This window comes from Lissotriton vulgaris, chromosome 4_1 (assembly GCF_964263255.1).
Source record: "Lissotriton vulgaris chromosome 4_1, aLisVul1.2, whole genome shotgun sequence".
Taxonomy (NCBI): Eukaryota; Metazoa; Chordata; class Amphibia; order Caudata; family Salamandridae; genus Lissotriton; species Lissotriton vulgaris.
The window spans coordinates 1,220,775,609-1,220,847,697 of record NC_141691.1 but is presented as its reverse complement, the minus strand read 5'-3'; the positions used below and the strand labels follow the sequence as shown (position 1 = coordinate 1,220,847,697).

The following is a 72,089-nucleotide window of genomic DNA, read 5'->3' as shown; positions in this document are numbered from 1 at the left end:
TAAACATGAGCAGAGAGGCGGCGGCATTGCAATCAATCATAAAAGTGACCTCTCCATCTCAGAAAGCTTCTAGTGCCTCTATAGCTCCTTCAAATGCCTGTCAATCAACATCAAATCATGCACGAATAGATCACTTCTTTGCCATCTCCTGTACCACCCTCCAGGCAACTCCAACGAATTCGGAGCGCAGCTCTCTGACCTGATCACCCAATGCACACTCAGCATCGCCAACAGCATAATTCTGGGCGACCTCAACATAAGATGGGATGAAACAAAAAACCTTCTCATTCAATCTCTCAACAGCCTCCTACTAGATAACGGTCTGATCCAACACTGGTCAGAAGAAACACCACAGAGGAGCAATCCTTGACGCAATCATTTCGGATAGAAAAACACAATCATGATTGACTACATCATTCCCGTGGACTGGACAGACCACCACATTATCCTTTTTCATATCAACCAACCGGCCTTAACTCAACCCCCTAAACAGGTCCCTCACAAATAGGTCAGGAACACAACCCAAGTCCCTCGGGCCAAACTAGAAGAAGGGCTAAGCACCCTCCTCCTTAGCACGATGGAGCACCTCTCAACCACCGAACTCACCTCTCTCTACCACTCCAACATGACGCTCACCTTGGATCTCCTGGTGCCCCTGAAACTATAAAAACTCAGAAGTTCCCCCTCCAGGTCCCGGGTCACCACCGACATCAATGATGAAAGAAGACAGCTCAGAACCTTGGAAAGAATCTGGAGGAACAATCCCTCCTCCCTCCACCGTGATCAACTCGAGGCAGCACGCAGAAACTACAATAAGCACATCAAGAACAAAAAGACAACTTTCTTCTGCTCCGCTTTAGACAATGCGAAAAAATGCCCCAAGGAACTCTTTAATATCATTAGGAGCCAAGCATCCAAAACCGATGACATCCGACATAGTGGCATCCAAAGAACAATGCAATAACTTTGCCAGCTTTTTCAATGAAAAAATCGCCAAGCACAAATCCCTCCCCTCACACGAAGATCAAGAGGCCAGCAATCAAGGACAGCGCCCCAGTGAACACACCTATTCACTGGTCCTCCTTCACCCCCATCCAAGAAGCAGAGATAGTCAATCTGATCGCCTCCGCCGAACCCTCTTCACACTCCCTAGATCAGCTTCCCACAAGCCTGGCTAAAGACCTGAAGCTTATCTTATCCCCAAGTTGGTGCAAGATCATCAATAGCTCTCTGAGCTCGGAAATCATTCCAGACTGCCTTAAAGTAGGTCAAGTCACACCGCTACTAAAAAAAAGGGGGCTAGACACCAAGGATATGAACAACTTTAGACCTGTATCGAACCTACCTCTTTTATCCAAAATTCTGGAAAGATGTGTTCTTCCACATCTAACCCAACACTTGGAGAATATCAAGCTCCTAGACCCACACCAATCGGGATTCAGAAACGGATGTAGCACCGAAACCGCAATCCTAAATGTCATAGACAATCTACACAAGTCACTTGACTCAGACTAATGCAGCCTAATGATTCTTCTAGACTTATCGTCCGCTTTCGATACAGTTGATCACACTCTGCTCCTCAAAGTCCTCCACGAAAGAGTGGGCATATAAATGACGGTACTAAACTGGTTCTCCTCTTTTCTTCACAACCGCTCGCAAAGAATAAAAATGAATACCTTTGAATCTGACCCCCTATTCCGTCAACAGAGGAGTTCCAAAAGGGTCAGTACTCTCTCCCCAACTTTCCAATATCTACATGGAACCCCTCACCAACATTGGCTCACAGTAAACCACCTTAAACTCAATCAAGAGAAAACAGAAGTTCTCCTCAACTCAAACAGGGACAAAAAAAACAAATTGAGAAATGGCTCAAAGCCATTGATGCCCTCAATGATGCCCTCATGCCAACAGACTCAGTAAAATCTCTAGGTATTACCCTACACCCCAAATTGGACATGAAAAAACACATCTCAAGATCCGCCAAAAGTGCGTTTCTCAATCTGAAACTTCTATACAAAATAAAACCCTTCCTTCCCCCGAAAGATCTTCAAAAGGCCACCCATGCACTGGTGCTCTCTAGAAATGATTATGGAATCGCAGCCCTGACCTGGACAGCAAAATCTCACTTAGGTCCCCTGATAACTACCTTCAATACAGCAGCAAGAATGGTCACAGGAACTAAGAAATGTAACCACATCTCTCCAGCACTCAAGGATCTTAAGTGTCTCCCTATTGAACATAGAGCCAGCTTCCGAACAGGCTGTCTCACACACAAAGCCCGGCACACTGGCAAACCAGAATACCTGGCCGCCAAACTCAAAAGGGCCGGCCAGTTTAGGAACCTCAGAAGTTCCAACACGCCTCTACTCATCCCACCGAAATCTCGGAAACACAAAACAACAAATAAATCTTTTGCGGGAAATGCACCTAAGATATGGAACTCCATCGCCCCCACATCAGAACAACCACCTCCTTCCTGAAATTCAAGATCCTACTCAAAGCCCTCTTCCTAGAGCGCTCTTGAACGTAACGAGAAAACCACAAGATACTACGGAAAGTGTTCGACACCACACCATAACCTCAATGCGGACTAAAAATGTTGTCTTAAAACTAAAATCAATGGGATTTCCCGCTGTAGCACTTCTTCTTTGATAGACACCCCACTCGCTAATAGCAAACAAACTCCTCTTCATCAAACCCCTCAGCCTTACCCCTCTTGTTCGACCACAATATCTGTATTGTAATTGTGTCTATAATGCTGTTAAGTTGCGGATGTTGTCTTTACCAAAAATGCTCATAATTGTACTTGTTGTGAAGCGCTCTGATATCCTCGGGTCCAGCTAGCGCTATACAAAACTTCTAAATAAATAAATACTTGAGCCATGGTGTACATCTGACAGACATATAGGCACATTGCCACACTAGTAGCAGCACACAAACATAAAGGAGACTTGATTTACAATGGGCCTCTGCCCTCATGGTGAAAGCTACTCAGTTGTGGAGGAGTCTCTACACTTGGGGCTGGATCTCAGCTCTGAGAAATATCAAGGCAGAGATTTTGCCCTGAGTAAGGACACTCTGCGGCACCTTCACCCTGAGGGGAGAGGACCTATGTCAATCAGACCCCTATTGTCAAATTGTGCAGGGAGTTCTCCCAAATACACTGGCATTTAATCCCCTGAGGCAATGGAGTCCATAGAGACGTTGTCCAAATTAATCACTGACATGTGCACATACCATATTGCATGGTCTATCTTTTGGCTATTCCTGTATATACATGTGTCCTAGTGTACCTCAGTTGAGGTACAGTGGTTGTTGAGGTACAGTGGTTGTATGGTGTGAAGAGATGAAGGGGAACTGCATATGCAGCATCACCTAAGGAGGAAAATGAGAGAATATTTGTACATGTCACTCTTGCAGCTGTAAAGTACATGATGTATGGAATGGTACATGCTGTGTCTTTTGGGGGCAGCTCTATGGCATGAGGAATAGTTCTGTATTATGGTTCTGTATATTACAAAAAAAAACATACATAACAGACATGTGTAGTGCTTAGTGTCACAAAGTGACTCACCAGAGTTTGGGTTGTTTCCTTGTTGAGGCTGCGCGTTCCTAATTCCTCCTTGAACTAACCAGAATGGCAAAGTAAGAAGTCTCTTGCCAATCTGATTCGTCCCTGGGTGAAAGGAGAGTTGGAATGAGAAACAAGAAAGAACACTGGACTCCGTTTCCAAATGATGGAAGTCTTGTAGTTGTCTCTCAACTGAAAGTGATTCTGGGCCTTCCTTTTCTTTGTTGTCTAGAAATAAGTATATATATACATATATATTAAATAAATGAATTCAGGACTACCTTTCAAAACCCTGGAAGTGTAAGCAATAGCCTACCCAATCTAGAAAAAGCCCATGCACACACTTCGTAAGGTAAGTATTTTCTGTTTTCTCACAAGAGCCTTAATAAACATAAAATAATCTTATTAGCATTCACTAATTCACATTTAAAAGATGCTCACACTGAAAAGATGCTATCAACGAAATAGTTGTGTTTGTTGTCTCTCATAACAGTCAGTATTAATTCATAACTTTGGTTCTCATAGAAGACTGTTCAAAGGGGATTCTGAAAAGACAATAAAAGAACAAGATACACAGGGCAAAATGTGCTAGCAGTGCACCATACGTTTTTTTTTCAAATACCAGAAACTCCTTGTCTTTCAGGAATTCTATGTCAAAATGTCACCAAGTAATTATGCAAGTATTACTTATTATAAATCACTAAGTATTCATAAATCATGAGCCTCAAAAGCGCTGTATCAAGTTCTCTCTCAGCGCTAATTCAAAACGACAGTGTTTTTTTAATTGTGTCACTTGGTTCATCGTACGTTAAAAGCAATTAAATGTCTTTTCCTTTTGAGCGCAATAATATTAAAAGTTCCCAATCACATAGTTGAGACTTAAATGCTTAAAAAAGTCTCACCGGAGTTAAATGTCTCCTCGTTTCTAATGTAGTAATAGTTACCGGTTTGTTTATCTTGTAATAAGTTAATGTGTTTCTTTTTTCTTTGCAGGAGTCGAGGAAAGTCCTTAGGTTCTCAAGGTGTGATCAAACTAAGCCCACGTGAGAACCCATCTTTGTAAAATGGAACTCAAGGACCAATTCAAGAACTACAAGCACTGCTAACTCCAATTGTAGCAACAAGCACTGCTACCTCCAAGCAGCAACAATCATAAAAACAATACTGAGAATATACAGAGATATTACAAACACGAATGGGCAGATGTTAACAACTTCTCTGTTTCAGTATAGGATTTAAACCAAACCATCAGAATACGACCTTAAGTACTGATTTTCTGGCTCTTTCATGGCGTAAATTCTACTAGAGGGCAAGGCAACTCCGGAAATTAAGTCAATTCTACAATCGTGGACTCTATGTGGTGGTAACTTGGTTGCCTTAATAGGATCAAAAACATCAGAGTCATCTTGATACTCTCCAGGAATGCAGGAGGGTTCTTGATTCAAGGTAGCACAAAAGTGAGGCATTACCGGGTCTTTGGTGTCTTGGTAGCAATGAACCCTACAATAGGATGAATCCAAGGTCACTGTGCGCTTAACCCAATCAATTTTAGGATTATGAAGTTTCAGTCAAAGAACTCCTAAAATTAACCCAAAGGTTGTTGTGTCTATGAGATCGAAAATAATATTCTTTGTGTGTCCATTCTCAGCAACTATGGTCAAAGGGGTAGTGTGAAACCAAATTAAACTAGAGGATAAAGCTGAACTGTCTACAGCCCGTACAGGCTCAGGTTATTTTTTTAGATACTTGGGCTATCTGTGATTTTCGAGCTAATTCCAGATCGAAAAAATTGCCAGTTGCTCCTGAATCTATAAGAACAGGAATACTATGCCTTTGTTGGGTGGTTAATATAAAGGTCAGTCTCACTGTAATATGTCTGGGAGTGTGATTAATTACATTGGTCGCATATTGAGAGATCTGTTTATCACTAACTCTTGAAGAAATGATCTCGTCTTTCCCCGAGAAGTTTAGTTTTCCGCCTTCTGAGATAATTTACTGGCAACTTCTAATTCTCTCTTTTTAACAGGTTGTACGGCCACTCTTTTGAAAAATGACCAGATTTAACTCAATAGAGACATACGTTTCCTTCGTTCTTTCTCTTCAGCTGAAAGCGGTCCCTTTAAACCCCCAAACTGCATTGGTTCTACATGAGAATGCTTTTCCTCAGTTTCCTTATTGTCTATCTTGAAATGTAAATTCCTGATGTCCCCTCTGGGTCTCTCACTTTTTCGCTCCCCCAGTTTGTGATCTAACTTAACTACCAAGTCTAGGAAGTCTGTATAATCTTCAGGTAAATTGACAATATGTGCTAGAGAATATTTCAGGTTGCCTGCAGGTACCTCGGTGCTGCTTATTCTTTGCTCTGATTTGTTCCACGCTAGTTTTTAAGCTTTTATTCTTTTTTAAAAGCTTATTGGTGTAAGACCTACCTGTTTTGCTGCTAGGACGCTTGATTTAGCACTACATCCCGTTCCACTGCGGTTTTTACCGTTTGTTGTGGAGGGTTAATAGGCAGCGCTATTTTTGCTCCTCGGCTGGCTGGTCGAGGGGCGCAGACTGTCAGTTAGCGCTCTAGTGCGCTGCCTCCCTCCTGCCTTCTTATCCAGCATGCCTCCTGTCCCGCGCTGCGGACGCGCACGTGCCAAAGGCAAGCCCGTCTGCGCTCGTCCTCGCCAAGTCCACGCCGGGGGCCGGGGATGCTGCCTGTGTGATACAGATTGCAGACGCTACCAGGTGCTTTTCCAGGGTGTACCTGTTGGACATTGGTAAGAGAACTTCTTCCTGCTGTCCTCTTGTCTGGAAAGCGGAAAGGCTATAAAAAAATGGTTGTCAAATTGTAGGAGATGTGGTCTCCTCTTTACTGGTGGGGTGTTAACCAGTATCCCCCCCACTACTATCAATCCCATGCACTCCCACACTCAGCGGCCTCTGCAGGGTTTTCTGATAAACTACTATTCACTTATAAAAAACAACATAGCGTTCAAAGATTTTGTTCTTCAAAATTCTCCGGACTGGGTTTTCCTTACCGAAATATTGACCAATGATTCTTCAGACCCCGGGTTCGTGGAGGTTATTCCCCCGGGCTATCGCCTCTTAAGATTGGATAGGGAGGGACGACACGCTGGCGGTTTGGGCATCCTGGTCAGGGATGCCTTTACCTGCCGGACTATGCCTCTCACCTCCACTCCTGATGCCGATCAGGCTCTTTATTTTTCCATAAACTTTACTCCCACAGAAAGTTTCCCGGGGATTGTCTGTTATAGGCAACCCAGGCCTAGGGCTTTGTTTGGCCAGGACCTATGTAATCTGTTAGAACCTTATCTGGAACGCCCCAATCTCACGCTTCTTGGAGATTTCAATTTTCATTTAGAAAATTATACTAATCATGACACTCTGTCACTTCTAGAGGCCCTAAATGGATGTGGATTACATCAGTTACTGAAGTCGTCCACTCACGTCGCTGGTCATACCTTTAATGGGATCTATTCGAATGACGGCAGTATCTCGCTGAATGTGTCCGTTCCTCTCTCCTGGCCAGACCACCACACCGTTCCTTTTGAGCTAATGACTACCATGATAGGTACTTCTCAAAAGGCAGAACCCAAAATGTAAGAAAAACTTAATTTCGCCCTGATCTCCAATAATATGGTCGCCAATTTTTTCTCTAACCTTCGGACCTTGGATTTGTCAAATGTTGATACTGCAGCGGTTGACCTTGTTGAGAGAATCTCCTCCATGGTGGATACCCTTGCCCCTAAAATATCTCACCATTCTGCCAGGTCCAAGCCTACCACACCCCGGTTCTCTGATCGGCTACATGAAATGAGGCAAGAATGCAGAAGGAAGGAAAAACTCTGGCGAAAGTACCTGGCTCCATCAGGCAGGGAGTCCCATAAACAAGCCTTAAAGTCTTACAAAGTAGCCATACTGGAGGAAAAAGAATGATACTTCTCCAACATTGTCGGGTATACTACCTCCTCCAAGGAGCTCTTCAACATCTTCAATGCTCTTGCTGCTCCTTCTATGTCGGAGAAGGTGGAACCCTCACAGGCTCTCTGTGACACATTATCCTCCTTTTCCCGCTCTAAGATAGATGACATCTATACACAATTGGAGACTCAAAATTCCTTCTTGATGCTGGACACTACGTCAGATAATCTCCCTAACATCGGATTCACCCGCACGTCCTCAGGGTGTCTTTGCTCCTTTCACAACATCACGACTGAGGACGTAGACCTGATGATTGAAGGGCTTAAATCAGGGTCCCCCCTGGACCCATGTCCCCTTAAAGTTGTGAAAAGAACATAAGCAGCTTTCATCCCCCACTTCGTGACAGTCCTGAACTTAGCCATATCCTCAGGACTCTATCCGCTGATCTGGAAGGCTGCAGTGGTTAGGCCCATACTTAAGAAGCCCTCACTGGATCCTTCCAGCCTTAAAAACTTTCATCCTATCTCTCTTCTTCCTCTTCCTGCAAAAATCCTGGAATCCCATCTTAATTTGCATCTGAGCGCCTACCTGAGGGACTATCAGATCCTAGATGACTCCCAACATGGCTTTAGAAGCTCTCATAGTACTGAGACTGCACTTACTATGGTGCTGGATAACATTCGAGTCCAGGTGGATGCAGGTCATACCACCCTCCTGATTTTACTCGACCTCACCGCCGCTTTCAATACACTGTCCCCTCACAGATTGGTGGAAAGCCTTGAGGAGATAGGGCTCAGGGGGCGGGCATTGGATCTCCTTGCCTCGTTTCTTAGTGAACGGTCTCAACTAGTCAGAATGGGGAATTTCTCCTCAGAGCCCTCCCCCCTTGCCTGCGGTGTGCCCCAAGGCTCCTCTCTGAGCCCTACCTTTTTTAATATCTCCGTGGCCCGATGGCAAGGGTGGTGAAAACATTTGGGCTGGAGGTGTTGTCCTACGCGGACAACACCCAGATTATGGTCTCCATTTCGCACAAGGTTAGGAACGCTGAACAAAATTTCAAAGATTACACGGTGGCAGTCTCATCTTGGATGGTTCAGAACTACCTTAAACTAAATGGTGAAAAGACGGAGGTCCTGGTCTTTGGGGAAGGCCCGGACATCTGGTCGGGCGAGTGGTGGCCGGATTCCCTTGGTACCTGTCCCACTCCTGCCTCTCATGGGAAAAATCTTGGAGTCATTATTGATGATTCCCTCTCTATGACCCTGCAGGTCACAAGGACGGTGTCCACCTGTTTTGGCCTTATACGTATTAAAAAAATATCCAGTTTTTTGTCTCTTGAAGCCCGAAAAAAGGTGGTTGTGGCCCTAATGCTAGCCAGATATACTTATTTCTAGACAACAAACAGAAGGAAGGCCCAGAGTCCCTTCCATTTGAGACACAACTACACAACTTCCATCATTTGAAGAAGGAGTCCAGTGTTCTTTCTTGTTTCTCTATCCAACTTCACTTTCCCCCAGGGACGAATCAGATTGGCAAGAGACTTCTTACCTTGCCATTCTGGTTAGTTCAAGGAGGAATTAGAAATGTGCAGCATCAAGAAGGAAACAACCGGAACTCTGGTGAGTGACTTTGTGACAGAAAGCGAAGCCACCTCCCTTGTTTCCCTCTTGATTCTGTATCTAGACAGAATGGACCCCACCCAGTCAGCTCAGAAAGAATGGAATTCTTGGATGTTATGTTGGAAGTGAAAAATGGCAAAACTGAGACATATTTGCACCGTAAGAGTACGGCAGGAAATAGTATGCTACATGCTCGGGGCTGTCACCCAAATAGTTTGATCCAAAGTATCCCGTATGGAGAGTTATTACGGGCGAAAAGAATTTGCAGTACAGTTGAAGGATATCAGAACGAATGTACCATTATGGTCAAACGTTTCAAGGAAAGAGGGTATAGTGATCAGTGCATAGCGACAGCATGTAATAAAGTGAAGGCAAGAAAGAGATCAGATTTATTGAAAATTCAGGAAAGCCCGCTAACGTGTGAGAAAGTGAGATTTGTGACAACATACAGCAATAAAGCGTATGAGATGAGAAAGTGTTTAGACAAACACTGGAGCATTTTGAGAACAGACTTGGACTTGGAGAAGGCAGTAAGTAATTCACCACAGATTACTTTTAGAAAAGCCCGATCATTTAAAGATATGGTTAGTCCAGCAATGTTGATTAAACCTGTAATAACAACAATTAAGCTGGTGCAAGGGTTTTATATTTGAGGAAAATGCAAAGCCTGCAAATATAGCTCTAGTTGTAAATCGGTGAAGCTATCAGCCAGCTGTGGTCCTTTCAGAATTCAGAAACATGTTACATATGATACGGAGTATGCAGTGTATGCCCTCAGGTGTCCTTGTAACGTATACTACATTGGCAGTACGATCCACAAGGCCAAGAAAAGAGTCATGGAGCACTTGAGGGCAATTAATCACCACGACAAACAGTATCCCATTGCACACCACTTCTATAAAGAACATAGACAGAATACAAGTCTCCTGTCCTTTGTAGTATTGGACTGTATACCTAAGAGGGAGAGAGGGGGTGACCGTGTAAAGGAGTTAAGGAAATTGGAATCAAAACTGATAATTAAATTCCAAACACTGTATCCATCAGGACACAATGGAGATGAGGCAAGTTAATTCAAGTTAAAGTAGTGGGAATTTAGTTACAACCTTCAAGAATGATGATAGAACATAAGCCCACTTGGGCTGAATTGTGTTTGTGATGCATCAGGACACAATGGAGATGAGGCATTAGCAGTCCATCTCGGTTGAAGCAGTATGCTGGAGTTTTTTTGTTTTAAGAAGAACGCTGCGTATAATGAACTGTTGGAAATTGAATTTTAATTATGTGAAGCAATGTCATATTGAATTTTAATGGGTTTACTCTCTCATTTTCAGATTACGGAAGGTCTTGGCATTCCTGATTGTTTAAGAGCAGGTTACGAAAGTTAATTCAAGTTAAAGTAGTGGGAATTTAGTTACAACCTTCAAGAATGATGATAGAACATAAGCCCACTTGGGCTGAATTGTGTTTGTGATGCAAATTATGAAGATGGCCACAATGAAATGAATTGTATATATTGGGCAATCGGCTATTCAGCTTAGGAATGATGAAATAATTCCTCCATAAAAATGTAATATGTAAGGGACTGCACGTAAGCCCACTGGGGCTTAAGTACGAATAACTTGAAGATGGCCACAATGAAATGAATTGTATATATCGGGCAATGGGTTATTCAACTAAGGAATGATGAAATAATTCCTCGGTAAAAATGTAATATACAACAGACTGCACACAAGTCCACTGGGGCATAAGTACGAATAACGTATGAATTACCCGACTGTTGGCCATAAGCAATGGATTAGTAAATGTGCCCACTGTTTTGTAATGTTAAAAAAAGAATGCTGTTTGAAATCGGCAATGATTCGTAACTAGCAAAGAATTGTGGGACTAGTAGTTCCCAGTGAAGTAACTATCACAGAGGGAATTGTGATAGAAAAGGCTTAATATATTGGTATTTTCGGAATGCTGACCTACTAATTAATGAATATAAAATATGGTACAGAAAATGAATTGTATCTATAATTTTGAAAAATGAGGAAATTTTGAGAGTCTGGTTTCACTTGTTACTTTTGGTCACATGACAATGTTTTCCTTTTTGTATATAACATTATTGTTTAACACTAACTTTCACTCGTGAACAAGCGGCTGCGGCTGCGAAAGGCTTTGGGTGTGATCGCTAAATAAACTTCACCTTGAATGCAGTTTGGGCCTCAACTTGTTGTCTTTGGAAGCTAATTTGACAACTTTACTGTTGGATGTACTGGGGTAAGGCGAAACCCCATTGAGGCCCGCCATTTGAAAGAGGCGCAGGCTTATTTTCGCCAATTGTTTGGTGTATATATATATATATATATATATATAAATTAAATGAATTCAGGACTACCTTTCAAAACCCTGGAAATGTAAGCGATAACCTACCCAATCTAGAAAAAGCCCATGCACACACTTTGTAAGGTAAGAATTGTCTGTTTTCTCACAAGAGCCTTAATAAACATAAAAGTATAAAAGATTCTTATTAGCATTCATATTTAAAAGATGCTCACACTGAAAAGATACTATCGATTAATTAGTTGTGTTAGTTGTCTCTCATAACAGTCAGTATTAACTCATTCATACCTTTGGTTCTCAGAGAAGACTGTTCAAAAGGGATTCTGAAAAGACAATAAAAGAACGAGATACACAGGACAAAATATTCTAGCAGTGCACCATACGTTTTTTTTTTCAAATACCAGAAACTCCTTGTCCTTCAGGAATTCGGTGCCAAAATATCACCAAGTAATTATGCAAGTATTACTTATTATAAATCACTAAGTATTCAAAAATCATGAGCTTCAAAAGCGCTGTATCAAGCTCTTTCTCAGTGCTAATTCAAAACGACAGTGTTTCTTTTATTGTGTCACTTGGTTTGTCGTACGTTAAAAGCAATTTAATGTCTTTTCCTTTTAGGTGAAGTATTATTAAAAGTTGCCAATTACGTATTTAAGACTTAAATGCTTAAAAAAGTCTTACCGGAGTTAAATGTATGCTCGTTTCTGATGTTGTAATACTTACCGGTTTGTTTATCTTGTAATAAGTTCACGTTTCTTTTTTCTTTGCTGAAGTTGAGGAAAGTCATTAGGAGAGCCGCTGGAACAGGAAGAGGGAAAGCAAAGGCTCCGGTAGGAATCTGAAGGGTTAGAGCTGCTGGAGGAATCCTCAGGAGCGGGACTGGAAGCTGAGCAGGTCTGGAAGCGACCCGGGATTCAGGTAGGTATCAGCGGGTCTCCTTGGAAGCCGGTCCGGAACTTCTAGCTGTGACGCTTGGAAGTGAAGCACCATTTAGAAGCAGGTGGGGTTTTGTATAGTTGCAGTCATGCGAGCGTCACAGGTGCACATGGACTTGTCCTGACAGTTTTTAAGGTGTGACCAAACTAAGCCCATGTGAGAGCCCATCTTTGTAAAATGGAACTCAAGGACCAATTCAAGAACTACAAGCACTGCTAACTCCAATTGTATCAACAAGCACTGCTACCTCCAAGCAGCCTCAATCATAAAACAATACTGAGATTATACAGTGATATTAAAAACACGAATGGACAGATGTTAACAACTTCTCAGTTTCAGAATAGTATTTAAATGAAACAATCAGAATGACGCACATGAACAGGTATTACCTCTAACACTTAGTACTTACCTAGGAGTCACATGTTGCCATAATCTCCCACTGCCATTTGTCGGGCAAGAGGTGGCCTGCCCAATCCAAAGCTGTCATAAGTACTGCCTGGAAACACTGTAAGCACATTAATAAAACCACCAATGGTATCACAGGCACCCTGCATGTTAATAGAGGTCCATCGGTGTACGTTGTAGAAGATGTGTGCATTGTGGTGATGTGGCTAAAGAGCCACATGGTGTAATCAACTGCACCTAGCACACATGGGAAGCGGGAAAATAGGTAGAAATCTCAAGCTACCCTTTGCCACTTTTCCAGTATATGGTGCATTCGTATGTGAAGATGGGCTCTCCTATGGATGCAGCTCAGTATCTGATGCAAGCATTGGGACAGGCTTCCCTGAGGGATGCCCACAAGGTCACCGGAGAGCATTGTTCCCTGTAAGGTGCGTGCCTGTGCATACGCGCAACCATGCTGCCCTTGGCGCGCACTCTCTTATCTGAACCGCACACACACTATGATACAGCACAGCGAGCCAATAAAAAAGCAGATGACAGTTTTTTGGCAACGATCGCTTTTTAAAAACAGTGGCGGAAAAAAATGTAATTTGTTTGTGGGCAGCAGGTCACTAGTTGCATAGCAAGTTGCTTTTGCAAAGCCACTTGCTGAGTTTGTTTCAGGAATAAAAGTGGGGCTGCAGCAACGTTGTCTGGAGGCATGGTACGTACTTTCCTGTTTATTTAAAAGGCCGTAAAATAATCTGTATTGTTTGTTGCTCAAGGAAAATACTCAGGCATGACTAGCAGAGAATGTCTTTTTAGAATGTCTTTTTATTTAATCTGTATTGGGACGTGAGCGGACACCAGCTGCTCCTTCCATTGAGGGCTTTTGCTATTCCACTTATGGTGGTGATATCTAGAGATTTTTGCACAGATCTCGATTGCCTTTTTAAAGGAAACATACTCGCTGTTTGTTTTATGTTGAAGACACTGCAAAGGCCCCAACAGTTACTCAAACGGAACTTCATTTAAAATCACCTGTGTTAATTTTTGACATGACTTTTGTGCTTTTCTTTACTTATCAGTCTGGGATCATTACAGAAGCTGTGGTACACATTTTCTAGTGTTTTCTGCATATATTTAGTGTCAGAACATCATACTGAAAAGGAAAAAAAATACCAGCCTTCTGGGACTTTGTCTATTGTTTGTATCAGTCAGTACATTAAAATACACTCATGCCAAAACAAAACCGGACAGGTGGCAACAGGCCTTGTTCTAGAGGGAGAACCAGGGGGTTAGCTCTATGGCCCTTCCAAAGCTGATTTATGAGTAAAAAACACATTGCGTGTTCTTTTTCTTCATGATTCATTTGGGCCAGCAGCCTCCCTCTCTCAGCCTAGTTGCCAAATTTCCTTGAACAGGACAAATGCTTTGGGCTACTTGAAGTGCCTGGGGACAGGAGTGACATCAGTGGGGATGGCTGTTATCATGCATGTGTGAACAAGAGGGACACCCGTGCCGCAACTACCACATGAAAAGATACACAAAAGCTCTCATCACACAGACATAAGAGATGACATAGGGCAGAAATAACCTAATAGTATTTTGCATCCTAAGGAAAGTAATTGAAAATGTGAAACTAGTATTTATATCTTAGTGGTTTTTTTACTTTCTTCTTGCTTTATTCTCAACTTGCAGCACGATATACCATCAGTGCCACATCTTTTGAATTTTAGTGAAGACTTTTCACAAGTTTTACTAAAACAACACACACACCGCATCAGCAGGGGCAGTAATGTTCTAATTAAATAAAAAACAGCACTGGCGGCTTGCCCATGGCAGCACTGCCTATTGCCTACTCTTAGTTTCCAAAGGTACTCAGTGAGTCTACCATATTTAGAAGGAAAATAAGGCACAAACACCCTACTTTGTGGGCGAGGGTGACTGTGCATTAATATTGTTCCAATAAATTCTCTTTGTTTGTCATATAAGTAGATAAAAATAGACTACAGCTCTGTTGTAGGCCCTCATATCCTAAAGAGATAAGATAATCCAATGGACTAATGCACCAGCTGCCAAGGTGTTCCTATATTCTGTGACATGGTAAGTTAAAATCTTCTCAGCCTTTTATATCTGACACCACAGTGGGGTAACTTGTATGTCATGTCATCAATGTAAAAGATCCTAGCTGCTCAGAGTCTTATACCTGGATTACCAAAACAGTGTTTTGAGCTTGAAATTTATGTGGCATTTTGAGGCCTTTTCAAAGGCAGAATACATACCTCCCTAATGTTATTAGCTATTGCTTAAGTAGAAGCTGGGATGGTGTCCTTTCATCAGTAGTCCAGAAAAGAACAGGTGAAAAGTTTTCATGCCTGAGGCTCTATAGATCAGGAAACATGATGAATATTGCCAGAATATTGATGAGGAAATGGTGATGAGGTGCTGAGATGAGAAATGAAGGAGGGCGATTAGAGGATGGTGTGAGGACAGAAAAGATGAAGGTAAGGTACAAGAAGGATAAGGCAAAAGAATGGTAAAGAAAGAGGTAGGTGAAGTAAGGGCAACAGAGTGATGTTCAATAGATGTTCATTAGAGAGGAGCATGAGGATGATGAATGTTAAACTGAAGAAGGTGATGAAGATGGTGTTAGTGGTAGACTCTACAATGAAGCATGTCTCTGGAATGCTGTATATGTGCAAATGCACCTTCTTTTCACTTATTTAAACAAAAGATTGAAGTGGTATTTGCCACCAAAAACCACTGATATTTGTCTCAGCGCTCACATGGTAGGTTTCTTGGTGCACATAGCCTTGGCTGCAGTGCACAGAGACCTTACACTGCCGCAAATAGAAGATAGAAATTGGAAGGAACGTTGCTGGTGACCCTCTGGAATGACCCCATAGCAATGAAATGATGAACCGCAAGGATCTTGACATAGGCTGGAATGGGGGGGGTGTTGCTGGTCACAGAGTTAAGATCCTGCTCCCACTCACAAACAGTCTCCAATATGACAACAGGGCAAAAACATTATCTGGCCCTGACATCTTGGCTGTACATCCCAAACAATTAATCCTCTTTACTCTCTTCCTCCTCCTCCTTCTCCTCAAATCATCCTGTCGCAGGGCAAGGGGCAAACCAACAAACGCATTCAGTAACATGCTGAAAGGTCTAAAAGGGTTTACTTTGTGGCAGCTCTCCTTTTATGTTTGCAGCAAGGCTAGGATTGGCAGTTGGGCTAATGAGTTTCAGCAGGAGCTGGTTGGGGAGATGGTAGGCTCTGACACAGGTGTATCAGGATGTATGCAAAATAACTTCATCCACCCCGGGTGGGGAGATTCCACCCGACTCCAGATATTACGGCCCAGGTGCAGAAACTTTGCCTCAAGCGCGGAGTTTCCGGCTCGTGTGTGGATGTAAATATATTACTTGTAAATGTCCTTTGGGAATATCGAACGTTGTAAACTTAGACTTTAAGTTTACCTTTGTGATTACCGAAAGTCATAACTTAAACTTAGACCTTTGTGAATTGGGCCCAGAGTGTTCTGGCCAGACAGAATACTGACAGAAGCATTGATGTTTTCAAAAACATGGCCTAGCTTGACTTGATGTTTAATAAGACTTTTGGATGAGCACAAAGAATAAGTAACCCAACGATACCTGTAAAAAGGTCTTTATCAAAGTCCACTGGAGAGACTCATGTATTTGAAATGTTATTGTTGTGCCTGTGATTCTAAGCATGCTACAGAGACAAAAGAAGCCACTTTGGTAGTTCTAAATATAGGAAACAATGATTACTACTACAGGATAAATGGCAGTGCCATAGAGATTAAAATATGGTCATGCATGAGAACACATCCTGAAATTTCAGCTGCGAATCAGATGCAAAATGTTGACAGGCATGAGAATGCAACTTGGGCATGTGTTGCTCCCCCAAATAATCATGTATTTAGAAAGTTACAAACCATCTACTAATTGCTTGTAAAGGAGATAAGATTTACATTAAGATTCAGGAAAGCAGTGATAACATCTTGGGGAACTGTTCTTAACCTTTTGATGTCTGTGGACCCCTACTGACTCATTACTGGAATCCGGGGACCCACACTGAAATAGTATTAGGAGCGGGGACCACCGGCCTAAGTCATTTCTATGATTTGAACTTCAAAACAATAAACAAATATACAGGATCAAATATATCCTGAAATATTTTACGTAAAAAGCAACCTCAGCATGGCTGAAGCTATGCATTGTCTGAGACATATGTACATTCATATATTCCATGTGATACTTGTGGGTTCCATGATTTAAATTTTGCAGATTGGTTGGTAGCTGTCATGAGTGTGGGTTAAATCTCTGTTACAATAAACTACTTTCAAGTGCATCCATTTTGAGAACTGACATTAACTGCAAAAATGTTGGCGGTGATCCTGCCAAGCACATTAGGAATTGCTGGGAGAATCCAGAGATAAGATCCCCAAACAAAAACTCACAGAAGAGAAGTGAAGCCAGCACGAGTCACAATTTTTTTGAAGATTTATTGTGGCATCTATGCCAGCAATCGCATGGTTATTATAAAGATCTGCAGTGACTCATTGCATCTAAAAGACTGCTGAGGCATTCAAGTGTTTGTAACACTTCCAGGAAATCAGGACATGGACAAACCAGAGGGGCTTATTCAAGAAAATAACTCTGAGCCAGCTGAATTTGTGAAGGTATTTGCTGCTGTGCAAAGGTATGTTAAAGACTGTTAACTCAGACTGTTGGTATTAGTGCGCGAGAGGGCAGATTGAGCCAAAGAAGTGAGTTAGAGACATGTGCATGTTCTTTGTAGTTCGGTACCCGCTAGATCGTCTGCACAAAACGGAGGGAATGCGGCACAAGACTGATCAGCCACTTAGAGCGCGTGCAGCAGCAGCTTCGCACCCCTTGTTACCGGGTGTGTCAACGGTGCTTGAAACGCAGCCTGAGGATCATGCGCACTTGCAAAATTGGAACACAGCTGCACAGACGTTTAAAATAATCTTAAAACTTCCTGCTTGCTGGCATACATTTTACATGAAAGAAAACTAAGTACAACGCACCGGAGTATCGCTTTGATCACCCATTCAGAAAAATATACGGGGTGAAGAAAAAAAAACCTAAGAACGTGATCCTTTAGTGAGGAGCGGCGTAATTGGTCACATTAGCAACATAGTTTTCTATTAGTCGATATAAGTGCAAGAGTATTGTCTACAGACCACACCTGGTTTACCATACATAGACTGACCTTTATTGCCTATTACATCCTGTAGGTCACAGCTTTCCAAACTTATCATGTTGGTGACACACTTTCTAGACATGCATCATTTCACGACACGGTAAAGCAGTGTAGCGAGCGAGCCCGAACCACCTAAGGGGGTCCGGGGGCGGGAGGCTCTCAAAGTACAGATGTCACAGGTGAGGTACAGTCTAGTAAGGACAAAATCAGTTAGCCTTTTAGTCTTCTTTTTTCTAAAGCTAACATTTCAGGTAAAAAGCACCAGCCTCCAAGATCAGCACAGACTTCTAGCTGTGCCTCTTACTCTTTTTTGTTTCAAAATATTTAATTTTAATTTTATAAACGAGAACCAAAAGTCTAGTACAGAAAGTTTTAACCAGTACTGCAGAGGTGAATGGCCAGCAAAAATAGCAGATGCTGCTGAAATGAGACCAACCAGCATACAGACTGGTAAGGCCTCAGACAAGCACGTGCAACACCACAGCCAGTCAGAGAAGGAGAAAACAAAAGGTGGAGGAGCCAGAGATTTGTTGGCTTGGCAAACGGGAGTCGGGCTGCAGAGAAAGCTCTGGGAATTATCTCCTGCTGTTTAATGACAGCCCTGTAGGTATTTAAACGTCCCCCATTAGCATTTCTAAAGTGTAAGATTTAAGTTTTAAAGTGAAGATATATATTTTTTCTCTCAACTGAAAATGAATCTAGCTTCTTCAATTGTAACATTTCCTCCTTTCTTAATGTTGCCAGGAGATCCTCCATTATAGTGGAAGGAAAGGATTGAGTGTTTCAAAAATTACACATTGGCCCTGGATGTCTTCAGATGTCCTACCATAAGGAAAGAAGCACTTTAATTGGGTTAATTGGCGAAAGAAGTCTAGCTTGTTTTCAAATATCTTCCACCTATGAGGGATGGTCAAAGAGATGAAGTCAAAGATGTGTACAAAGATGCGTTATTGTGCCTGCAAACCAGGTTTGTTAAGCAAGTAAATCTCCTGATGAGCCAGCACAAATTTTACATACAACTTCAATGTTCAAAGGAATCTATTGATGAGTTCATAGCCAGGTTATGAGAATTTCCATCAAAATGTCAAATTGGTCAGATGACAGAAAAATTAGCAATATAGTTCAGTGAAGCATTAATTGTGGGGGCTTTACCTACGATACTCTCTGTTGTTCCCTGCCTGGCTGTGGGTGGTAAAAGACGGAGCTTACTGCCTCTTTGACTCACCAACTGACGCATGGCATTGGCTAGAAGAAACGGGCTTGGTGACATCGCCCAGGCCATTCAATGGCTTGCACCATCCAGGCAGGGCAGACGTAACTGGTGGAGAGGATGAGGAGGAGAGGCAAGATATTGTGCCTCACCAGTGAATGCACCAGATTCTGATGGAGAGACAGGAGGCAATTCACGTAGCAGCCCTTCAAGTTGCGAGTTCGAGATCACCCTCCACAGTGTCACCATCCAGATCTGGCAGTGACGTAGACTCTATACTGGCCTGGTCCAGGGACTCAGCCTCGCCCTGTCCCCCAGCTTTCACCCCTCAGACATTATTGTTTAATTCCCCCGAGCACACTGGCAGTCTCTCCCTATGCAGAGCAAGGGTTCCCAAGCTCCTTCCCAATGACCACAGTGCCCGGCGAGATCATACACAAGTTCACATAACATGCATACTTGATGGCTTTTTCTCCTTCTTTTCAAATGTTATCTAGTTGGAGGATAGGCCAGGCAGGCCACCTTCACACACACCAACCCCCCGCCAGATTCATAGTCTGGCTGAGTGTTAGTTGCCATGTTTTGGCACTCCTGTTCGGGTCAACCCCAGTTAGGGGTTCGCTCTTATGTGGTTACACATGTTGTTTTTTTATTCAAATCATTTTTATTGAAGAAGAAGGAAAAGAAGACAATACAATAAGGTTTCAAATACAAAGATGGAATCAAAGTAGCTGGCCGACAACAATACAAAACTAAAATAAATACGAAAATACAAATATGCGATAATGCTTGATAACAGGACTACATAGGCACAAATAAACAAATCAAAGAAGTAACTAATAATTGTGCAGTTACATGCAAATCCAAGCTGTCTGTAGATAGATCAAGTACATGAGGTCGCAAAACACAAGAGTGCCCTAAAGATATACATCAGTAGGCGCTACATCACAGTGGATCAATTTGAAATGAAGACATATCGAGTGATTTCCAGAGTCTCTTGTTAGAGCATCGCCAGGTGGAGGAGTGCAGTGCCGGGTTATCAGCTCCTCTCAGAAAGGAAAGCCAGTCCTGCCAAATCTTAGAACTAACCACTGAGGTATTTTTCCATTTACATAGAACCACCTTACACACCAGAGTGAGCATCAAGTCTAAGAGCTGGCGGTCCTGCGCATTATGTAAGGTTGGCTCAAGAGCCCCTAATATGACGTATATACATTCCCTCACTGGTTGCAATTTGAAAACATGTTGAATACAGTCAAAGATTTTCCCCAAATTAGCTTGCAGGGTGGGACAGTGATAGAGCATATGGGCTAGATCACCAGTCCCAGACAGGCAATTCCAGCACAAGGGGGTATCTCTCAATAGGCACTTAAAGAGTCTATCCGGGGTCCAGAATGTTCTATTCAGTAACATGTATTTTGTCTGGGCAAGGATAGGCGACATTTTGTTGGAGAAAGCAGTTCTGTGGATTGTATCCCAGTCAATCACAATACCCGTAGAATTGGGTTCTGACTCCCATTTGAGTTCAACTTGCCTGTGTGTTTTTCCTGGGCAGAGGAAGGAGTAACTTGTACACTTTGGATACAAAGTGACCAGCCGCTAGGAGACGTGGTAGATGGGACATGAGCAAGGGTGTATGGGGATTGAGGCCACATGTCGAAATGATGGCTTTCAATTTCAGGAACTCATAGAAGGCCATGGGAGGTAAATCATGTGTTTTCTGCAGTAAGGAGAAAGGAAGGGGTTGTGTCCCATCATAGAGGTCAGTCACCATATTAATGCCCTTCTCGGACCAGGATTCGAAGTAAAGGGTTTTTCCCTCATGTTTAAAGTACGGATTCCTCTATAAGGCCATGAACGTGGATTTTCTAATTTTCAAGTTAGATTCGTGAGCCTGGTCTAATCCTAATAGAGCATGCCTGGTGTTCAACAAAATGTATTTGGAGTGAGGCAAGTGAGAAAGGTTCATGGTAAGTAGGGTCGGTAAAGGTGAGTGTTCGATGATAGATTTTTCAATATTTAACCACATTGGGACGTAGGATGGGGTGTCAACCAGCCATTGTGCCCCTTGTTTGCAGAGAAATGCTGTTTGGTAGTTCCTGAAAGAGGGAAGACCCAGGCCGCCCTTTTCTTTTTCTAGTTGTAGCTTTTTCCATGATATCCTGGCTTTCTTACCCTGCCACAGAAAGCCACCAAACAGTTTGTCTACTTTAGAGATGAAGTCATCAGTGAATGTCATAGGCAGCATGCTGGCCAAGTAATTCACCAACGGGGTGATCATCATCTTAAGCGTTTCTGCCCTGCCCCACCAGGAAAGAAACTTGGGAGACCATCCGTCCAGTAAAGTGGAGATCTTCTTCAGGGTTGATGCTTCATTGATTTTTATTGTGGATATTAGATCTTTATCAAAGTCTAAGCCTAGATATTTAAAGCAATGTGGCTGCCAAGTGGGACCCGAACTACCAAGGATATCTTTACCGCCTATGTTATTAAGTAATTTGACCTCCGTTTTATCCTTGTTTAATTTGTAACCTGATACACGGGAGAACTCATCGATGATTGTCATAAGTGCTGGTATGGCTTCACCTGCCCTTTCTGACAAGACAAGCACATCATCCGCGTAAGCGGTAAGTTTTATATTGCAGTCTTGAAATGGAATACCGGCAATAGCATTGTTATTCCTTATGTGGTAAAGGAAGGGCTCGATCTCCAGCAGAAACAAGGAGGGGGATAGGGGACACCCTTGCCGCGTTCCCTGTTGCAGCAGTAACGAGGAGGAGAAAGATCCACCCGCCCTGACCTTCGCCGTGGGGCAAAAATAAAGGGACATTACTAGTTTCGTGAATGTTGCCCCCAGATTAAATTTATTTAGGACTGCTTCCAGGAAAGTCCAGTCGACTTTGTCAAAAGCCTTTTCGGCATCCAGGGTTATTGCAGCTGTAGGTGTGTCAAGGAGTTTCGCCTTTTCCAGAACATGCGCCAATAACCTGGTGTTGTCACTGGACAGTCTATGCTTTAAGAAACCTGCTTGTGAGGGGTGGATCAGTTTGGGGAGGACTCGCTGGAGGCGAGCAGAGAGGATCATGGCTAGAATCTTACAATCAAGATTAATGAGGGAAATTGGCCTATAGTTTTTTGGGAGAGAAGGGTCTTTACCATCCTTTGGAAGCACCGCGATTATGGCCTCAGACAGTGTCCCTTTGACTTCTCCTGTGTCATCTATCTCCTGAAAGAGGTGGAGCAGAGGTTCAACCAGAAGAGAGGGAAAGGCTTTATAAAATTTAGCTGTGAACCCATCGGGTCCTGGGGCCTTCCCGCACTTCAATGATTTAATTGCTACCACAATCTTCGTGGCCTTAATCGGTGCGTTGAGGTTTAGCTGTTCTTCCGATGAGAGCTTTGGGAGGTCACATTCGTTTAAATAATCCTTAATTTTGTCCTCTTCTTCTGATTCATTCTTAGCGTATAGAGTTCCATAAAAATCTTTAAACACTTCGGCCATTTTATCCGGTTCCGAATGGGCAACCCCCAATGCATCTTTAATGACATTAATTGAGTTCTTCTGTACTTTAAATTTCAAATATGCGGCCAAGCTCTTGCCCGCTTTATTTGACTCACAAAGTTTTAACCTCTTCCTTCTATCCAACCACACCCCAGCCCTTTCGCTCACTATCTTATTATATTCATACTTTTTGTTAGCCAGCGTATTCAGCGTTGTACCTTCCCTGCTTGCCTGATGTATGTTTTCTAAGGCCAAAATTTCTCCTTCCAGGGTCTCCAGTTTCATGTTATGATCTTTATTCATTGCTGACCTAATCTTAATGCACACTCCCCTAATAGTGCTTTTTAAGGCCTCCCAACGAATGAGTTCAGAAGTATCTCCTTGTCTCTTATGCTCCAAATATGCCTCAATGGCAGACTGGATAGCAGTCCGATGCTGCTCCTTGTCCAGCACTTCATCATTCAACCGCCAAGACGTTTGTCGGGTAGAGGGCTTCACATTATTGATGGATAGGGATATGCATGAATGATCAGACATAACTCTTGGTTCTATTGATGTGTCTTCTATTCTAGGGACACCATTCTGTGTTATAAGGAGGTAATCGATACGAGAGTAAGAGTCATGTGGGGAGGACTAGAATGTGTAGTCCCTGCCCGTGGGATTTTGCAGTCTCCACGAATCGACAAGGTGAAAACGGTTGCATTGGTTAATAAGAGCATTGTGGGATTTATTAGGCCTAAAGGTACATTTGGAGTCTCTATCTAGGGTAGGATCCATGGGGAGGTTAAAGTCACCAGCCAGTATGTGTACGGCTGAGTCTGGGATGGTTTCAAGTTGTTTAGCTAGGTCCGACCAGAATAGTAGATCGCTGGAATTTGGGGCATAAATGTTTGTGACAAAGAATTCCGTGTTGTCTTTGGATAGCCTGGCTGTAACCCACCTCCCCTTGCTGTCTGCTCTGGAGGAAAGTAGTTCAACCTTTGATTTTTTCGCTATTAACACCAGTACTCCGTTCTTTTTACCCACCGCTTCAGCCCCCACAACTTCAGAGTAGTATTTATTCCTTAGTGTGTAAAACTGTTTGGAATCAATTTTAGTCTCTTGCAGGAGGACAATATCCCCCTTCTGTCTGCGCAGATAGTCTAGTATTTTTTGTCTCTTGATAGGCTGGTTCAGGCCTTTTACATTCAGGGAGAGTATTTTCAGTTTGTCCATAGTGGAATCACCAAGTGGTGTACTAATTGCGGAGTGCACCCTCTAAAAATAACATATTCGACACAGAATCCGCATACCCCATAGTTAAGTAGACGTGCTCAGTAAGCTTCAAAATCCCATACCAGTGTTCACACCCATAATGGACTTCTAGGTTCCTTGTCAATGCTAGCATCAACCACCCTATACACAGGCCCTTTCGTGTTTTTGCAGTGACGTTCTTGGGAGTCATGCCCAGTACCATGACAGACCCTCCTAGACAGCAAGTAATAGCAGCAGCTTGTAAATTCGACATGTAACAGTCAGACAGTATCAGGATAAAAAATGAAAGAATAAAAAGAGACATACCACACAAACCCCGACCCCTCCCCTCAACCCCCCCCCCACCCAACCCTCCCCCAAAGTACTTTGTAGGCATGGCGATTGGAGAAAAATCGCAGCATTCTCCCATAGTTACACTAAAATCATAGTAAGCATTGGAACTGCATTGTCAAGTGAACATTATGTCAACAATAACAAGAGATGTATTCTAACATCATAACTTCTAACATACGAAATTAGAGGCGGAAGCCATTTTGTGTAGAGAACATGTATCGAACTCTGTGCAATATGCCTGCTTAGCTTAACAGGCTTGTACTCTGTGCCACAACTAGAGAGGTGTATAATTTCCACTCCAGAAGTATGTGCATAGAATGCAGCATTACCTGTCATGGCCAACAGATTCAGAGCATTTACATCACTTTTAATTTCAGTCTGTATTATACCGTATTATACCGTATACCGTATGAAGTATTAAGCACACCCATTGGAATAGGCAATCACCAAGAGCAAACGTTATGTAAGGACGTGTCAGTTTAGTAAACTAAAGCTATCCTAACACATAGCCTGTATAGGCATCAGCATGACTGTAACGTGTAACCTGTAACGTGGAACCACATCGTCATGTAGACCAGATATAGGGTGAGATCAAGGTACCAATAATGTCATAGAAAGGATAGCACCACTTTCAGAACTCCTTTTACGTAAAAAGTCTAGTAGTGGCCCATATCGCAACAACCTGAGTACCTGAATCCAGAAAAACTGTCTTTAAACAAGTAGTTCAAGCAAAGGATACTTATTCACAGCCGGACGTTGAGGCAGCGGTGTTGTTTGGGCGGTTGGTGTCCATATCTTGCTCTTCGTGACCACCAACAGTCTTTTGAGCCTTATGGGGTCCGTGAATATATGTGGGGATCCTTGAATGATCACTCTGTACTTCGCTGGCCCTATAAAACCATACTGGTACCCCATCGATTTAAGTTGTGGGCGAAGTGCTTGGAATGCCTTCCTTACATCCACCGTTTCCTAGCTGTAGTCCTGTGAGATATATATTTTTGAGTTTTTCTATAATATGTGGTTGTTCTTCCGGACGAAGGCTAGGATCAGCGCAATGGTTTGCAGACGATGGCTCTGGGGCCTTTCTGATTTTTGGTGATCCTGCCCGGGACTCTATGAGCCCTATCAAACTCCAAAGGTTGATGGAAGGTCATGCTGGTGGCTTGTGTGAACCCTGACTCCAAAAACGGTACACAGGAGCTCTGTGAGTCTTCGGACCCCTACAGTATGCCAAAAATGCAGAGGTTTCCCCTCCGATATCTGTCCTCCAATTCGGACAGCCTCCTTGTTATTTGATCCAATGCTATGGTCAGGCGCTTCAGCGCTCCACAGGTTTTGCTTTCTGAATCTTCCAATCGGCTGATCCTTGATTCCGTCTCTGTCAGCCTTGCATTGGTGTCACGTATGTCCTGCCTGATTGCTACCACTCTTCCTTGGTAGATTTGGCCAAGTCCCTTACATCATCCAGTCTGCTTAGGATCATGTCTATGGCTTCACTATTGTCCTTCTTTCCCTTGACGGGCGACCCTGGGTTGGAATGGTCAGATTTGACCCTTTTCAGGTTTTTTTGTTCTTTGGGCTCCATAATTACTGCTTCCTAGCCTTTATTGTCTAAAAGCGGAACAGGTGGGTAACAGTGGCAGTGGATCGTGGTGCAACGTGAGCAGACGTGTGGGCCCTCTCCCTGCTAGTGCGTAGATGTGCCCTAGTATGGAAGTCTGGCCAACAATGAGTTAGAGAAGGGTTCGCAGCCAGGGACCGGGCACCAGTTCGAAGGGACCTATCCTGGCGCTTGTGAAGGAGGTGGGAGCAGGTCAGGAAACTGCTGATATGTCACCGCGGCTACTGTGACTTAGGAGATGAACACATTGACTTAAACAATTGAGGAGGCTCCAGCTAGAACAGATTCGTGCTCACTATTGCCATCTCGGTGACCACCGCACATTCGGGCATGTTACGCGGGAGGTACACCCTCATTCAGTGGACACACCTGCTTTCTTCTGTGTAGGACCGCTCTAATGATGTTTTTGTCAACCCTGCATCCTTGACTCAGGCAATGTTGCAGATGGTGGGTGTACGTTTTATCAGAGGTGTCACATAGGTCAATTACTTTGTGTTTCTATCGCCCTTCTGTTCGGGATGGCCAGCGCCCGCCATTTTGTGTACATTCCTGCCGACTGCGTAAACCGGGACCCAATTACGGTGCACAGCTTCAGGACACGCATCAGTGGGGGTGCGGCAGTAGTAATGACGAGCCCTGGTATGGCGTGGAAATGCAGGTGTGTTTGGAGCCCCAGAACCTCCTCGGGAACCGCTAGTTACAGGTACTGCTCCGCTAATAAATGAGATGATTGGGAATAAAAGTGTTTTTGGCAGTCAGGCATTAGGCTGGTTCGTCTTTCATAGCCTCTGGGTGAATTCTCTCTTAGCTGTGGTGCAGGGACACCGTATGTCAGCTTAGTTGCACATTTGGTACTTTACGGAGTCCGTTTCTCGGGTATAATCACTTGCGCCCGCCATTTTGGAAATGCTCTCTGTATAGCGTATGTCCCACGCGGGCCGGGTTAATGGTGGCGGATAGCAGGGTGAAGGGTACTCACTTGTAGGCCACAGAGGCCCAGATGCCTCTCACATTCTCTGGTGGACCTTGTCACATGAGGTTGGTGTGTGTGGGCAGATCACTTGGCCCTCAGCAGGGATCGGCTGAAGCCGCCGTGTGCTCGTCTCCCGATGCCGAGCGCGGCCGCGCTCCGGGTCTTTACCAATTGCAGCGTTTCTCGATCACATCCGCGCTTGCAAGCTCACACATTGCATGCCGCTCATATTCCGATTCACGGATCTGCTATCTGTGGTGATTGCGGTCCGGCAGAAAAGGTTCCAATCTCGTGTTTGGATCCGTACCACGGGAGGAGAAATACTCTAAGCCGCCATGTTAACTGTTGATTCTTGGTTTTTCCCTGATCAGTTTCTGTTATTACTCATGAGAAGCTACTGCTTCCTGCACCCATACACTTCGCATCAACCATGAGGTTGAAAGAGCATCGCCACAAACCACCCTTATGGTACGGGGTGACATTATCACCTGGAATGTGAGGGAGATTCACTCCCCCTTGAGCAGTTATTCCATATATGTGTATATTAACAGTGCAGTAGTGCCAGTATCGCCTTACTGTAGGAGACACATTTGATAAATATAGAAGCAGCTTGACTGTGACATCTCTGGTGAGGGCTGGTATACAGTACGAACTTTTCTTCTATAGCATGGGGCACATTGATCTGGGTAAAAACGGGGATCTCTTGGGAGGAGGAGGAATTGGTGGTAGATACAGGCGGACGATACATATTCCTTAGGGGTAATCCTAATGGGCAAACCATTTTGCTGGGAACAATATACGCCCCTAATGTGGACCAAAATATCTTCCTGTGTGAATTGTCCACAGTTCTGTCCCACTGGAGCAATATCTCCTGGCTCTTAAGGGATGACTTAAATTCAGTACTAGATGTTTTACTGGAGCGCTCCTTCCCACCCCTTACACGCACAGTAGCATCATCTAACGCACAAGCTTTATGTATGTGGCTAGAATATTGGTCTCTCTCTGATGTCTGGCAGGCACGCAACCCAGGCTCTCGTATATATTTCTCTACTCACTGGTCAACAACCTTCATGCAGGATGCGACTCCTCCCCTGTATTCACTCACTTCCGGCCGGCTGAGATGAGTACTTAAGCAGATGGGGGCTTGGCTGCGCAGTGGTGAGAAGCTAGCGCCGTAAGGTTAAAGCGATCTTGCATTTCTTTTAACTGCTTTGTTTTCCTTATTGCTTTTAAAACTGCTAATTTTGTATTTTGTTGTGACCCACTTACGTTTGGCATAATTTCCTCGCTGTCCCCTGGTCCATCATGGCTTGTTAGTGCGAGTTGAACGGAGGGTCTCGACTCCTTCCCTGCATTCCCTCACTTCCTGCCTGCTAAGACGAGTACTTAGGCAGATGGGGGCTCAGTTGCGTGGCGGGCACGCCAAAGGCAAGCCCGTCTGTGCCTGCCGCGGCCGTAGTGGCCCAGGAGCCAGCCACTAGGTTCTTTCTGTGAGCTACTCGGCTACAGGGTTGAGTAAGTTGTATGGAAAGTATGAAATAGCTGATAATATTCGTCTCAACTTAAAGGAGTCGGGTATTTTTAAGCAGAGACTTACTCTGAAATCCTGCACAACTTTGCTCCCTCCCTCCCCATAATATTGCACTCCGTTGATACTCCCCAGAGCAAGGAAATAAAGGGTCTCCTGGTTATGTATCTGAACACTCAATTCATAGTGAAACACCAACTCAAAATTTTTCAACTCCTCCAGTCTGAAAAGCCAGATCTACTTCTTCATTTTTATTTTATTTTTATTTTATTTTATTAGGACATCAGCCATAGATATACAATATACCATAGTATGGGAAGAAAAAAGAAATGAACAACTATATCTGAAACCCCTTTTTAACATTATTTGCACCGCCCACCTCCCACCCCGGTGGATCCCCTCGGAGAAAAGAGGGAAAATTTGAAACAAAAAACAAAAACATACATACTTCCAATCAGACTGAAATTGACATTTCGTCCTGGTTTAGCCATTTAGTTAAAGATCCCCAGATCTTTTCTCCTTCCCTCCTAGCCCTATTTCCTCTTCTCCTAAACACAGAAATCTCCCAATGGTACACAAATAATAATTTGCTAAACCTGACGTGTATCGCTGGTGGAATCGGGCCTGGCCAGACAGTGGCTAAACAAAGCCGCAATACAGCCATTGCTACAAAAACCATTTTACGGTCCGCTTGCTACATATTTTGGTTGGAGAAACATGATAACCTGAAGGGTCAATAAAACTAAATGTCCCAATATATGTTCTAAACGCTGTTCATTTTTGGCTAACAGTTGCAGCAAACTAGAACAGGTGGCAAACATATGTGTACTGTCCGAAGCAAGCAAACCACAACGTGGGCAATTTATCCCGGAGGTCCCCCGATCTATAGATACGAGCAGTGGTTATGTATAGATTACACCAGGTCTTGAAGCATTGTACCTGCAGGTTTGCCGAAATACACGCCATTTGACTATACTAAAGAGAATCTTCACACTCTCCCTGCCCTGCCTGCAAAATTGTTTGTCACCTGTCAAAATGCTTAGCTAAATTGTCACCCATCTTCTCATTTACCAATTTGTATAAAACGGAAAAGTCAATTGACCCCCATTGATCAAATCAAGTAACGGGATACGCACCCAAGTAACGGATTATTTACAAAGAAAATCCCTTTTATGCAAATATTTATAAAAAATGTTTATTCTCGATCCCAAAAGTTTCTTTAATAGCTTCAAAGGACTTTATTTTAGTATCAGACATCAGATCCCCTATACACTGAACCCCTTTGTCCAACCAATATTTAAAAAATGCATCCCAAAAAATTTCTGGAAGTAGGATGTTCCTTGCTAAGGAGGAATAAAAATGTACCCGCCTGATTCCAAACATTTTTCGAACCACAGTCCAAAGCCTGAAGGCACTTAACAAAACCTTGAATTTGACCCTTTTAAAATAAGCAAAATCTGTATGGCGCAAAATAAGACCCCTAGCCTCTACCGCATACATTAAATGATAAATCGATATATCCAAGCTACCCGAAATCCCCCCATCCAATAATTCCCCTATCTGTTTCAGAGTGATCGACCAATAATAAATTTGAAAACTGGGCACAGACCACCCTCCCCTGTCGCAGGGATTCTGCTCCTACACAGAACTGTGCATAGAGACTTAGAACCTCAGGGAATTAGGCTGTGGCAAAACTCACCTTAGTATCCAAAATCCCCTACCAGACTAGCAATCAGTGTCGCATTGGTACTTATAAAACCCCAATCATTTAGACAACCAATAACATGGATTTAGAACACCTCAGGTAACCTGGAACACATGAACACTCTTTCTTTATACTAACATATCAATCCAGAACGAGGAGTCAATGAGGACACATGCGAGTTTTAAATGTATATTTCTAATGCAGTGTTCTCAAACGCAGTATCTTAGCTAATACAAGCAAACATATTATAAAGATCAAGGTTATAAGCATAGTTACTATTCCATAAAATACAAAGGGTGAAAACATATTAAAATGCTAAAGGAAACAGGTCTAAATAGAACTTCAGTTTACCCTCCCTAGCTAGTATATTATATTATATCTACAGAAGGTCTCTTTGGGTTTAGAAGGGCGGGCCCATACCTTTAGGTTCAGTGGAAATGGATCACATCATCTCCTACACCATCACTCTGCAACGCAGGAGACAAACTCTTGATATTCATCAAGAGTGTGTCTCCTGCGTTGCCCAGTGCAATATAATTTGCACCTAAAACCAAAGTTGGCCACAGCTGCATCCATATTATGTCTACTCTGTGCGCTGATCAATCCAAACAATAAGCGTTGTGTTGAGATAACCTTGAAGGCCTCGGCACTCATTGTACAGACATAGCTTACCAAGCAAGACTGATATTTATAAGAAAACATGTTATTCTCGTGTAAAGCAAAATACCTAACTAGGCGAAAAGCATTAATAACAAAATGTGTTGTGTGCAGAGGCAGCAGGAAAGGAAAAATAGCGTTTAAAACTCTAACTAACACATGCCAACTTAACACAGTGCAAAGGTGAAACCAATACATAAGACACCCTCCCTTTGATCCAAGCACTGATAGGACAAGTATAAAGGGGCAATTCAGGAACGCAGAGTTCAAGCTCAATAGTACAAACACAAGTCTCTAATTTGTCACTTAAAAAATCGAAGGAGATAAAAAAAATGCAATAGTCCTGAAAAAACTCAGCATTGGACATTGATGAAGTCAATAGGCAATCTTTTAAAAACATTTTTGGGGAGAGTCCCAAACAAAATTCAAATCCAACGAGATGTTCAGGTCAAAAACATGAGACTGCAAACCCAGTTCATCCTAATATTGAATAGGCAAAATAAGCAGCCACAGCCTCCAACAGGAAGTCACTGTTATCATCTGAAAACAGATCAGCCATCCAATTTGACAAAGGGAAAGAACATACATGCTCTTCGATTACTGGAGCCTCTTGCACCATCAGAGGACAACTCGGTGGGTTCTCGAGGAAACTGCGAGCCAAGAATTCTTGAGCCGCTGCGAACACATTCCAATGACCCAGAACACCATGCATTGCTGCAAAGGCCATAATCCGTCCATCAGAACAAAGCAATTCATAAGCAACTAAGGGACTCATAAGCTGATTATAATCCCCTTCGGGAGATACCGTATTGCAGAGACACAAATCCAGGGCCCATTCGAAATCGAAACTCAGGCAATGGAAAACAGGCTGAACGTATGTAAAGTTGGAAAATCAAAACGATAATCCATACGCTGCAGTCAGTCTGGCAAGCGGCAGCGCACCGTAGTACTCAAGCATCCGGGCGTGAAGAAGCCGTAGCCAAGACAGCCCGTCTTGCAACACAGGATGTGCATCCATTTTGAAATAGACAGAACAGCAATAGTACGCCAGCAGCAATAGCCAGTAGTAAGGGAAATCCACCAAACAGGCTGGAGAAAATAGAATGGAAGAATGCTGGAATGACTCCGAAAATATTTTGGAAGGAAGTCACAAAGCCACTGCTTACAACTTTAAAAAAGTGAGCCAGCCCCGAAGTGGAGGATGCATTGAAGATTGTATGAATTAATTCACTGAAGTGCAAGAGCAGATCAGTATTTAACAAGGCATGTACTTCTGTGTGGGTGTTAGCCACGTGAAGGACACATGTTTCACGCGCAGATGTGAGGGCAACTTCTTTCTGGGACAATAGAGCTCTTATGTGACTCATTTTAATGAACTCTGCCTTCAAGGTCGGAACCTTAGGCCAGATGGAAACATCAAGTTTCCCATGCGGTGGTGGATACATTACATTCTTGCAACAAATTACACGTTCACTGACTGTAACTACATAAGCAATCGCTTTAATTAACCCACAGCAATCCTCATTGTTTAAAAGTAAATAACTCCCGTTAGCCAGCAACATGAATGTGGGAACTGTTGCAGGCACGGGTGTACCTTTCAAAACACAGGCTAAATTAGGTTTGTCTTGATTGCAAGAGCCATGTATTTGGATATGTCGACACATTAAGGAATGATCCGGTGCTTCAGTGCATTCTTCACCATTTAAATAAACTTCTCTTCCTTCCCTAAGACATCTGTATGTAAAAGGAAGCGACCAGGCTTCATGGAGATAAGAACTTCCTAGAGGCTCGTATCTGCCAATGGCATAGTACTTCACACAATTTGTTAATGCAAATAAAGGAAAAGGAAGAGTAATCAAACCATGAATAGGCCTTGTAGCAGCATTGGCTTCAGCCACAGAAAACGGTAAAGGTTCTAACTTCTCAATGTGTAGCATGGAAAAAGAAGCATCCTTCATTGATAGTAAGCGTTGCTTGTCAGTCAAATTAAAGAGGGCAAACAAGGCAGAAATATTCAAGTAATGCCATGGCACTTTAGAGGCTTTAAGTGTCTGCAATTTCCATGCAAACTGCACAATGGAATGTAATTGATTTTGACCGTGGTACAGGGCAGACACTTCATCTTGCACAATATCTACAACCGATGGCACAATATTATCCAACGTGTAAATGCGAGAAGAGAGTGTGTTAATGCTAGCACTTTTTCTAAATTAGCTTGATCTATAGCCCTCAGGCGGGTAGCCGCCTCAATCTGGGAAGCTCTCCAAATTTAATTATAAACAGCATATATCCATCTTTTTGGTCTACCTCTAGCCGGGCCTTTAACAAAATCATTCAGATCAACATCATCAGTCAGTTTAGATAAATGCAGTTTAACTTACGCCAAGGTAGAATGTCTGAGCCAGTTCCGACACAATTTGCCTACAGAATAGGTAGTTACAGAATGGCCACTTTCAAAACGGGGATCTACCCTGACCTGTGTATAGCTGTGTACTAAACCCAGAAAACGATGCTGGCATGAAACAGTACTTCTGTGCCAGAGCAACCTGCCTTCGGGATCTAAACTGGATATGTTAAAGGAGGAATTCAATAATAGAGATTGCAACTCTCTTATGGAAAATGCTGTAAAATTACCCCAAAAGTAATATTTCTCTAAGTCTGGAAAGAAAGGAGCATTCCATCCTTTAGGAGAAGCCAATCCAAAGCATGTTGTTTTAGAAATAGTAGAATTCAAAAACAACTTATGGTTCTGGATGAGGCATGCTCGGTGCAAAGCCTCTGTGCCTTGCACTTGCCAGCTTTTAGAACCCCCAAACTGATTTAAGGTCAATTGTATCCTTTCACAACTCGTAGCCCCCAACTGCCAACTGCTCAAGAAAGGACTTCGAATACAATAATTTAGTATCGGTAAGTCTAACTTTGGATTTGGATTTATCACCTATTTTAAAATAAAAGGCATTAGGATTAGATTGGTTAAAATCTGTAAAGTAACTGAACCTCTTCAAAAAGGTAGCAGAACTGCCTTGTACAGGAGCTGGACAGTGTTCCCACTGGGTGTAATTTACAGTGAGTCTCCTGGTATTAGCTTTATGTAGATAGTGATTGCCAAAATGTTGATAACAATACAAATCACATAATTAGCAGACTCCAAGTATTAATCTTCAGCATCAAAGGCAGCATAATATTTCAAATCAGAAAAACAATGATTGATTGGCCTGAATATCCCAATCATCAGAACGTATATTTTGTTTAACCACATCCCCCATTGACAGTCTAAGCACATTGGGGACATTTATAACCTCAGTTGGCCCATGAATTTGAAATCAAACCGCATCCCACACAATCCCGTCTAGGACAGGCCAATCTGTGATGTTAACAAAAGCTAAGTCTCTTTGCACTCTGTGCGATGAGGAATGGGGAGCCAAAGTTCCATTGATATGTCGAATATCAGTTCTCTCCTCGACATAGTGTCCATTGACGAGACGGAAAAAATAAAATACAAAACCAATTGTCATAAAAAGGTAAATCGAAAAAAGCACCATCCAAATATAAGTCCAAGGGGGAATCAAAAAATGTTATTTAAACAGTCTTGCCAAATTAGAAATCTTCAAGGGCTTATTAGATGTGTGTGATACAGTGTCAAATGAAAATCTGGATTCTGTAGCCAAGCAAGTTTGCAAATCAGGCATCGATAAGTCAGTAGGATAAGTATAGGCAGTTTCATCATGTTGAGTACCAGGCAGTATACTCAATAAAGGACTGGAAATTGCAGGCAACTCGAGAGCAACATCAGGCACAGGATTGGAAACCGGGGCCAAAACAGAATTTCTCAAAATCGAAGGACTGAGACTGTCGGTGTCATACTAAGAAGAATCGGCCACTCTGTGTATCTTGACATTGTCAATGGAGATATACCTGTTCTCCTTACAACCTGGAAGTGGTGGTAAAATGACTTTTCTTGTGCCCTTCACACCAAGCACTCGAACCGGAGCTCGATAAGAGGGACCAAATTCTTTCTTGTTATCGATCTTCTCACGAACTAGTTCTCCAACTTGGGGTAGCCAGCCAACTACCGGGATCTGCAAAGCATCAGCCGAGCTGGAGGGCAAATGTTCCTTTGCAAGACTGTCTCTTGTCTTTTGTAGATCCTGTAAAACATTGCAATGTTCATCTACGTCAAAGGAGGAGGCTTGAGCCACCAAGTCTAGACCGTCAAGGTCCGGTACATACATCTTGATACCAAAGAGCATTTCGTATGGGGTCCGCCCACCCAGAGACCTTCTAGGGAGATTATTAAGAGCACGCTGCACGCCATTGAGATGGGCCAGCCAGTTCCTGCTAGTGCCTATAACTCGAGCCGTCAAGGACTGCTTTAAATCTCGGTTCATCCGTTCCACAACACTATTACCCTCAGGTCTGTATGGAGACAAAAACTTGACTTGTACCCCCAATGAAGTCATGGCATCCTTATACGTCTTAGAGGCGAAAGCCGGACCCTGATCCGAATGGAAGGTACCACAGGCAAAAATCCCTACAAAGATACGCAAGGCACTTATGACAGTCCGTCAATCAGCGCTGCGGTGCGGCCAGACCTACACAAAGCATGTGCATGAATCAACTGCTACTAAGATGTACTTATACGCAGTATCGGAAGAAAAAGGACCACAGTGATCTAAATAAACACACCCAAGGGGTTTATTAGAAATGTACAACTGTGTCTGTGGCGGACGCGCAGCAGTCAAAGGCTTAATCTGCTGGCAAATGTCACATTGAAGGACATAATCACGCGTCTGTTTGTACAGTCCCCGCCACCAGAAACGTTGTTGTAACTGAGCTACAGTAGCCGAAGCGCCCGCATGCGCAGACGCAACACCTACATGGGCTGCAGTAATCAGAGTAGGCCTGCGGTCCGTATTGGGAAGCAATCTCTCACAAACGTCAGGTATTTTCACATAAGGAACTTTATCAGGACTGAAGTGGTATGAATACTTCAAAGGGAATCCTTTTGGATATTTACCTCCCTTCTCATTTGCAGCAAAAGCTGCCAAGATATCATCATCAATCTTACTTTTGGAACGTGTAACTGCTGCAACCAAGTATGTCGACATCGCTGATTTTGCTGCCTCATCGGCAAGCGAATTGCCAACAGCGTGGACTCCCACGCGCTGATGACCGAGAGTATGAATCACAAACACGAGTGGCAACTGCTCTACAAGCTCAGCCACTCGGACCCAGATCATTTTATGTTTTATTGTGCTACATTTGGAATCACGAAAATCATTCTGAATCCAAAAGAAAAGGTTTTCATTGTAAGACTGGACACAGTAGTAAGAATCACTCACAATAAGAGTTGACACACCAGGATCAGCGTACTCCAATGCAAGCATCAGAGCACGAAGCTCTGCCAATTGTGCGGTGCAGTCCCCTAGAGTCTGCGTGTGCACGACTCTGGACTTGAACTCGTTGTTCAACATGGCACCTACCACAATAGCGCAAGCGGAAACGTATGCGTGTTTAGAACCAGGCGCTACCTGCGCAGAACCATCAGTGTATATGATGCAATGGAAGTCCTCCAAAGGCCGCATAGCCAAAGGCGCAGGATGAACAAATTCATACTGCAAAAACTCCTGCGACTGTAAGGAGGCATCAAAAATAAATGTGACATCCGGACACGTCAATGATGCGGCCCATTGTATCCACCGAGGGTGCAAAGCTTTAGAATTAGGTACACTGGCTCTCGTCACTGCCTCTAATGCAGGAAACGGGGTTACAACCAACATGCGTTTACCCTGTGACAGTGCATGTTCCTTGAGAATCGCCATTTGCACTGCTGTCAAAACTTTTTCCACAGAGGAAAACCGCATTTCAGCCGTAGTGTACAGGTGTGACTTGTAAGCAATAGGTACTGTGTCTCCTTCGTTAAAAGTAAGGTACGTGAAACTCACCGCCCCAGGGATGATTCTTATCACCAGGTTGCTGTGGTTATTACGGGTCAGTAAGAATTTTGATTCTAGAAGATCAGCTTGCAAAGATTGCAAAATCGTTGAATGTTCAGGCAGCCAGCAAGATTTGGTAAACGTAGGTTGCATCAGAGCATACAAAGGCTTGATACGCTGGGCATATTCGGAAATATAAGTACGCCCAAAATTTAAAAATCCCAGCAAGGACTGTAATTTTTTCAGAGTTGTGGGAGAACGCTGTTGTGCGCATTTCTCCAAGAAGTGAGGGGCCAATCCTCGACCTTCATTGTTGAGCTCCTAGCCCAGGAACAACACTGTGCACTCTGCAATGTGTGACTTTGCAAAGTTAAACTTGTAACCGAAGTCCGCAAAGTTACAAATTATGCGGTCAACGCCACACAGATGCGCCCAAAGCTCGTCGTCCGTGAGATAAATGTCATCCACATACGAACACGCATCAGTGTCTATCCTCTCTAAAATAGAGACTATACGGGCAGCAAACACGCCTGGACTATTCTTATAGCCCAAGCGTTTAAAATGGTGCTGTTTGCCGCCACAGGTAAAACTGGACCACTAGGAACTCAGTCCGTCAAAATTGTGGGCAAAAAAAAACATTGGATATGTCAAGTGTAGTTTAAAAACGTTTACGCACAAGACTATCCACTAGAGCAGAGCCGTGAGTATTCTGTACTGCACAGGTACAGCAATGCGAGTTCAAATGCCGGTAATCCAATACCAAACGGTACAAACCGTCAGGCTAGGTTACAGTAAAAAGAGGGTTATTCATCGGTGACACACAAGTTTCAATCACACCTTGATAGTCCAATTGTTCACGCATTTCCGCGACGGAAGCCTTAGCTTCACGTCGGATGGGATATTGAGGTTGAGGCTGTGGCATAGACTGTAAAGGAATCTCGTGGTGCGGGGAAAGTTTATCCGAACTACATTGTGTATGGTACAAAGCCGGCGCAAGAGCCTTAGCCAATTCTTCTGCAGAATTCAGTGCATGCTCTTTTGAGACCGTGTGCGCGAAACTAGGGCGGATTACATCCTCCCCTCTCGGAGCTGCGAGCACAAAAGGTGGGGGGCAGTCAGCCTCCACTAACAAAATATCATATGTAGTCGTAAGATTCTCCCAAAATACCCCTCTGATTGTACGTTGTACGTTGAATGTCACCTTCAATTAAAAGGACAATTTCATAAAGTCTATCAGGCGGAGCTACTCTAGTATCAGCTGTCTCGACAACAACATATCGACAGTCGCTGTCACATTTAGTAGCGGAGGCAGGGCCTCTCGCACTATGGTAATCTCCACCGCACTGTCCAGCAAGGTCAGAGCCCATGTCTGATTCCGAAGCTGAGTTCTCACTATCCGTGGCATATCTCGCTGTTAAAGCAGCAACTTTCTTTTTCTGAAACTGGGGTCTCTTAGGTGTTGAATCGTCCTGCTTGCCTTTACCGTCTTTCGGGCCGGGATGGTCGCGTCCTTGCTGGCCACCCCGACCTCTGCCACCTCCTCCACCTCGGGTCGATGAGGCCGATGAGTCCTGAAAAGAACGATGAGAGCGTTGTTCAGAAACCTGAAAACTATCAGGTGATTTTAGCATTGCGCGATCGCGCAAGTCATAAACCTGTTCTGTAGGCGCAGGCACTGGTGATGCAGGACAAGACTCCTGTTTCTTCTGTTGTTGTTTACCCTGTTTCTGTTTTTGCAGCCAATTTTGTTTTTTGGTCTTGGGCTGATCATCATTCTCTGACTTCGGCCATTGGGGTTGCTTTTTCTCCTTAGTGGAAAAAGGCTTGAGACCCACGCTATTGCGGCCCACGGTTTTATAAGCCACCACAATAATCCTCGGTAACTGTCGGGGTTTGTCGGCATCGGGAACCGCCTGTAATGCATTGGACACCTGAAAGTTCACGGCATCCCCCTTGACATTCGCAAGTAAGAGATCGGAAACTACATCAAAGGAGCCGCATAGGCTCATACCCAATTCAACCGCTGCCTCAGGTCCGTGCTCATCTTGAACACGCTTAATGACCGTCGGAAGGACAGTCATGGACGGAGTGCCAAAGCACCTCGCATAAACTGCCGCAAAGATCTTCCCCCACGACTCACAGTCACCAATGTCTGGGGTCAAGTCCTTTAGAATCCTGTATTTTTCACCAGGAGTCGTGTTGGGAAATACTGCTTCCAGATGGTCAAACTTCTCAGCGCAAGCCAGAAAGGAAATTCATCCTTATCCTGGGGGTGCTTTCCCATCACTGCATTGACCATTACAGGGCTAAGTTTCATTCCCCCCTGTCCAGCAGGAAGCGCCGCCCCTTCTGGGGCCTCGCCCGGGAGATTGCAGGTAATGTACTGCACTAACGACCTAATTACATTAATTGAGAAAGTATGTAACTGCCGTAAATCAACAACGGCAACTGCCCCATGTTGAGGATGTGGTGTATATCCAGTCAAAACAGGCCACGTAGTGTCTGGAATGGACAAAGGACCTAACCTCGGTGCCGTCAAGGAGTGGGGTAGGGCACTATCAAAACAAACTCGGTGCTGCCAAGCATCAATCGGAACTTCCTGTGTCCTATTTGCAGCATATACCTGCGGCACAGCGGTGGGAGTGTACTTGTCGAACACATTGGTATTAGCGTTCACAGCTGGGAAGGTCACCCACGAATAAAATATTTTGTATGGGTAAGCCACCTCTGCACTCACCACCATACTCACGGCCATGCCATCCATGGGGACATGATAATCCTGCAAGTGATTGCGCACCGCAATGCGACTATGTTGGGGAATGTCCACCGCGACCATAGTGGCACAGAAATAGAAAGGTACAACAAAAAGTACGTAGCACAACTGGGTAGTAATTCAAGTAAACCGTTTAGAAAGAATCAAGCTTGAAAGGACCTTTATTAATATAGGTAGGTTTGTCCGACACCACTGTCTTCCGGAAACAATAGCGAAGGGTGCTAATGACCAATATAAGCACTACTCAAGTGTCATGTAATAAGACCACCAACGATCGGGCGCCGTGTCGCAGGGATTCTGCTCCTACACAGAACTGTGCATAGAGACTTAGAACCTCAGTGAATTAGGGTGTGCCAAAACTCACCTTAGTATCCAAAATCCTCTACCAGACTAGCAATCAGTGTCTCATTGGTACTTACAAAACCCCAATGATTAAGACAACTCAGAACATGGACTTAGAACACCTCAGGTAACGTGGAACACATGAACACTCTTTCGTTATACTAACATATCAATCCAAAACGAGGAGTCAATGAGGACATGTGCAAGTTTGAAATGTTTATTTCTAATGCAGTGTTCTCAAACGCAGTATCTTAGCTAATACAAGCAAACATATTACAAAGATCAAGGTTATGAGCATAGTTACTATTCCATAAAATACGAAGGGTGAAAGCATATTAAAATGCTGAAGGAAACAGGTCTAAATAGAACTTCAGTTTACCCTCCCTAGCTAGTATATTATATTATATCTACAGAAGGTCTCTTTGGGTTCAGAAGGGCAGGCCCATACCTTTAGGTTCAGTGGAAATGGATCACATCATCTCCTACACCAACACTCTGCATACGGATATTCATCAAGAGTGTGTCTCCCAAAGTTGGCCACAGCTGCATCCTATTATGTCTACTCTGTGCGCTGATCAATCCAAACAATAAGCGCTGTGTTGAGATAACCTTGAAGGCTTCAGCACTCACTGTACAGACATAGCTTACCAAGCAAGACTGATATTTATAAGAAAACATGTAATTCTCGTGTAAAGCAAAATACCTAACTAGGCAAAAAGCATTAATAACAAAATGTGTCGTGTGCAGAGGCAGCAGGAATGGAAAAATGGCGTTTAAAACTCTAACTAGCACATCCCAACTTAACACAGTGCAAAGATGAAACCAATACATAAGACACCCCTATCTCTAGGCAGAGTCATTAGTCTGAAAGCCCGTTTTGGGCGTTTACTAACTCATAGAAACCATGAGACAAACTGATCTAACTTTTAGAACCATGATTTATTTATCAACAGGGGAATTGCTCTAAAGCAATATAACTTTTAGGGGAGAAATATCATTTTAACGACATTACATCAGCCGATCAATGTCAGGTGTAAGTTATTCATTCTACAGGCATCCAAATCAATTTTTTTGTATAAGTGGTTTAAGATTAATCTCGACAATTTCTTCGGATTTCGAGCTAATTTCTATGCCTAGATATCTAGCACTTGGTACTATCTGCCAAACTACTCACCTGGCATTATCGTTACAAATTATTTGAGTTTTGCCCTCATTTAGATGATACCGGGAAATCTTGCCATACTGTGAGGTTAAAATATTAATTTCATCTAAAGCTGACTGAATGGCTAAGTCATTGGCATAACCCACAATTTTGAAATCTCCTCCCTTAGCATGCACAGGTTGGATTACCTGGTCATCCTGGATCTTCCTAATTAGAGGATCAATGTAGATGGCAAATAACGGGGAGCACCGTTTACAACAAAACTTTTACCACACACTACCATTACAACGCAGGAATTACAACGAAAGTCGTTACAACGACTTTCGCTGGAGGGCACTGTTGGATAGGGAATAGTTTAATTTTCTATCCAACACCTTCCCTACTATCCACGGGGACTGGAGTTGGAATAGAAAATTACACTTTTCCACTATCCAGCGCCCCCCAACGCAAGTCGCAGTAACGACTTGCGTTGTAATACCTGCGTTGTAAATCATGCATGGTAAAAGCATGCGTTGAAACGTCATACAACCGGCAAATAACAAGGGGGAGCACGGACAACCTTGCCTTGTTCCTCGCAATGTATTGATTTCACCGGACTGTGACCCCATCACAGATACTTTGGCGATTGGGTCTTCGTACATGCTCTCAATAGCTCTAAAAAATCTTTCCACTGTATCATAATACTTTAGAGCAGCCCATAAAAAAGGCCAGGAGACACTATAAAATGCTTTTTCTGCATCCAGCAGAATTAGGGCAATAGGGTCTCCTGTAACCTTGGTTTAATCGAACAGGGTAATTGTCCGACGTATGTGATCAATGGTTTCCCGACCAGGTATGAAGCCATGTTGTTGGAGGGGATACAATTTTTTTAATAACTGATGCCAATCTATAAGCAAAGATCTTGGAGTAAATGTTTATATTGCTATTAATGAAGGTAATAGGCCGATATGAGCCTGGATCTGTCGCTACCTTCCCTTTTTTTTAAAACGTAACTATCTTCACCATCCTCCATGAATCTGTAGGTGTATCACCGCTGTGAACTGCACTAAGTATCTCTAACATTATTGCTATGAGCTGGGCTTGGAAGATCTTATAAAATTCCCCTGGTATAAAATCTGGACCTACCCCTTTCCCTGATGGAAGAGAATCTATGGCATGGGATACTGCCCCCAGATTAATCAGAGAACCTAACATATCTTGATCCTCAAGGGGCAATACATCTAATTCAATTCCGTTGAGATACCTTTGAGTTTCAGCCCGTAGCTCATAATTATCCCTTATATCCTCTGAATAAAGTTTTTGATAGAATTTCTGAAAGGTCACAAGAATTGCCCCTTCATCAGAGACCATACCAACATCCGGATCTACAATACTAACGATCCGCGAAGATGCCACTTTTTCATTGTTCCGTACCGCTAACATATGGCCCACCCTTTCGTTGCTCTCATATACTTTGGATCGACAAGCTAGGTATTTGCCCGCGGAATTAGCTAGAGAAATTTCCGTTATGGCTGATTTTGGTATTGAGATCCTAGTTTTTGACATTTGGGCTTCACCCCCCACCGCTAATACCTTGACCGGGTTTGTTTCAGCATCCCCCAACACTTTTTACAACTCCAAGATCTTCTCCTTCTCGTTTTTCTGAGTTTCCCACTCATACCGCGTGGTCTCAATCCCTGATCCCTGCTTTAAGGGTATCCCAAACGTTTTGTATGCCTGTGCTACCCATATTCTCCTTTAAAAATCTAGTTATCCACATCGCCATATACTCTATATATAAATTATCCCTTAGTAAACCCCTGTTGAACGTCCAGCTACTCTGTTGCTTCTTGAATTTGATATTAACTTCTAATACAAGCGGATTGTGATCAGACATTACTCCAGGGAATTTAGTTATTTTTTGCACCCTGTATCAAACATTGAGAAATAAAAAAATAATCTAATCTAGAGTGGATTTTGTGTGGCGCAGAAAAATAAGTAAACCCAGGGTCATTGCTCATAGCTTGTGCCCACATATCAACCAGGCCATGCACTCCTTCATTTGGACAAGAGACTTAAAATCTTTCGGTTTCCGCCCTTGATACCCTAGTTCTGGGTGATTAGCAACCGCACAGTCTAGGTTAATGTTAAAATCGCCACATAATATAATCGGGGATGGCCAACCCACCAATTCTAAACTTAACCAATTATAAAGTTCGGGATCATCCAAAACTGGCCCATAGATGGAACAAAGCGTAAACCTATTATTATCAATAGAGCATTGTATAACAGCCCACCTGCTGTATTTATCGGCTGAAGAACAAACTGTATTAGCCAACACCCGACGTACAAATATGGCCACACCTTTTGTCTTGACTTCCTGCTTTGTCCAAGAAATTAATTGAAACCCATCAAATTCCGAAAATGTATTATGACTGGCTTCAATATGGGTTTTTTGGAGGCAGATGATGTCTGCCTTCAAGATTCTAACATCTTCTCTGACCCTGCGCCTTTTAACTGGGTCATTCAGCCTGCAAATAATAATAGAGTCTACCCTAATACACCCAATTTTTTGTGACAAGTGATTCTACAATTACTGATCCATAATCTAGAAAGAAACCTATCAGAACTATTCCCATACATCAACATGTACAACCATTATAGCATACAACCCCCTTTCCCTGGAACGGATCCACCACCCTCATCACCCCCCCACACTCGATCCATTGTTCAACTCCTACAGTCCGAAAAGCCAGATATACGTCTTCCTTCTGAAACACTGCTTACTGAAGAGTTTGCCCATGACATCTTAGTGGTAATACCAGATAACTACTACATCTTACAATCTAACCATTCCCCATAGAAAGTGGGGGGTGGGGTTGCAGCTATCATCGATAAGGATCACCAGTTTAAGTCACTAGGGATCACTGGTTTTCCCTCTGTTGATAGTTTGGTTTCTAAATTTGAATCCCCCAGTCATCTTTCAATTGCGCTCTTTTATATAGACCTCCTTATAATATGCCTACTTTCCCCCAGGCTTTGGCGAAATGATTCCTCTCTTAGCCATTAACCACCCAGATTTCTTATTATAGGTGATTTTAATTATTGGCCCCATGACAAACAGGAGACTGCCAGCTCAACAGAACTGACAGATCTTCTTTCCGGAATGAATTGCACCCAACATGTGCGCGAAGCTACTCACATAAAGAGGCACACGCTGGACCAAGTCTGTACAGCTAAACTGACGATCTCGACCCCCCTGATTTCCCCTGGTACATGGTCGATCTTCATTTTCTTTCTTTTACTCTTTCTGATGTATGCCCCATTAAAACCCTACTGGCAAAGAATTACATGTCCAGAAATTGGAAAAAGTGCTAACATTGATTACCACTGCTCACTTCTAACCACTACGGCCCCATCTGTACCAGAACCAGTTCAAACACAGGCAGCGAACTTCAAGTTATGGCTTGAGTCTGCATGCGCCAGCATTGCCCCTCTTAAGTCAACTAAGATTCTGAGACCGCATGACGCACATCAGTGGTTCTCTGATTATCTAAATACTAAGAAGCTGGCGCTGAGACAAGCAGAACACAGATGGAGACTCCATTATCTGGAAGAAGATAAGACCACTTATATTAACTTGATGAAAGAATGCAAAAATTCCATTCTCCAAACTAAGGCAGATTATTTCTATAAGAAGGTTCTAAACTCAGCAAACAAGTCTAAAAATATTTTTTCTATAGTAAACGAGCTTTCCAAACCAGACATAATCATGCTAAAACCAATCCCCTCACAGTCCTTCTGTGATTCTCTTAACTCATATGTAATGGAGAAAATCAATGCCATTAAGGCTAATATTCCAACCACCGTCTCTTACATTGACGTTCCCAACATTTGTAGATCTTCGTCCCAGTTGATTCTGATTCCCACCATTTCTCAGGAGACCTTCCTAGGTTTACTAAAAAAAGTTGGCTCTGGTTCCCCAACTGTAGTAGTATTTCTTTATTCGGTTTTTATCAGGTAAAATAACCATAAAAGCATGTGACACAAAATTACATTTCACATTCTGCATTAAAACAAGATACTGTCTCATAAAACATTTTTTTAAAGTGTGTAATATTCTAAAAACTGGCAAATTTACTATTAGATGCTCTGTAATTTATACAATATTAAAACAAATTCATGATATGTACATAGAACCTTATAATGGAACATCATCTAGCTTTATGCGTGCATATTTAGGTTATTAATGCTCATAATTATACAACGATTTTTATAGATTTAGTCAGTGTCGGAAGATACATTTCAGAAACTTAACAATGTACTTCGATGTCCACTCCTCACCGAGGTACTGTAAGAATAGCAAGGCCGGGCAGCATCTTCTGATATCCGTATGTTTTAATAACGGAATCAGCCAAGCCTTTCTGTGCTCCCTGTAAAATGTACAGAAAAAGAAAGTGTGAATGGTTGCCTGACTTGAAGTCTCATCGCACGGACATAAGGGTAAATCTGAGACCCAGTTATTTCTTGTAGGAAAGGCAACCAGACTATGTAAAATGTTTAACTTGAACCTAGTTAGGAGAAATCTCTCAAAGGTGGTGGAATCATGAGTTAAATAAGGCTGGATAGATAAAGTTGTTTGAACAGCCAGGGAGTGTTGGACAAATGGTTTAGAAGCTTCTTTGGTTATCCGTGTTTCTTCTAGATGTGTAAGGGACAACACCTGTAGTGTCTTCCTTGAAAATGGCCGAATAGAAGTTGGTACCAGGTAATATTTTTCCAGTCCTAGGTCGTTTAAGAAGCATTTTATGTTTGATAACCAGCCGATCTTATGTGACTGGTCCAGGTCCATACAATCTGAAATGATTCGCTGTGTGAATGTGTTTTTATCTGTCGACCAAATACGGTGCCAAAGAAGAAGTGGTTGTATTTTTGCTAAGTCCGATCAATGAGAAATTCCTAATTCCATGTGACACGAAAAAGTAGATACGCTCTTTGGTGCTGCTAGAAGGAATCTCAAGAAAGCGTTTTCTGCCACTTGTAAGCTACTGGTATTTACATACCCCCACACTCCAGCCCCATACAGCGCTACTGATTGGCATTTAGCTTTATAAATCTTTAAACGCTCTACCGGCGGTCTCTTTCCCAATTTTTTGGAGAGATTTATGAGGGCCGTAGTAGCTCTCATGAGATGGAATTTTATGGATTCAATTGCTGGTTTCCAATTTAATTTATGGTCAATAATAATTCCCAAGTATGGGTACAGTGATGGGATTGCCAATTTCTCCCTATTTTGATATATGTCCTTTGTCCTTTTTTTCCCTGGTCCTGCTGTCATAACAAAGGTTTTTTTGATATTAATACATAAATCCAGCTTACCCATAAATTGGGAATATCTATTCAGCGCCCTCTGCAGTTCTAAAGGGGTACGAGCCAGTATCACCGCATCATCCACGTAAAGTAGAGCTGGAATCGGACGGTGTGTTATTAATGGAAGGTCCTGGCTCCCGGTCAGAATAGCTCTCTCCAAGCCGTTGGTGTAAAGCGTGAAGAGAAAGGGAGCCAGGACACAACCTTGTCTGACTCCTCTCTCTACTCCGAACGACGCGGATAGCTCGCCCTTTATCCTAAACCTCACCCTAGCTGAGGAATTGGAGTATAATTCGCTCAGGAAATTTATCAAAGATAGATCCACTCGCATGTCCAGTAACACAGACCAAAGTTTAGCGTGGCAAACGCAGTCAAAGGCTGCTGACAGATCCACATATGCCAAGTAGATACTGCCCACATTTGCACATACGTACTTGCCTAGTAACAGCGTCAGGTTTAAGGCCTGTTCAACTGTCCCTAGGCCCACGCGGAACCCAAATTGAATGTCCGAACGGATCCTGCCATCGTCCGCCCACGGCTGGAGGCGTTCAAGAATAATTCTGCCCGCCACTTTTCCCATGGAGTCCAGCAGTGAGATCGAACGATAGCAGGATACTTCCTGACGGTTCCCTTTTTTAAAAATGGGGACCATGATTGATTTGGACCATGAGTCCAATAGCCTCACCCCACAAGCAGCCTTAAGTACCCTAGTCAGAATTGGGGCCCAAAGGTCTAAATTTGATTTAAATAGATCTATTGGAACCCCATCAGGACCCGGGGCTTTGCCATTTTTGCTTGCTTTTAGAGCCTGTTGAACCTCGTCAATAGTAATTTCTATTGTTATTGGATAAGGAAACACGGGTTGAGCAGAAGTTATATTTTCTTGCCTATGCTTATTACCTGGACCTTTCTCAAAGATCTTTGAAAAGTGCTCCACCCAGGTCATTTCGTCAATAGCCACATCAATGGCGGGTGAGTCTTTGTGAATGGTTAGGAAGGGGGATTTAATCACAGCCCAAAAGGCTGAACTATTTTTATGGATACAACTTTTATGTAGTTGGTCCCATAGAGCCTGTTTTAATTCGGATTTCCTATCCTTTATTGCTGTATTATATTCCCTCCTAAGGGTTGCAATTTCTTGGGACACCCTATTTGACTTTTGCAGAGCTATTTTTAATTTGGAATGCGCTGCTGTACATCTGTGGTTGAACCACCCTGATTTATTCGATTGGTTATTTTTAACTTTACGAACAGTGCCTCATTTATTGCTTTTAGGACCCCCCTAAAATTACTTAATACTTCCTCGTCCAATGTGGACAGATCTAAACATTTGAGGATTGGAAGACAGGCAGTATTTATGACTCTCCTGGTGATTTCTGGAGGATCGACTTTCTCCCATTTTTATGGAGAATCCATTTAATCTATCCAAGTGTATGGTGTTTTGCCTCAGTGCACTAACTATACTCTGTGTGCTGTGCTCACAAAGTGGTCGAAAAATTAAACTAAGAGCACAGTGATCGCTTAATACATTAATAAGTGTTGCAAAATTAGTGACACTGTTACCCACAGTATTAGATATCAGAATAAAATCTATGGTGGTCTCCCTGCCCCTACCAATAAATGTTGGTTCCAGCAGCTGGGTGGAGGTATTCTTTTTGTTTACAAATATGAGATCCAAATCAGAAAGAGTTTCATTTAGACAATTTCCAATACTTGAGTGGGAAAAATGAACTATAGGATCCATTTTGGTCTGTTATCCCACACAAGTTCCAGTTACTATGTTGGCATGGGTGTTGATTAAAATCACTACCCCAGATAATTGTAGCTCCTTCAATAGACCCCCTTACCAAGGCAGCTAGTTGGAAACGCAACTGTCGCAATACTGTCAACAGTTCTCCATCTGGTAAGTTGTTATAAAAATGTACTAGGAGAACAGTATCCTCTTTACTAAAACGAAGACTCAGTATCTGGAAGTTCACTTCCAATTCAACAGGGGTTATTTTCACTCCCCCTGTTGAATTTGAGATGAATACACTTAAACGGGCTTTTGCTCTGCCAGATGCTACATGTAATGCGGGGGAAAAATAGGTTTTATAACCTACCAGATGGATTTCAGTGGTATTCCATTTCTCCTGGACACATATTATATTGTAATTCTAGAAGAAATTCAATCCAGTGCCATTTTCTACCTTAGAACGGAGACCGGCTATGTTCCAGAAAAGAAACGCAATAGGGGAACCTTCTTTAACTGGGATATTATCTGCTGACACTAAAGTCTGTTCTACTAATAAGTCGTCAAGCGTTCCGAGTGCCACATCCTTTCTGTACAGAGGAGTGGCTGGAACACTTTCTGATGACCTGGCACTTTTACTGCCTACTACAGAGTAGATTATCCCCTTTTCAATGCGATTTAGTTCCACTGGAAGTAAGCTAAGATCCAATGATTTAAGCCTGTTTGCCTTCAAGACCAGTAATGGGGATTGGTGAGACTATTGGCTGTATAAGTTCATAGCAATCCCGAAGACCTGGTTGGGGAGTCAAGCTACTCCTTCCAGCCCGGAATGCATTGAGAAGCGATTAAAAGTGGGGACGTTAAAACCAGAGCGTTCTAAATTGCACCCATATAGGGCGCGAGATCTTAAAGGATTTGCCAACAATGAGTGAGGGTAGAAATAACTTAAAAAGCGTGTTGAAATTTCTTCCAGGCCTCTGTCGGTGTACCACTCGTCAATGTGTCTAATTACTCTAGGGTCTCTGAAATTGATGATAATGATATCCCCTCTTATATTCTCCGGTTTATGACCCACCCATCCCAAGTCTTCTTACATGGAGAATTTCAAAATTGATATTAGGAGGTAATGGCCTATTGTTACTCAACCAGTATACCACTTTGTTTTTGAGCTCTTGATGGCTTTCAGTTTTTTCAGCTACCAGTTCCGGAACCCCAGTCAATACTACGACATAGGGTGCCGCCTCTGGTGGCAGATCAATTTTTTGCTGGTTTACCTTTGGGTTTTTAACGGGGGGAAGCATCCTAGGTGCAGTTATTTGAAAGTTATCTAGTTTATTGGCTTGCCCTTCCCCTCTTTCTCCCCTGGGAGTAGTATGGCCTTTTTCTGTTGTCAAAGGAGCAGAGGTGTTCTCATCTGGTACTGGGAGTGGATCCTTACTGTATGGTTTATCAGCTGGTAACAACCCTGGTAATGTGGTGCACGTAGGATGTTTTTGCCTATAGTTTGTCAATTCCCTAGTTAGGTCCGTATTGGTTGTGATTGCTTTTTCTATGGATCCCAGTTGTTCTGCCATTCTTTTAACCCTCTCTACTAGTGGCAATATTAGAGATTTAACCAATTGCTCCATGCTCCCCATCAGTTCTTTAATAGAATGGGAGAGTGGGGATTGGTAATCTAACATGCTCTTCCTTACAGTTATTCCTGGGCTCTTTGGAGGACTCCGTAATAGTTTCAGAGTTTTTGCACTTCTACCTTTGTGGCTGATCCCTCCTCGCTTTCTTTTTTTTTGTTTTGGGCCCTGGACCTGATGTTTTATTGTGTGTGTTCTTACACGAGGTATGCCTAGGGAATATCATAGGTGATTGTTCCTCAGATATAATTTCTACTGGAGATTCTACGTTTGAATCATTCTTATTTGATTCAGTTGAAACTGTTTGGTCTTGTAACTGTGGTGGAATACCAATTTCACCAATAAGATCTTTTTCCATACTGTGGACTGGTGGAGTGGTTGCTAGCTGGATAGAACCCAGGGATGAACGTTTTTTTGTAGAGATGTTCCGAGGATAGATGCCGTTCCGTGATTTCTATCTCTCGTTCTAGTACCGAAACAGCCCTAGTAATAAAGTGATCCAGTGTTCCTCTAACAGAACCTCCCACCAGGGATTTCCTGCCGTTACTGTGGCGTGAGCTCATATTTCTGTGGCTTATATTGCAAGGCTGGACTCAAATATAATTTAGGAATAAAAAATAAGTAACCCAAAAAAGCAAAACTACAATGAATAAGTTATAACACTGCGTGATCACGCAATACAGAATGGTATAGGTCCGGTAATTTAAAGTTCTATAGAAAGAAGAAAAACACTGTGACCTTACTGTGAATGTCCCAGAGCCACTGTAATGGGGTCGGCCCAGCCCAGCCTCGGCCTGCCACAGACGGCCCGCCCTTTGCCCGGGCTTAGCCCGGCATCTCCCGCATGTGTCCCGCGATGCGGAGGGAGTGCTGGTGGTATCAGTGCCTCTGGGCGCGGAAGTGGGCATGGGTGGGCGTGGCAATCCCCAAGGGTGTTCTGGGGGCTGTAGTCCCCTCCTGACAGCGGCCGCTTGATGGTGGGATTTGCGGCAGCAGGCGGGAGCAGGAACAGCCAGCAATGGCCAGGCGCTGAACCGCGCGAAGGAAGCAACTGGGCAGAAGCTCCTAAAGGGAAAGTTCCAGGCAAGTGTCAGTAGAAGCGTCACCCCAACTGATTGCTGCCCTCCTCAAGTCTTTCAGGAAGTTTTTACTAAATGCCAGGATCCCCAACTCTCTCTTCTTAACAATTCACGTGAGTCTGGCATTGTCACTGACCTTTTTAAAAGTGCGTAAATGATCCCCATTTTGAAGAAGTCAGGCGCGGATCCATCTATTCTAAGTAACTATCTCCCTACCTCCTTACTACCTTACCTTGGTAAGGTCCTAGAGGCATATGTTTTGACTCAACTTAGCTCCTTTGTTCTGGACTCTCACCAGGCTGGTTTTTGACCCGCTTATTCTACAGTCAGTCATCCTGACAGTCATGGATGATCTCAGAGGGGGGGCGGATAGGGGACTTACCCAGGCCCTGGTTCTCCTAGAGTTGTCTGCAGCTTTTGACACGGTCGATCATAACATTCTGATTGATCGTTGCACCAATACCAGGATTCAGGACCTGGCTCTGAGGTGGCTCTCCTCCTTCCTCAGGAACCAATTTCAATCAGTACGTCTTACCAATTTCTCCTCTAAGAAAATGGAATTGACCTGTGGGGTTCTCCAAGGCTCCTCCCTCTCCCCACTTCTTTAGAATTTGTACCTCCTCCCTTTAATCTCCTCCTTGCGAGAAAGGTAAGTTGGGACATATATTTACGCTGATGATCTTCAATCGGATTTCGATATCAATCTTTCTCCATCCTCTGTGTCTCATTTTCAAGACACTATGATTTTCATAAGTAAATGGATGAATGAAAATCAATAGAAGCTGAACCCAGATAATACTGAGCTTATCCTCACTGGCGGGCTAGCTTATCCATGGAACTCCAACTTTTGGCCTCCTATTCTGGGCGACGCACCCCTTACGGTCAGCTCAGCCAAGAGTTTGGGCATAGTGATCAGCAATGACCTGTCCTTGAAGGTTCAGATCAGCTTGGTGGTCTCTGCTGACTTTTATCAACTGCGTAGAATTAAGAAGATCAGCATATTTCTGTCTCGGGATGCTCTGACCCTAGTTATCTTGGCTTTGGTCATCTCCCGACTGAACTATGCCAATTCACTTTATGTAGGCATCCCGGCTTACCAACTCAGACACCTTCAGCTAGTTCTGAATCAGGCTGCTAGACTGATCTTTCACCAACCTAAATGGCATCACATCAGACCACTGGTGAAAAGCCTCCACTGGCTTCCAGTGGCCATGCATTGTGTATTTAAGTTGGGATGCACTATTTTTAAAGCACTCCACGGCAATAGTCCAGCCTTCATCTCCTCCAAGATTCTACGTTATGTCCCCAATCATAACCTACAATCCTCCTGGCAGAATCTGTTAATCACTTCCACCTTTAAACGTAAGAAACATGGTGGCTCTCGATTTGTAGTCTTAGCCCCCAGTTTTGGAATTTTCTTCCTGTGAGCTAAGCTCGGTCACCTCTTGTGCGCTATTCAGAAAACAGCTGAAGACCTGGTTGTTTTCCTAGGCATATGACAACTAGGCCTCTTCCTTCCACTGCTACCTTACCTCCACTCCAGCGCCAAGAAACCGTGTGGTGAACGTGCGCTTGATAAATATCTGTAACACAACATACATGTGTGACTGGATCGTATTCTGGCCTCGGCTGCACTACTCCCCTTGATCTACACATTCGGTCCACAACCCTCAGTACATGACAATTCGCTGGGAGAGGAGATTGCCCTGGTCCTTGTCTGGAGGCTACAGCCTGCTGCACTTGAAGACCCGGAGGGCCGCAGTTCTCTAGAAGAGTTGTTGCTAGATATTTTGAGTGTAATGTGGGCCCCACAGAATCCCTGACCACTGAGTGGGAGGCTTTCAAAGTAGTGACACAAGGGCACTGCTTGGGCCTGACATGGAACATTTGCGAACAACTCAACGCCTCCCTGGGTGCCCTCAAGCAAAATCTTCAACGACATGAATCCCTTTCGGTCACTCACCCTGAAGCTAAAACAAAACTCGAAGTCATGCAAGCAGACTGGCTTAAACTTTTGTAAAGGTTGCGCTGCCATAAATTCTTAGCTCAGTATGCGCGTAAACATGCCTCTTCGGACAAGGCAGGTAGACTGCTTGTTTACCTCATATGTCAGGAGCTCTGCACCACATGTGATACACACAGGTAGATATTTACACAGCCATGACTAGCCACTACTTTTCTCTTTTTGCGTCCCAAGCTCACGGGACTTCGCAGCAAATCAGCACCTTTTTAGGCATGATTGAGCTACCCACAAAGGCCCTCGACCAACGCCTAATATCGGACTTCCCCATCTCACTGGACAAGGTACAGGATGCACTTATGTCTCTGTCGTTGGGAAGGCGCAGGGGCTGGACGGGCTCCCAGCTGAGTTTTTTAAGACATATATAGACACAATCATACAGCACTTACACGCCCTCTTTAGCTCTGCGATAGAAAGCTCCACACTTCAGACTTCTTTACATGCGGTCAATGTAGTCTCCCTACTGAAAACAGGGAAAGATACTGATGGAGCGGGTTAATGAACAATATTTTGTTCAGGCTTGTGAAGTCAGACTTCCATAATGTTTAATAAAACTAATATGTTTGCTGCATGTTATTAAATCAACCTAGAATAAGCTGTGCAACATGAACATATGGGATTAACATTATGCTTTTTTGTGCAAAATGCAAAAGAAATAATACAATAATTGTTGTCTATTGTCTTTGTCATATACTAACTGCTGCTGTCAAAAATAATAGCATGTGCTTTTTAAATGTGCTTTTGTCTTGTCTTTTCTGTGATAAATGCAGTTCCAGATCGGATTGGTACATCAAAGGTAATATATGCTGCTTAAAGGTGCTTATGCTAGGTAACATAATTAATTGGTTAACATTTAGCAAAGGATGTAGGTAACAGAATAAATGTCATTTCTTTAATTAATTGATGTTTTGTGTTTGTTTAAATAATAGTTTTACAAGAGAAGCCTAGAGTTGCCTGCAGAAAAATAATGCATTCTGAAAAAGTGACGCAAGCTAAAAGTGGCGCAGTGACGCAAGCAAAAGTGGCGCAGAAAATTGACGCTTTCTGAAAGAGGCCTACTGATGTAAAGCCGATGTGATTTCAAAAGAAAAGGAGCAGGCTCATGATCTATTGCAAGGAGACTGGGTCAGAACAAAGGTTCAATGGAGGAAGAACTGTTTGGTACCCAGGTGGCAGAAGGCAAGGCAAGTGATTTTAGTCACAACAAATGCTGTAAAGTGCAGGGGTCTGAAAAGGTGGGTGCATGCAAGTCATATCCTTTGTGTACCTGCACCTGATAACGCTGATGAAGATAGTGACGACACTACAACTGATTCAAACTCAGAAGAAGAACGTGAAAATCCAGATCTTGAAGATCGACAAAGTGGTCGACATCTGGATCATGATGTCCATGTGAATGAAAGATTGAATGAAAAATATCTAGAGATTGTGATTCTTGATACAGAAAGTGATGAAGATCTGCTGAAAAAAAGAAGCTGAAAAAGAATCTGAGACTGAAGAGATTCAAGATCAGGAGAGTATTGAAAAGCAGACTAGAAGCTCTAAAAGCAGGAACGGAAATTCTGGAACTGGGAAGCTAGAAGCAAGTCTGGAAGAGGAGGACGAATTGCCAAGTACCAGCTACAGAGATGTTGTTCCTAACAGAGTGATGCTGCCGAGTAAAGAAGTTCCTAGATACAGTATTGAAATCTCTGGAACTGACTCAGACGACAGTGATGTAGAATCTGAAATAAGAAAATTCAGAAGAAGGGCTTGGAAAGTTGAATATAATAAAATAGAGTCTAAGAAGAAACTTTTGAAAAATGGTGATGTCTGGCCAAAAGAAGACTTGAAGTTCAAGTTGGTGAACAGATCGAAAGAGCAGATTCATGAGAGTGAATCAGATAAAAAAAACAAGTTGGAAAGAAAATTGAAGTGATTAGCAGAAAAGAGCAAAAGATCATTGAAGCCAAATCAGAAGTACAAGTCTCCAGAGTGGGCCTATATCTTGATTCCATCAGTAATTGAGGTTAGCAGAAGCAGCCAAGAAAGTTTGGAAGAAAATGGTGACAATGACTAGATTTAGCTTTCTTCAAGTTGAGGTTTATTTTGGCATAAGGCTGAAGAAATTGTGTTAGGTGACACAAGGTTGAAGAAATTATGTTAGCTGGAAACACTTTTATGTAAGACGCAAGGTCGAAGAAAACATGTTTTAGAAATTGTTTTAAAAAAAGGGGGTATATACTATATCATTTTCAAAATTTTTTTTTTTGTTTTTGTTTTGTTTGTTTTATAATACTCAGATTGATATTTGTTGTGTTGGTGCATTTCAAAATGTAGATACCTATAAATTCATTGGGGGTTCGGGATTCAAAGGTGGAAAGGATCCAACTTAGCTGAATAAAGAAAGGGTTAAGGAAAATAGAATTAGAAGGATGTAAGACTCAATATGAGAGTTGCAGAAATATAGATGAAATTAGAGTTTAAATACTAATCCTGAGTAAGCCTGAAACATGTTCAATAGATAAAATATTAAGTAAAATTTTTGGGATTTTGTTTGGTGATTTCAAAATCACCAGATGAGGGAGTTGATGGAGCGGGTTAATGAACAATATTTTGTTCAGGCTTGTGAAGTCAGACTTCCATAATATTTAATAAAACTAATATGTTTGCTGCATGTTATTAAATCAACCTAGAATAAACTGTGCAACATGAACATATGGGATTAACATTATGCTTATTTGTGCAAAATGCAAAAGAAATAATACAATAATTGTTGTCTATTGTCTTTGTCATATACTAACTGCTGCTGTCAAAAATAATAGCATGTGCTTTTTAAATGTGCTTTTGTCTTGTCTTTTCTGTGATAAATGCAGTTCCAGATCGGATTGGTACATCAAAGGTAATATATGCTGCTTAAAGGTGCTTATGCTAGGTAACATAATTAATTGGTTAACATTTAGCAAAGGATGTAGGTAACAGAATAAATGTCATTTCTTTAATTAATTGATGTTTTGTGTTTGTTTAAATAATAGTTTTACAAGAGAAGCCTAGAGTTGCCTGCAGAAAAATAATGCATTCTGAAAAAGTGACGCAAGCTAAAAGTGCCGCAGTGACGCAAGCAAAAGTGGCGCAGAAAATTGACGCTTTCTGAAAGAGGCCTACTGATGTAAAGCCACGAGAGAAAACGTATTTTGAAAAAGATGAGAAGCCTATAAACTTTTATTGTGAAAAGTTTTTGAAAAGAACTGCAAAAGGCGACTCTGTGGAGAGGTTTGCTAATGTGCCACGAGAAGCTCGGAACGGACAGGCTCAAGGCCAGGATGTGAGTCGTGGCATTTTTGTGCACTACATGAACAATCTTTGCTACAAAATGTAGCAGCCTAAGGAAGTGCCGCCAGGACTCTGTGCATGAACAATGGCTTTGTGTAAAAGCCCGGACTCGAGGTGAAAGATGTCACAATTTACTGTGGCGTGAGGTGATTCAGCCAATGGGGAGCCAGAATTCAGCTGTTGGAATGTGAAATTAGTTAGTTTAGCCTTAGTTCTAGGGTATAAGAATTGGCTCAAGGAGCAGACTTTGGCCTACGCTTCTTGATTCCAAAGGGACGTGTTCTGCTGTCTGATGAATACACGTAAGGAAAGGAGATTTTTAAAAGACTTTGTTTTCAGGTGATGAGGGTAGAGACAGAATTAATTAGGGTTTGGAAATGCTCTTTTCCACTTATTACTGTTAATGATTAATATTTTCTTGAATTAAGCTCTCTTTATAAATGCTGAATAAAACTCTCTTTATGACTTTTTCTAGATGCTAGCTTAATACATTTTTCTTGAATATGTTTGAATAAACTTTTAAAATGACAAGCTGGTCTTGTTTATTGTAGATAGTTTAAACAACATATTACATTCATTCGCCTCATGATTCAGCTGCTCTGTTATTTTTATAGGCCTTGTATTGACTGGTAAGTATGGTGGTAGATGTGACATCATTTATGAAGAATTTTGGTAGGAACGCTGGATCAATTTCTGGTAGCATTCGTACGGTTATATGTTGTTTTTGACATACATGCTACATACATGTTACATACATGTCAGTATAAGTCATAGGATTAATGTTTAATATATGTTGAGTTTTTGATTTTGTCAGATAGTTATATGTAGTTGTAAGGGTTTTTCCAGCAGTGAAAAAAATTCCTGGTTTGCCATGGCAAGAGTAGTGTGACGCTGTTATCAGGACGCTGTTATCAGGTTACACAGTTCATTTGTTCTGCTTCAAAGGGTGATATTGTCGCATATCACTGTGTTGTGGGCGTACAACACAAGTTTAAGGTTCTAGGTGTGTTGAGTAAATTGTATGTATGATAGTGAGGATTGTCTAAGAAATTTGAACTTTGAGCATTGGGACTAGGCACCTGTTTTAAAACTCTCTGTGAAAAGAGTAAAAGGCATATCTGAGCTTGTGTGAAGGGTAAGCATTGTTTTTCTTGTAAGGTTAGAGTCCTAAAGAAGAAAGGTAAGAGTTGTTTCTTTTCTAAGGTTAGAGTCTAAGGAAGAGATAAGCGTTGTCTTCTTACTGGTGAAAGAGGTTTACTTCTAAGGTTAAAGTCCTGAAGAAGAAACAAGTATGCATGGATAGGGTTTTCCTTTGTATGAATGTATGTGTAAATGTGGTAGAAAAATATTCTAGTGAAGTAGCGTCGTCTATTTCAAGTGAATGAGTGAAAATCTGTGTGTCTGAAAAGCTACTGTCCTTTTTAGGGAAGCAGGCTAATGGTTCGTTTTGTGTAGTCACTAAACTGTTCCAAAAAGTAATTTTGAAGCGCTTTGGAGCCTTCGGGTAAAGTCTGCGCTATTTTAATGTATTTAAAAGTGTTCTGCGCTGTTTTATAAGCATTCTGAGGTGTCCGGTTGAGAATTGTAAGGGAGGGGCAGTTTTTGAGAGCGAGAGCGTGTGGGGAAAGCCTGAAGCCCCAGCGGCTGTGTACGTCATAGCCGCCGCGTTCCGATTGGCTGAGGCGTCCGGAGCGTCATAGCAAAGTCACGCTGTGATTGAATGAAGCTGCTGAGTTGTTTTTAATTATAAATGTCCCCGTTTTGGTTTTCTTCCTAGCTGCGCTATTGATTTAAGAGAAAAGCGTGTTACAGCTGATGCGGGCGAGCGATTGCGCGCTATATTAAAATTACATTTCCTAAAGGAGGGGCTGAGCGCGAGGGAGAAAGAGAGACTGCAGTAGAAGTGTATGTCACAGCAAAGGCGGGCTGTAAATGGCTGAAGTGTCATGGCAGCCGGCGCTGTAATTGGACAAGGCATTTGTCGCTCGGCGATTGGCTGATGTGTTTGTTCACGTTTGTCTCCGGTTTCCTTCCTCGCTACACTAGTTTGAAGGTAAACTTGTTTGGCCAGGCGTGAAGGGAAACCTATTGTCTCTTCTGTTGGTTATCTCCTTTGGCCTGCTTGGTTGGGTGTGAGAGGAAGGACATTGTTTCTGTGTTTCTGTTGACTTGCAGAGTTGTCTGGCAGTTGTGGGTGTGAGCCCTTCTGTGTGTGCATTTGAATGTGGACACTCTGCGTGAGGGTGCTCGACAGGTGCTCAGAGGATTGGAGAAGTAGTGTTATCGGTGTTGTTTTCGCGCTCAATTGACTGCGCAGGTGCCTGTGTTTGATTTCGGAATTGGCACGCGCTGTTGCTTGCGTATCACTGGATGTTCTTTTTGGGTTCCTCTCCGGCTGCTGGTTGTCTTGCACAACGGTTTTGGACGTTGCTGCGTGCTTTGAGTGGGGTCTGTCTCTTCGCGGCTGTCTGGTCTGTTGTGTGCGGCCGAGCGTTGGGGTTCTGTGTTGATGACTGAGGGTGGACACAGCTCCCAGTGGCTGGGGTCTGGCCACAGCCCGTGCATTTGACCGTGGGGGGCGTTGCGCATTGTGGTTGAGAGCGCATTTTTGTGAGGGAGGGGCTGCTGCTTGGGTTGCGAGGGGAGATTGCAGCGCCGGCAGTGCACGTCACGACGGCAGCCGCGCTGTGGTTGGCTGAGCGTCGTGAAAGCCGTGCTGTGATTGGCAGAGGCATATATCGCGCAGTGATTGGCTGAATGTGCGTTGCTAATGCCTGGTGAGTTTGTTTACATTTGTCCCCGGTTACTTTCCTTGCTATAGCCGTGCTATGTGTCACAGCTGATGGTGTGATAGCCGTCAGCGAGCGTTGCACGCTGTGATTTTTGGAGCGTCTTCTGAACAGTGGTCTTTCTGGTTCCTGTCTCCCCTCAGTGGTGAAAGCCCTGGTGCCCCCGAGTCCTGAAAGTATTTCCCCAGTTTCTGAGGAGTGATTAAATATTTTTCTTTATCATTTCTATAGCACTCTTGTCCTTCATTTAGGTGCATCCCTCTTCCATAAAGCAATGGGACAGTAGCTGCAGGCTGTTGTATATGAGTGCTCTGATGTTTGAGTAGCTCAGATCGCCAAGGGAATCCCTATCACAAACAGGACAGTGAAGCGCCCCCTCCCGGTGTGTGTCTATTGGTGTGTGGTTAGGTGTTGTCGCTGAATGAATATCTTAAGCTGCATATAATTTAATGACAGCAGAGTAGCAGCAATTCTTTACTAAAATAGACAAAGTGCATTAGGGAGGTTGCACTGTGTTCAAGGTGATTGCGCACGCAGAATTATAATTTAATTAAAAAATACACAGTCCTTGTTCTGTTTCAGGTGGTTTTTCCCTGTTTTTGATTTATTAATTAGACTACTTCGTGCTGCAAGGTCAATAAGGTAAATACATTTTTTAATTGTGATTAATTTTTAATAAAGGTAAGTATTTTAAATAATGGATAATTACTATCTAAAGAAAGAGGAAATATTTTTCTGGTATCAGGAAATGAAAAATGTGTTGAGAAATGTTGAAAAGATTGTTGCTATTTGTGAGAGCAAATTAATGAATGAACAGGTGAATAATGAAGTAGCTAATAAGCATAATGAAGATACTGAAAATAAAGATGCAGTTTTAAAAGACATATATTTTGAAAAAACGGCATCCCCCCCAAAAGAAATAGTTTTTAAAGAAAATTTGATTCCCAAATTGGCAAATTTAAATAATAAACCTGTCGAGTAGAATGTATTGATCAGTGTAGAAATAATGTTGTAAATACAGATCAGGACAGAAATTTAAGCAGACTCCCAAAACAGATTAATGTAACGTCAAGAGTCCCAGTTCAGATTAATAGAGTCCCAGCCCAGACCCCTTCTCTAGGTGTCACAACAGAAAGGTATGATGAGATGCCTAGTACTTCTTAAATTAATATTCATGATCATGTAAATTCTACAAATGATTTAATTGAGCAGTTAACTAGAAACATGGAAGCAGTGACAGTTCCTGTGGCAATTGGACCTGATCTCTCAGTGCTTAGAAAAGATGAAACTAGTCCCACAGCTTTAACGATCCCATTGAATTCTGAAATTCAAAAGTTTGCTGAAAAACTTTAATCTAATGTACCTGAAAGTCAGTTAGTAATAATTCAAACTCAGCAAGAGAGAGTGATGACTCTAGCTTCAGCTAGCGAGGACTCTGATGTTGACCTGATTGACCTGACACAGCCCGATGAGTACAAATTACTGGATGTTGCAAAAGAAGAAATAATAAACGGTTCAATGAATACAGATAAATTAAAAACATATCAGGTTGATGAAATATTGTTTCTTTGCAAAAGAATTACTTGGAAAACAAAAAATAAATATGATGCAGTTGAAGAAATGGCTTTTGTTTTAGAAATTGATTTGAGAAACCAAAAATTGTTTCAGAAAAATTACAGAATGGATTTCACTGAAAGGGAGATTGAAAGCTTGAACGATTCAGGTAGAATTGCCCTTGCCCATACAAAAGATTTATTGGGCTTTGAGAAAATGGGGTAATCAGAATAAATGGAAAACAAAATGGATGAAGAAAAAGGAGAAGGAAAAGGCGTATTTAGCTTGTGTAAGAGAGTGTAAAAATCAACAGATGCAGAATGAGATAAATCAGCAGCAACAGCTACTGAATGAACAGCTACAAATACAGCGACAGGTGGTGATTCAGCAGAATGCGATACCTCCGCCGCCATTTCCAAATTATGTTAATGAGCAGAAATACAATACAGATACAGGATTCGGAGACCAGGAAAACAGACCAGATTCAGTTAAAATTACAAACAAGCAGGGAAACCCATTTCCTAATGTTCCACAGTACAAGGTGAAGTCAGAAACAATTGAAGGAGTCATTCCAGTTATTGAAAAATGTGTTAAGCAGGGTGTCCTAAAAGAGATTGAGAACAGTTTTTGTAAAGGAAGCAGACAGGTAACTATTGTGAGAAATAAAATGATTCAGGCAATGGAATCCCCAAAGTCACAAAACAGGTAAGAATGCTCCTAGGCATGGTTGGATCCTGTTGCCAATGGATTAGTGGTTTCTCAGTAATTGCGCCGCCATTGCAAAGATTGACAAAAGCAGATGGAAAAGACCCACTTGTCCTGACAGAAATTAAACTTGAAGTCTTTGAGCAATTTAAAAAGAGTTTGTGTGAAGCTCCTGTTCAGGGCATGCCATACTTCGACAAAAAATGTGAGCTTCTTGACCAAATAGCAGTGAAAAAATATGTTGCAAATGGAGAGAAAAATGATCATGTCTCAAAAGGCAATGAGTACACAGGTGCCATTGCTAAGTTCTGTGTTCAGGAGAGGGTTGCAATCAATCGGGAAAAATTTGATGAACATGTTTCAAGTTTTCTCATATTAATCTTTGTAATTCAGACATGGCAAAAACTAAAACAATTACAAGATGAGGCAAATGATGAGGAGAAAAACACATGGCTCAAAGAAGGTTGTAGACAGCGAGAGGAAAATGAAATTTGGGTTTACAAAGATGGCAGACCTGTCATGCCTGATTGCATGATTGCTGACATGGCACGGATGTACCATGATTCAGGTCATTTAGAAAGAGACACAATGATTTAACTGTTCAGAGAAACATGGTATAATCAAAGTCGAAAGACAATTGAGAGTTTGGGAACCATAGGCCGGGAGGGCGGTTCATTTATAAGTATTCAAATAGATTTCTTTGAAATGCCCCAACATAACAAACTGAGATATGTCCTAGTCATCATTTGTTTATTTTCAAAATGGGTAGTAGCTTTTCCAACAAGAAAAAATGACACAATTACTGTGGGAACAGATGTGATTTCAAAAGAAAAGGAGCAGGCTCATGATCTATTGCAAGGAGACTGGGTCAGAACAAAGGTTCAATGGAGGAAGAACTGTTTGGTACCCAGGTGGCAGAAGGCAAGGCAAGTGATTTTAGTCACAACAAATGCTGTAAAGTGCAGGGGTCTGAAAAGGTGGGTGCATGCAAGTCATATCCTTTGTGTACCTGCACCTGATAACGCTGATGAAGATAGTGACGACACTACAACTGATTCAAACTCAGAAGAAGAACGTGAAAATCCAGATCTTGAAGATCGACAAAGTGGTCGACATCTGGATCATGATGTCCATGTGAATGAAAGATTGAATGAAAAATATCTAGAGATTGTGATTCTTGATACAGAAAGTGATGAAGATCTGCTGAAAAAAAGAAGCTGAAAAAGAATCTGAGACTGAAGAGATTCAAGATCAGGAGAGTATTGAAAAGCAGACTAGAAGCTCTAAAAGCAGGAACGGAAATTCTGGAACTGGGAAGCTAGAAGCAAGTCTGGAAGAGGAGGACGAATTGCCAAGTACCAGCTACAGAGATGTTGTTCCTAACAGAGTGATGCTGCCGAGTAAAGAAGTTCCTAGATACAGTATTGAAATCTCTGGAACTGACTCAGATGACAGTGATGTAGAATCTGAAATAAGAAAATTCAGAAGAAGGGCTTGGAAAGTTGAATATAATAAAATAGAGTCTAAGAAGAAACTTTAGAAAAATGGTGATGTCTGGCCAAAAGAAGACTTGAAGTTCAAGTTGGTGAACAGATCGAAAGAGCAGATTCATGAGAGTGAATCAGATAAAAAAAACAAGTTGGAAAGAAAATTGAAGTGATTAGCAGAAAAGAGCAAAAGATCATTGAAGCCAAATCAGAAGTACAAGTCTCCAGAGTGGGCCTATATCTTGATTCCATCAGTAATTGAGGTTAGCAGAAGCAGCCAAGAAAGTTTGGAAGAAAATGGTGACAATGACTAGGTTTAGCTTTCTTTAAGTTGAGGTTTATTTTGGCATAAGGCTGAAGAAATTGTGTTAGGTGACACAAGGTCGAAGAAATTATGTTAGCTGGAAACACTTTTATGTAAGACGCAAGGTCGAAGAAAACATGTTTTAGAAATTGTTTTAAAAAAAGGGGGTATATACTATATCATTTTCAAAAATTTTTTTTTTGTTTTTGTTTTGTTTGTTTTATAATACTCAGATTGATATTTGTTGTGTTGGTGCATTTCAAAATGTAGATACCTATAAATTCATTGGGGGTTCGGGATTCAAAGGTGGAAAGGATCCAACTTAGCTGAATAAAGAAAGGGTTAAGGAAAATAGAATTAGAAGGATGTAAGACTCAATATGAGAGTTGCAGAAATATAGATGAAATTAGAGTTTAAATACTAATCCTGAGTAAGCCTGAAACATGTTCAATAGATAAAATATTAAGTAAAATTTTTGGGATTTTGTTTGGTGATTTCAAAATCACCAGATGAGGGAGTTGATGGAGCGGGTTAATGAACAATATTTTGTTCAGGCTTGTGAAGTCAGACTTCCATAATATTTAATAAAACTAATATGTTTGCTGCATGTTATTAAATCAACCTAGAATAAACTGTGCAACATGAACATATGGGATTAACATTATGCTTATTTGTGCAAAATGCAAAAGAAATAATACAATAATTGTTGTCTATTGTCTTTGTCATATACTAACTGCTGCTGTCAAAAATAATAGCATGTGCTTTTTAAATGTGCTTTTGTCTTGTCTTTTCTGTGATAAATGCAGTTCCAGATCGGATTGGTACATCAAAGGTAATATATGCTGCTTAAATGTGCTTATGCTAGGTAACATAATAATGGGTTAACATTTAGCAAAGGGGGTGGGTAACAGAATAAATGTCATTTCTTTAATTAATTAATGTTTTGTGTTTGTTTAAATAATAGTTCTACAAGAGAAGCATAGAGTTGCCTGCAGAAAAATAATGCATTCTGAAAAAGTGACGCAAGCTAAAAGTGGCGCAGTGACGCAAGCAAAAGTGGCGCAGAAAATTGACGCTTTCTGAAAGAGGCCTACTGATGTAAAGCCACGAGAGACAACTTATTTTGAAAAAGATGAGAAGCCTATAAACTTTTATTGTGAAAAGTTTTTGAAAAGGACTGCAAAATTCGACTCTGTGGAGAGGTTTGCTAATGTGCCACGAGAAGCTCGGAACGGACAGGCTCAAGGCCAGGATGTGAGTCGTGGCATTTTTGTGCACTACATGAACAATCTTTGCTACAAAATGTAGCAGCCTAAGGAAGTGCCGCCAGGACTCTGTGCATGAACAATGGCTTTGTGTAAAAGCCCGGACTCGAGGTGAAAGATGTCACAATTTACTGTGGCGTGAGGTGATTCAGCCAATGGGGAGCCAGAATTCAGCTGTTGGAATGTGAAATTAGTTAGTTTAGCCTTAGTTTTAGGGTATAAGAATTGGCTCAAGGAGCAGACTTTGGCCTACGCTTCTTGATTCCAGAGGGACGTGTTTTGCTGTCCGATGAATACACGTAAGGAAAGGAGATTTTTAAAAGACTTTGTTTTCAGGCGATGAGGGTAGAGACAGAATTAGTTAGGGTTTGGAAATGCTCTTTTCCACTTATTACTGTTAATTATTAATATTTTCTTGAATTACGCTCTCTTTATAAATACTGAATAAAACTCTCTTTATGACTTTTTCTAGATGCTTGCTTAATAAAGTTCCAAAGTCTAAGTTTTCTTGAATATGTTTGAATAAACTTTTAAAATGACAAGCTGGTCTTGTTTATTGTAGATAGTTTAAACAACATATTAGATTCATTCGCCTCATGATTCAGCTGCTCTGTTATTTTTATGGGCCTGGTTTGACTGGTAAGTATGGTGGTAGATGTGACATCATTTATGCATAATTTTGGTAGGAGCGCTGAATCAATACCATGACCCTGGGCTCCTATAGCACTTTAGTGACCTTGAACACTGATTCTAAAATTCTAGCTAAAATTCTAGCTAACATCCCCAGCTTGGTCCATTCTGATAAAAACGGGTTTGTCCCGGCCCGTAACACTTCCTTCAACCTCCATCACTATTTTTAAGTAGCTGAATACGCTCCACTGGAATGGCTTCTCTCAGGCTGCTTAGTTTTGGACTTCGAGAGAGCATTTGACTCTCTCGAGTGGGATTACCTGTTCGCTACTTTATCTTGATTTGGCATTGGGCCCTTCCTTTGTATGCTTATATCTCTGAGGCAATGACAGTAGGTCACAGGACCAGGCAATGATGCCCATTATCCCCCCTTCTTTTCTCATCAGCAGTGGTGGAACCTTTGGCAGCGTGTGTCCGGGACCTTGGAGACACGGGGATTCCACGGCGGGGGTGTTCCTCAGTGGTGGGAAGGACACAGATGCCGAGTTAGCATAGTTGGGAGGCCTAATCCGACACCATACCTTCAGAGATAAAGCTAAAACAGCTCCTTACCTGGGTCACTTAATGGGCTGATACATACATATAAGAGCTCTTCTGCATGCATCACACACATGTAGGCTGCCCCACGTCGGAGAGCGGGCGGCAGCGTTTCACTCAGTTTCCCCCCTTCCTTCGTCTTTCTTTGTCCTCATTATGTCGAAACCCAATCCCACAGTTCATACCTGTAACATAACACTTTTGAACAACATGAAATCTCATGCGTCATTCCATAATACCTGTGATACGAAAAACGCAGACATGCTACATCGCAATGCACGTATCCTGCAACTTTGTGCTAATCACCTCACAGGCTTACCCGAAACCGAATTGTATTGTGATTTGAAATTGACCATGTAACTGTAATGCATGCATTAGCATTGTCCTATGTTGCTTAAATATGGAAAATGCCAATAAAGAGATTTAACAAAAAAATTAGATTGACACTTCAGGGTGTTCAAAGTTCATCTGTAGCAGTCCTGAAGTTTATTTTGCTTTTGCTTTTTGTTAGACTTTTAATCAAAGTTTGTGATTATCTTAAAGCACGGTAATTCTACTACAATTCGTACAGGTTAGCTGCTGTTCTGGTAGCCCATCTTTAGTCTTTAATTTTTACTTCCAGTTTCTTTTTTTCTCCGCAAATTCAGAGTTGAGGCAAAGAAAACAAGAATATAAATGGAAAATCAGAAATAGGGAAAACACAAATAAAACAAAGCAAGAATTGGAACACTGGGAAATAAGATGGAACAGGTGAGCAAGATGTGAGAGGGTGTGGGGAAGACATTTATGAAGGAGAGGTTGAGGCGGAGAAGGAGGCGGAGGAAGGTTAAATGGAAGTAAAGAAGCAGGAAAAGAAAATAAGAGAACAGAATGGTGGTTAGAAAGAGTAGGATCAATTGAAGACCTAGAAGGAGGAGGAGGACAGCTATGTAGAGTGTGTATGTGTGTCTGGGTAAACAGGAGTATGACTGAGAATTTTTCGCAGACTTCCCTTCTCCTGATGATCCCGGAGCTATTTAACTTGAGTTTCAACAGTAGGTGTTTTAAAGTAACTGTGATTTAGTGTCCGGCCGTGGTCAGTACAACAACATATCATTTCTTTTTGCTGCATTTCCGTTATGAAAACCCTCTCTGTTTTATTCCAAGATCCCAGGCCCTTGGATTTTTTAGTCGGGCATATGCCACCAGGCATCCCATGGGTTAGACCTTGACACAGGGGCTTAACAAAGGCCACGGTAACTCTCATGGTGTGGGTGCCCCCAGGCTTACCCATACTGAAAGGGCCCCCCCTTAGCTCTTACTGATGTGAGTGTGAGGGGCCCCTTTAGCACATCTTGCAGGGGGAGCCTCTCAAATTTTGTTACACCACTGCCTTGACAAAAGCAACTAGTCCTGCAAAGTATAACCTAAAGATGCTAGGTCTAATATGTGGCCAACATCAGATAAAAAGCAACCTTGAGTTAACAGTTGGCTAGTTTATAAAGCTGCTGTAGCCTCTTAACAATGTAATACTCAGTTCTACATTAGTGTAAGTCAGCGGGCAGTAAGTAGGAGCAATATTATCATTTATAGGAGTAGTCTCTTGTCTTGATAAAAGATGCAATAGCCTGAGCTCCCCTTCACATTACTGGGTACTCGACCTAGTGAAAAATCCATCAAAGTCCTCTGTTGATAAATGCTGGAAGGTACCTGTCATCCTCGCCTCCCCTTCTTTTCTTGCCATATCCCCATAACCTTTCCCCGGTTAAAAAATGTCCACACATTGCCATTCCTAAATTCCTTTCATGAGTAATTCTTAAACACTATTTGCATGCCTCCTCCACCTCTCTTTCGTCCCCTAGGTTTCTTTTTCCTAGCCAAACCACTATTCTCTCTAGTCTAACTCGAGTTCCAACTTCCAACAGTTCATTTCCTCCTATATTTTCCACTACTTGCACTAATTTTCCCACCCATAGGTATGCTGTAGAATACAGGTTTGTAAGTATTTGTTAGTATTTGGAGCATTTATATCCAATTTGGAAAGTTATAATGTGTACATTAGTTTCTTTGAAAGGCCAATATTCAAAGTCCCTAAATATAAGAGATTTCTTTTGAGCACCAATCCATCTTGGGTGTCCTGCCTAAGAAAATGATGATGTGCAAATTTGGTCAGCTGCCTGTGTGGGCAGACATGCAACTACATATTTAAATAGTGATATGCTGTATCCCTGGATCATCTCCTAATAGACACATATGCATGCCAAACACTCTGATGTCAAGTTCTTTGTGTTTGTGCTGACCCAAGGTATCAATCAGTTCAAACAATTACAATGTACTGGCAAAGGCACACACTTTGGAACATTACAGGTTTCATCCCTAGATCAGAAGAACCAGTTTGTTACAGAGAAAAAACGAGCATTATTTTTTTTTACGTTAATAACTATGCTCTTTGGCTGAGTTGTGCCAGCTGTCTTAGGAAGAAAATTCCATATGAAACAATATGTTTCACTACATAAAATATGGAAGCTGGGAGCAGCGCCCCTCATAAAAACACTTTGCTAATTTCTAATTGGTCTTACATTGTCACATGCCAGTGAGGGACATTGTCGACATCGCTAAGTTAGCATGAACCCGACAAATATGATGCTGCTGTTGCGCACAATACTACATGGCATTATTTTAGCAAGACTCTTTTTATGCCTTTTTACATGAGAACCGTCTACTTAGTTCATTCTCTACCTTTTCCTGGAGTTTAGTCTGAACACTGGGAGCAAGGTCGATAAACAATGCCCCTAGTTATTCAGTTCTGGTCAGTCCTTAGCACCTAGACAAAACATGCTAACACAGCTGCTGCTGGAAACTGGTACTTTGATATTATTGGGATGCATGTTTAGGTAATACACACTTGGAGAGAGAGCTTTCCAGGGAGAAGAGCCATGCAGATCCTATGATGTAGATGTACCATCTAGGCACCAAGCTATGGGGTCTGCTGAGAAAGCCCAGAGATCTTTCTTTATATTATAATACTTTATCTTACCAAGGGAGGGTGGTTAGGCCTTATAGTTCTTTCTCCACTGTCTTTATATGATGACATCTCCCTTTATGATATATGGCCTTGCTGCAATGCTAACTGTATTGTTATTATGCAATTTTCTGCTGGTTGTGGCTTGTATACTCCGCTTTAGAGCACAATAGTTAAAATAAACATTTTAAACTATATTCGTGTTTCGGTTCGTTCCGTTTGTTAATAGTTAAAAGAGTGTGAGCGAAAAGGTGTGTCTTGTTACTGCAATTCCTGGGACATCCGGGAGTGTTGTGTTCTGGGGTGTCTAATCATTTGCTTCTTCATGAGTGTAAAGGAGAGCGAGTGAGACACTATAACTAGTCGGTCCTGCGTTTGTGGGCACTAAGGTGGTGGGAAGGCTTAGCCCCTATACACCGAGGTCCCATATTCCTGCGCAAAGTTTTGTGTATGTGCAGAATCCCTGTAACAACATGTTCATTTTGTTTTATTTGTTGTGATGGTGATAAGTTATTGATATACAGCTGTTTTGTTCAAAAAGTTGAAACATGCATGCACATGAGATTTCTTGCAATGAGATTAGACATTTGCCTAAAGTACTCACTAAGTAATACTTTTTTTGCAGGCTTTTCAAGTTCAGGACTTCTAACCCAACGTTCAGCTTCTGATTGACTTTCATTGACTTTCAAGGAGAACTAGCACATCAAAAGCTATGTTTTCTCCGACTCACTTTTTTAATATTACCAGCCTACGACCAATAAATATGTTTGAATTCATAAGGCCAGGTATTTCTTAATCTCACTTTTCAACCACCCCGACCCTACTTTCACTCACTCCAATACACCTCACATAGCACTTACAAATTAAGAGTGCTCCAGCGTAGTCGCCAGTCGTAGCACGCCCCGTACCGCAGCGGGGCGGAAAGACCCCAATGATGAAGCATGACACCAAGGGCCCTTTTGGTGTGTGAGGGGTATTTTAACAAATACTGTGTATGCCTTTTATTTCCTGGCTCACAGATAACCGCTTAGAGGTGGATCCTTTTGTTTGTTAATATCATTACCTAGAGGAGGGTGCATCCACCATAGTGTTCTTTCGCACTACCTCTTCACTCCCTCTTTTGTTTTTTGATGACTTTCATAACACTCAGATATGAAGCTACAGCTTACCTCAAAGTAAGGCACTCTGTTCAGCATCAGGGTAAGGCTTCCAAAGAGCACACACTCTCTCAAGAAGTTGTTGTATCAGCAGTGTGAACACATAAAACACAGTACCCCTCTTACAGCCTACATGTCAGGTCACATCTGGAGTTTAACAAAAGCAATATTTGATGCCTCATCACTAAAATGTAAAGGAAAGAAATGGAACAATGCAATAATCCTCAAAATGCAATGGCAGCTCATGCACGCAATGTCAATCTGTAAAAAACACATGAAAAAGAATGGCTGAAAGGGGCTTACACAATGCCCTTTCTCTCTTTGTACTACTTCGTACTATTCTTTTTGAATAATTGATGTAATGAGTTTGATCAGATAGCTATACCTACATGCAGCCATAAATAAAATACTGCTTTTAATATCTTGCATGGTCTCTTGCCAATGTTGCTTTGTGTATTACCTTTATTTCTGTTACGCTCGGACACAAACCAATGAAGTACTACATCTCAATACTCAACCCACGTAACAGCCATGGAACACTTTATCACATCAGTAATGTGAAATAACATAGCCATTCCGTATTTGTTTAAACAGATCACGTTTCAATGTAAATCACTAATTATAAAACAAGTATTGAGTGCAAATACAAATATAAAAATGTGTTGATGGGCTAGTCCAAAATATGTTGCAGCCTCAAAGAAGGCCTAACTTAACATTTTACCTTTGCAAGCAGAAACTCCATCATTACTAAATATTTTCTTCTAGTAACACTTGTAGGGACCTCAGACTTGAAGCTTGTTAGCCAGATGACTGAGATTTTATTAATATAATGCTGTCCACGTCATCAACTTGAACTGAAAGTGAGCCTCAAACAGAGGACTATAAAGGGATCTTGTAATGTGAAGGTATGTTCATATTTCCTGGTGTTACACCTAACAGCTTTAGGGTGGTCTTCCCCAAACATTTTGCATTACCTCCGCTTTTTGCTGTACTCTTTTTGTTAGCCTTAGTACTCTGAACACTTTACCACTGCTAACCAGTGCTAAAATGCATGTGTCTATCCCTTATACATGGTTTAATTGACTTATCCACAATTGGTATATTTAATGTATCTATAATTCCCTAGTAGAGTGCACTACCTGTGCCCAGGGCCTGTACATTAAATGCTACTGGTGGGCCTGCAGCACCGGTTGTGCCACTCACACAGGTAGCCCTTTAATACATGTTTAAGGGTTGCCACTGTTGGGCCTGTGTGTGCAGTTTACACTGCCATGTCGACTTGGCATTTTTAACCCCTTGATTAGCTTTAAACTCCCCTTTCAATGCATATAGGTCAACCCTAAGGTAGGCCCTAGGTAACCCATAGGGTAGGGTGCTATGTAAGTAAAAGGTATTTTTACACTTTAGATATCCAGGAAGTAAAAGACGCCTACATCCGTTTTTCACTACTGTGAGGTCCACCCCTCTCATAGGTTAAAATTGGAAATTCCTTCTTATAATTACAAGCTGTAATTCCTAATTGAAAAACAGTAGCTCTTTCATTTAAATATCATTGGAATGGTAATGATAAATCCTCTTTGATGGCAAAGTTGGATTCAACATTACTATTTTTAGAAATGGCACCTTTAGAAAAACGTACAAAAGAATATGTTTCTGGAGGAGTTATTTCTTCAAAATTAGAACATATGTCGGTCACTAGATCGAACTATATAAAGCTAGTATGAAAATACAGGAATATTGCTATCACAGAGTTATTTATATATTAAAGCATATAACACATTTTATTGAGTAAACAAAACATATTTCAAAAGCAAATTACAAAAACAACATTGATGCCACTCATATGATATGATTGTGGTTTCTGCTTGGACAGGGTGCATACCTCCGACAAACAGAAATCCAATTTCTAAGACATGATTACTGCTATTGCCTGGCCTGAAACTGGAAATGTAAGCACACACTCTTTCAATATATATTCCCTGTATCTTTAGTTACTTAAAACATTCTTCTCGAAGCACACTTTCGTGCTTGGCTCACTAAAAAACAGTGGAAACTTTATTTATGTAGGGTAATCACAAGTCTGAATATCTAATGTGTCCATATTTTAGTGTATTGAAAAGTATCTCATGATCCTTCAATGTTGAGGACTATTCTTACCAGTGTGACATCAGTTTTGAATGATAAGAGATGTTCAATGTTTATACATTTTAATTTGGATATTTGTTATTAGTTTAGCTCAGAATCAATATTCAATGCAACTAATACTCTTTCAAAGCCATCATCCACATCATTCTTGTTTGCATTATACAGGTCTTTGGAAATTACTTAAAAGTATATCTTTAGGGAGACCAATGTCTAAATCAGTCTGGTCGCAAGATATCTACCCCATATGCTTGTTTCAGTATTTTCCTAAAAACCACAACAATCCACAACCTGATTCATTTTTGTTGGGAACA

General features: G+C 42.1%; 1 protein-coding gene across 1 annotated transcript; it reads right to left on the bottom strand.

Annotated features, from left to right (window-relative positions):
• Positions 1 to 35,400: 35,400 nt before the first annotated feature.
• On the bottom strand, positions 35,401 to 36,630 carry LOC147723075 (uncharacterized). The gene has a single exon (XM_086967437.1). It carries the CDS (start codon positions 36,628 to 36,630, stop codon positions 35,401 to 35,403), a length of 1,230 nt encoding a protein of 409 aa, XP_086823563.1.
• Between the last annotated feature and the right edge of the window lie 35,459 nt (positions 36,631 to 72,089).

What these genes read in the sequence shown, in the direction of transcription:
- LOC147723075 (XM_086967437.1), bottom strand. Translation starts at nt 36,630, where the DNA reads ATGGCGATTCTCAAGGAACATGCACTGTCACAGGGTAAACGCATGTTG.